The 72089-nt window shown below is 38.5% G+C and overlaps 6 pseudogenes; all 6 read right to left on the minus strand.

The window, feature by feature from the left end:
• On the minus strand, window positions 4474-5399 carry OR5D69BP (olfactory receptor family 5 subfamily D member 69B, pseudogene; annotated as a pseudogene).
• OR5D90P (olfactory receptor family 5 subfamily D member 90, pseudogene) lies at window positions 12047-12771 on the minus strand (annotated as a pseudogene).
• OR5D64P (olfactory receptor family 5 subfamily D member 64, pseudogene) lies at window positions 26184-27130 on the minus strand (annotated as a pseudogene).
• On the minus strand, window positions 40223-41171 carry OR5D68BP (olfactory receptor family 5 subfamily D member 68B, pseudogene; annotated as a pseudogene).
• OR5D62P (olfactory receptor family 5 subfamily D member 62, pseudogene) lies at window positions 59542-60336 on the minus strand (annotated as a pseudogene).
• Window positions 67036-72089, minus strand: part of LOC112442968 (olfactory receptor 1165-like) — a 6717-nt pseudogene continuing 1663 nt past the window's right edge.

A 72089-nucleotide genomic window follows, 5' to 3' on the forward strand; every position in this document is an offset into this window, starting at 1 on the left:
GTCACCATCTGCAGTGATTTTGGAGCCCAAAAAATAAGTCTGACACTGTTTCCACTGTTTCCCCATCTATTTCCCATGAAGTGATGGGACCAGATGCCATGATCTTTGTTTTCTGAATGTTGAGCTTTAAGCCAACTTTTTCACTCTCCTCTTTCACTTTCATCAAGAGGCTCTTTAGTTCCTCTTCACTTTTTGCCATAAAGGGGTGGTGTCATCTGCATATCTGAGGTTATTGAATATTTCTCCCGGCAATCTTGATTCCAGCTTGTGCTTCTTCCAGCCCAGCGTTTCTCATGATGTACTCTGCATATAAGTTAAATAAGCAGGGTAACAATATACAGCCTTGACGTACTCCCTTTCCTATTTGGAACCAGTCTGTTGTTCCATGTCCAGTTCTAAACTGTTGCTTCCTGACCTGCATACAGATTTCTCAAGAAGCAGGTCAGCTGGTCTGGTATTCCCATCTCCTTCAGAATTTTCCACAGTTTATTGTGACCCACACAGTCAAAGGCTTTGGCATAGTCAATAAAGCAGAAATAGATGTTTTTTCTGAAACTCTCTTGCTTTTTCGATGATCCAGCAGATGTTGGCAATTTGACCTCTGGTTCATGTGCCTTTTCTTTTTTTTTTTTTTCTTATAACAGGCAAACTTTTCACTGGGAAACATTTGGCAGAGTCCAGAACTTTAAAAGGCAAATATTATATTTAAGGAAATGGTTTGAAGTGAAAATGTTTTTAGATACTATCAACAAAACCAACTTGTATAATCCCACTTGCCTGCTTCATTATATTCCTATTGTTAGTCCTACATCAAAAGCTAGATCTGAATCTAGATTTAAAAAAAAAAAAGTGTTTCCCAAGTCTGCTTTCCATTATCCCCAGCAAAATCTGTTTCAATATTCAAAACTCATGAAAACAGTGAAAAAGGAAAATGTCAGCATAATTCACTCTAGCTAAAAGTGCTTGAGGAGTTTGTTGGCAAATCCTTGCTGAGAAATTGCATAGGCACCCCCGCTCCTCTCTTTTGCATTTTTAACCACCTGAAAAGTATCCTGCACTTAACTTTGGAACCCTTCCTGGACTGGGCACCTTTCCACCTAGAAGGGAGATTTCCAAAGCTGAGTTCACCAGCAACTCCCCTCTCACTCAAGAAATCTGCCATGTTGTTCTAGTGGGGAGGAAAAGCAAGACGTTTGACTTGATAACTCTGAAAGCTGGCGATCAAAAGGCTGCATGATTATTCACAAATACTTTCTTCTTCATAAGTTTCTACCATCTGGCATTCAGTAAAGTAGGATGAAAACTGTTTTTAGAGCAGAAATTGAATAATTAGAGAAGAAAAACTTCCTCCCCCCACCCCAAGATCAGCAGAACATCCTCCAAAGTATTAAACTAATTCTCACGCCAAGGGTGCTCTGCTTTGATTTCAGATCAGTTTTCTGATACTACTTCTTAAATCAGATTTTTAACTGTTGTTCAATACAGTCCAAAGACTGTGAAAATACAAGCAAAGACTCATGTAACTATTTTGTTTTCTAAACCCCAAAAGGACAGCTGCTCAGGGATGGAGTTCTGTCTTGCAAGGTTATCTCCTTTTTCATCTGAGCAAGACCTAGCATGTTGGAACCCAGCAATTTGGGGAAAGACTTGGAGGCAGATAATTCTGCTTGTTTCTCTCAGAAGCCAGGGATCTAATGCCTCTCAGGCAGGAAGACCATTTTTAGACTTTACTTAATAACTGATTTTTTTCGGCCTTAAGGGTAAATTTCCCTGCCCCGTTATATTATGGCTGCTGGAAAAGAGCCATGTGCCTTTTCTAAAACCAGTTTGAATGTCTGGGACTTCACAGTTCACGTATTTTGAAGCCAGGCTTGGAGAATTTTGAATAAACGCTTCAGATTTTCTGAAATCTCTATTAGCTTAGAAAGGGCAAGATCTCTAAATTGAATATGACCAGTGTTAATAAACTATATTCAAGGACTATTTGTGAGAGACCCTTTTGATAATGGAAGTGTCATTTCTGTGGTTCTGAAAACTGCAAAAGAGTCAAATGTTTATAGAATATACAGCTACATCTAAAGACTTAAAATTAGGCAAAGAAATATATTCCAAGATATAGTACTTGGCAATAGAAGCACTCATATAAGTCGAGTGTAATTATTTATGGTATTTTAGCTTTTTAAATCTCATGTGACAACTATATTCATTAAGGAGACATCATCTAAAGTCTTACCCAGGTGAAGAGTTAGTCACATAGTCGTGTCCATCTCTTTGTGACCCCATAAACTGTAGCCCGGCTGCTCTGTCCATGGGATTCTCCAGAGAAAAATACTGGAGGGGATTGCCATTCTTTCTCCAGGGCATCTTCCTGACCTAGGGATTAAACCTGGGTCTCCTGCATTGCAGGGGGGATTCTTTACCATCTGAGCCCACCAGGGAAGCTCCCTTACCTAGGTGAGCACAGTACTAAATATTATTGAATTTAGTCAGAAATTTTCATTTCTTTTCATCTTTTGTTCATCCAGCAAGTATTCATTGAAGACCAAATGTGTTTTCTAGGTAATTTTCTAGGCATTAGAGATATAAGATACAATAATAATACCAGAAATTTCTACTCTCTTGGAGTGTATAGAGGGAGAAGGAAATGAGACAAATAAATTATTGCATGTAGTTAATGTATCGTCTGTTTCTAAGCAAAAAAATATATTGTTAATGGGTAAAGAGTGATTGTCTCATTAATATTAGATTTTCAGAAAAGAATTTTCTTGGAAGGTGGTATTTGAATAGGCACATACATGATTTAATAGGGGCTTCTCCGGTAGCTCAGACGGTAAAGCATCTGCCTGCAATGTGGAAGATCCGGGTTCGATCCCTGGGTCAGTATGTATACTGTATGTCACTGAGTTCAGTGTGAGGATTGGCCATGGTATAAAACAGACTCTACTTGAACAATCACTTATGAGCATTTGGAAACTGAGCATACTATAGAGGACTTCCCTGGTGGCTGAGACGGTAAAGCGTCCGCCTACAATGTGGGAGACCCGGGTTCGATCCTTGGGTCGGGAAGATCCCTGGAGAAGGAAATGGCAACCCATTCCAGTATTCTTGTCTGGAAAATCCCATGGACGAGAGGCCTGGTTGGCTACTGTCCATGGGGTTCGCAAAGAGTCGGACATGACTGAGCGACTTCACTATCTATCTATCTATCTGTACTATAGAGCGCTTCCTAGGTGGCACTAGTGAAAAGGGTACCCGCAGGAGACATAAGCAATTCTGGCTCAGTCCAGCGTCTGGAAGATCCTCTGGAGGAAGGCACGGCAACCAACTCCAGTATTCTTGCCTGGAGAATCCCATGGGCTGAGGAGCCTGGTGGGCTACAGTCCAGGGTCCAAAGAGTCAACAGAGTTGAAGTGACTTAGCACACAGCACGCACGTGCTATAGAGAGAAAGGATGATGATGTGTGGAAGGGATAGGTAGACAGGACTCTGTGATGCCCACAGGTAGAAACTATTTTTAAAATAGTGACAGAAAGGAAAGCTAGGAAATGATGACTATGAACTTTCTTAGTTCATTGAATTGGCTAAAGTAAAACAAGATCCAAAAGGGTAGCAGTAGGCAATACAACTGAAAGGATGAGTGTAAGAAACAGTCTGTGCTCAGCTGTAGCACCAGCCAGAAAGATGGAACACAGCTTCTTGGGGCACAAAAAGCTGTGTAAAGTGCAGGTTTTACAAACAGCCAGGAAGCAGTGATGTACCAACAATACTAAAAATTAGTTTTATTTTTTTTTTAAGAATTGTGTGTGGTTTAGGAGGAAAGAGAGAGAAGCAGAAGTCACATACCCCTCCTTCCCTTTGTGTCTCTGTGTATCTTTTTTCTGTCTCTTATAAGGACACTCTCATTGGATTTTGGGTTCACTTTACCGCTCATCTTGACTCTTACCTTAATTATATCTGCAAAGACCTTATTTCCAAATAAGGTGACATTCTGAGTTCTGGGCAACATGGATATTTGGGAGACACTATTCATCCGCAGCTCTTCCATGTTGTCTCAGAAGCTGAAGAATTTCCCTGAAATGCAGGAAACCCAGGTTCAAACCCTGGGTCAGGAAGATCCCCTGGAGAAGGCAATGGCTACCCACTCCCATCATTCTTTCCTTGAGACTTCCACAGACAGAAGAACCTGGAAGGCTACAGTCCCTGGGGTGGCAAAGAGTCAGACATGACTGAACAACTCAACAGTTTCACTTTTCATACACCAACAACACACATCATTTTACACACAATATACAGCTATTTTATTTGACACTGAACTGAACAAAAACTAAGAAATCAAATAGCCAATTCATGACTCTAAATTTATGATCTAGTGAGTTGACTACATAATCTGAGTCTTCATCTCTACAAGATTTAATCAACACTATGTAATGATCAAATTTCTTTTGGACATACAGATCTTCAACCAAATTGTATTCAGTGATTCATTAATTTCCTGACACCCTCTTTCACATCTTTGTTCCTGAGGCTATAGATCAGAGGGTTCAGCATGGGGACTCACCACTGTATAAAATACAGAACCTACTTTGACCGTGAGCCGTGAGTTTTTGGAGCTGGGTACACAATAAAGAACAGGACAGTCCCATGGAACGTGGCGATGGCAGTCAGATGGGAGGCACAACTACAGAAGGCTATTTGGCGCCCCCAGCAGAGGGCATTTTTATGATAGTGACAAAATGGACATATAAGTAGTAAGGATCAATTGCCAGGCTGCTCACCTCATTGAATATGGCAATGCAAACAGAACACTTGGCTGATGAAGGGTTAGAGCAGGAGATGGAGACAGTGACAGAGTGCTCACAGAGGGAATTATTTATGATGTTAGACCCACAGAAGGATAATGCCAGGAGGAAACAGGTGAGTGTCAGGGAGGAGACTATATCCCACGTGCAGGGACTGGCCACTAACGATGCACAGAGCTCTGGGGACATAACCACTGTGTAGAGTAGAGGCTTACAAACGGCCACAAATCAGTCATAGGCCATCACTGCCAACACGAATGCCTCTGCCACTGCAAACATACAAGCTGAGAAGAATTGTGTGATGCATCCCGTGAACGAGACGGTTTCTGTCTTCCACACCAAATTCTGCAAGAGTTTGGGTGTAACTGTGGTGGAATAGCAGAAATGAACAAAGGACAAGTGACTGAGAAAAAAGTACATGGGGGTGTGGACTTTGGGACTGATCCTAATGATGGTGATCATGCCCAGGTTCCCCACCACGGTGACTGCATAGATGGTGAGGAAAGCCAGGAACAAGGGAACCTGGAGGTCGGGATATTCTGAGAAGCCCAAGAGGGTGAACGTGGCTTCTGCACTCCGATTTCCTTCAGCAAACCACAAAATTGTTGTTGGAGAAAATCTGAGACAGTGATAATAAAATGATAACAGTGATAATGATGACACTGCATGGATATCACATTTATCGTGCAGCAGACATTGTGTTAAAATATTGGTACATTAGTTTTGACCACTAAACAAGACTTATGAATTTCAAAACAACTAGTCTCATATTTTACAAAAGGAAATGGAAGCATATATGAGTTAAGACACTTGTTCGAATTAACACAGCCTGCTAGTGATGAGTTAGGTTTGAAGTTGATCATGAGTGACGGAAATTGAATTTCGTGTAGAGTTAGAAATGTTTTCTATAGTGTTGCAGAAAAACGTGTTTTTCATAGTTCCACCATTCTGAAGGTCTGTGCTGTTTAGTGGGAGTAACGTAACAATAAATGAAAACATAGCACTCAAATTTATTTTAAAAAGCAGGAGGAGTAATATTTTTAGAGGTCGTAGTACTTCTATCATTATATTCAAACTGAAGATCATCGAAAAGGCAGAGGTCATGAGTTACCAAACAGAATTTTCACATTTTAGAAAACATAAATGAACATTGAAGGAAATAAAGCTCCATCTTCAAGTTTTCCAATGCTTCCAGTTTGATGCTAAAATTATTGGCTTTGTGTTCAGTGCAGCGACCTGGTAAAGCAATGAAGTTGTATTACAATTTGTAGTACCCTCACTTTTGTTTTCTTTCCTATTTGACTATCATTTGTCTCACATACTGCCACTGATGCTCTCAATATAGTCTTTTAAATTCTTTGATCAATATCTCTTAACTTGCTATCAATATTTTTAATCTAATAAATTTATTAGGAATATTATACATTTAAATGGTTATAGAATATCTGAATTACAGAGTAACTTAAAATATATTTTGCTCAACTCTTTCACATTCTACACTGTTTCTCAAGAAAATCAGAGAATACGGTAATAAACACAAGTGGTTACATTATCACCCTCAAAACTTCTGGTGACAGGAATATTGAGCTTGATTAAAACTACAGGTGATAATCTTGCTTTGAGTCATACAATCATTATTTGTGCACATTATTTTGAGAAAGCAAAGCATCTTGTACTGGTAAGCAGTTTATAACAACAGAAGTATACTTATTTAGCAAAGATTTTTAAATAAGTTAACCAATAACAAGCACACATCTGAAATATTCATTAATAAAGGGACTATTTGTTTGAACTCATAAACACAGATGCAATTTTTAGTTTTGTCTGACCATGTGAAGGGAGAAAAAATTCATTGTTTCTTGAATAGCTTTATGGTACTTTTGACACTCAAAAAATGTATTTCCTATATGCAGAAAGGGAACGGGTGGGAAAGTGGAAAAGAGTTAGTGACAGAAAGACTGGCACAATGAAAAGAAGCAAGGAGTTGGAAACATAAATTTAACTTCAGTTCCAAGCTTTGGCATTTACTGTATGATCTTTGGTGAATCACTCAGATTTTATGAGCCTCAACTTCTTTATCAGTAATAATGACATGATAATATATATTTTATAGGTGTATAAGTATAGGAAATGGCATTAATATAATTTGCACAAAGTCTTACATTTATGCAGTTCACAATATATAGGTTTTCCCACCCTCATCCATTTCAGTTCTTAATACTCTGAATAATTGGTATTATTTTTAAATGTATTATTTTAAACAATCTAAGAAACAGATCAAAGGTTCAAAGTTGGCAGCAGCAAAACTGCAGGAACAATTTGTGATGTCAAAGAGTAGCTCAACTCTTTTTCTGAATTTCCTCTTGGCCCTGTTCATGTTAATTCATCAATCACTATCCTTCAGTAAATTGTCTCTGTTTCCCCTGTGTTTTTCTCATTATTATCTGACTCTCATTAATCATCCCTTTTTAATCTCACGGTCACCTAGGCTCAGCCAACTTCCCTGTGATGCTGCTAACCTGCACTGTGAGAAAATCAATTTCTTCTCTTCTTGATTACTGTGGTTGTTATGACATTTTATGACTCTTAAAAACTTTAATTTCTCCCTACTAACTAATTTATCGAATCTAAATTTCTCTGCTCAGTTTTACCTAAACCCTTATCCTAACTATATTCCTCCAGTTTTCAACCTTCTCTGCTCATGTCAGTATTCTCAGAATATAATGCCTATAATTTCCTCTTTTTCTTACATACTGATGCAAGCACTTGAACAAGATATAAAGTATTTCATGAAAATTACTATCATGAGGACACTTTTCCTTTTCACTTCAGCCATATTTTCCACCACCCTTGACATACCTGAAGACATTACTGTCAGAAAAATGGAATTGTATATTATGGTATTTATTATTATTTTATGCATATTATTCTTATCTTCTTTTGACTCAATTTTGAGGTGTTGAGGAATTACCAGGCATTATAATATTCTTTTTAAAAATTTCATTGTGACTACTCTGCTAAGCACAGTCTGGATATCCTCAGAGCAAAAATCAGGATGATACCCCAGTGAAGGGGGAGGATATCAAAGCTCAGCCCTCAGGAAAATGGACTCAGGGAGACATTATCACACAAGACTGACAAAGAGGTGTCCACTGCTTTACAGGTGTCAGGATCTCAGAGTTCCCCAAAGGAGAGAAAGAGACAAGATAGATCATCCCGCCTGAAACCAACTCACCCCAAGATCCCATTTCTACTATTAATTGTCTCCAGGGCAGTTCCCACTCAGAATTCAAACATCATGTAAAACATTAAGGAGTTAATCAATATAGCAGGAGCCCACAAAATTCAATGTGACTGGAATATACTTCTTTCTTAATATCCAGAAAACTCAGAGAAAGGAAGAAACAGAGAGACAGAGAGATTTGGAAGCTGAATCTGATTCCTATGAACAAAATGTAGGGCTCCCATAACCCAGAGAATATTTCTTGAGCTATTTATTTTTGTATCACATATCAAGAAATTAGCTTGAATGCTTTTTTTATGTGGCAACTTGCAAGAAGGTAGTTTTTTTTTTCCTCAGTCACTGGAAATGGCACCTCAAATAGTCTATTTCATGAATTTCTTTTAAAAATAATTATAAAAAAATACACGAACTGAATAAGAAAGCTTGGTGACTACAGTAAAACCCAAAATGAATGATAAATAAGCTAAAATGCAGCTGTTCAGAGATATTAACTGCTATTATATATATTTACTGTGTGATTTTTCTTTCCCATTTTGTGTATGAAGTGCATGTGTTTTGAGATGTATAGCAATATAACTTGGTCTCTGGTTTTGTTGCTTAACCTAAATAAATATTATTGTCTTTAGAAACAGTGATGTTCTTTACTGAAACTAAATTGTGCTGTCTTCTAAATATAAGCAATCCACACTTCCTAGCTTATACAATTAAATAATACAGTCTCTTAAAAATAGCAAATGCATTTTGGAAACTTGTTTAAGTCTCTAAAACCTCTGAGTGTCAATCAACTGGTTCTACTACAGTGAAATATCACACAGTTAGACCACTGGCTTGCCTGGTGGCTTGGTGGTAAAAAAAAACAAAAAAATCAGCTGCAGTGCAGGAGACATAGGTTCTATCCCTGCCTGGAGTCGGGAATAACACTTGGTGAAGGCAATGGCCACCCACCCCAGTATTCTTGCCTGGGAAATCTGTTGGACTGAGGAGCCTGGTGGGCTGCAGTCCATGGATACGCAAAAGATTTGGACACAATTTAGCGACTAAACAGCAGCAACAAATGCTTTCCCTAGGCTCCTGACAACCTGACTAACACTTGCCAGACTCTACCAGGAAGGCATAACACCAGAGGCTGTTTCCCACCAGGCACAGAATTATTGTACATAGTATGGTCTCGATCCAAAATCCCACAAGTCTGCATGGTTATTCTCTCACTGAGACAGGCTTGAGTTCCACAGTGCATCTTCCCCCCATTGCTGACACCTCTGTACCCTGGACCAGCTTTTGAGCCAGTATCAACACCCTGGTCACCCAGAGCTAGCAACCTTGTTGGATATTAGTTCTCCAGGCTGCACAACAAATTGCCACCAACTTCGAGGCTTCAACCGCTATCACAGTTTCTGTAGCATAATAGTCTGGGAAGCGTTAACTTCATAAGATACTGCTAAACTGTTTTCAAAGTTATTTAACCCTTATCTGAAATGCATAAGCATTTAACTTGCTCCACATTTTCACCAGTATTTGAAACTCTTAATTCATTTTAGCTATTCTAAAGGGCATACATAGTTTCTCCTTTGTGGTTTAAGTTTTAATTTTAATAAGAATGTCATTGATGACTAGCTATACTTAGTATTTTTTCATGTGTTTATTTGTGTGTTCTGTTTTGTCAAATGTGTGCTCAGATAGTTCATCAAAACTTTAAGTAGGCTTTTTTCTCATATTGAGTATAAAGACTTCCTCTGTATGTTTTACATTGAAATCATTTATCAAATACGTTTTGCAAATACTTACTCACAATCTATGGCTTGTATTTTCACTTTATTAATGGTGTCATTTATGCTTCAGAAACTCTTACCAAACATTTTTAATGGCAATGAAGCTCTTTTTATTGTTTTTTAAAGATCCATCCTTTTTATGTTCATTCAAAGAATTATCATCCTAACTTTTGAAAGATTTTTTCTGTTTTATGCTAAATATTTTTCAGTTTTCATTTTTATGTTTACATCTATGATTCATTCATCTATGATTGCTTGGAAAGAAAGCTAAGACAATCGTAGACAGTGTATTAAAATGCAGAGGCATCACTTCGTTGACAAAGGTCCATATAGTCCAAGTTATGGCTTTTCCAATAGTCATGTATAGATGTGAGTGTTGGACCATAAAGAAGGCAGAGTGCTGAATTGTTGCTTTCAAATTGTGGTGCTGGAGAAAACTCTTGAGAGTCCGTTGAACAGCAAGGAGATCAAACCAGGTCAGTCCTACAGGAGATCAACCCTGAATTCTCATTGGAAGGACTGAGGCTGAAGCTGAAGCTCCAACATTTTGGCCACCAGTTGAGAAGAGTTAACTCATTGGAAAAGACCCTGATGCTGGGAAAGGTTGAGGGCAGGCAAACAAGTGGGCAACAGAGGATGAGATAGTTGGATAGCTTCACTGACTTGATGGACATGAGTATGAGCAAACTGTGATATAGTGAAGGACCGATTGCTGTCATGCATGCCTAACACTTTAGTCTAAGACAATACTTGGTCATTGTATGATTGGAATAATTGTGTTGTTGATTGGTCACTCCACATTTTATTGTTACTGTGTGTTTGATTGATTAGTTCTTGGAGTCCGTGTTGCCCTCCTGTCTTTTTCCCAGACTTGTGTTTTGAAGAGGATATCATAAACAGTTTATGCCTTCTTTGCAGGAAGCTTGAACTTTCTCCTTAATCATTTTTCTTATGAGGTACATGCCAACTGTCCAAAGCAGGAAAAATAGCTTATTTCATCATATACCCCATAAACTTTTAATACAATTTAATTCACTCAAAATAATTTATAAATACTACAAAAAGCAGTCATTTAAAAAAAAATTTGGTTTACATATGGTTTACAGCATGGAACAACAGACTGGTTCCAAATAGGAAAAGGAGTTCGTCAAGGCTGTATATTGTCACCCTGTTTATTTAACTTATACGCAGAGTACATCATGAGAAATGCTGGACTGGAAGAAACACAAGCTGGAATCAAGATTGCAGGGAGAAATATCAATAACCTCAGATATGCAGATGACACCACCCTTATGGCAGAAAGTGAAGAGGAACTCAAAAGCCTCTTGATGAAAGTGAAAGTGGAGAGTGAAAAAGTTGGCTTAAAGCTCAACATTCAGAAAACAAAGATCATGGCATCCGGTCCCACCACTTCATGCGAAATAGATGGGGAAACAGTGGAAACAGTGTCAGACTTTATTTTTCTGGGCTCCAAAATCACTGCAGATGGTGACTGCGGCCATGAAATTAAAAGACGCTTACTCCTTGGAAGCAAAGTTATGACCAACCTAGATAGCATATTCAAAAGCAGAGACATTACTTTGCCAACAAAGGTTCATCTAGTCAAGGCTTATGGTTTTTCCTGTGGTCATGTATGGATGTGAGAGTTGGACTGTGAAGAAGGCCTGAGTGCCGAAGAATTGATGCTTTTGAACCATGGTGTTGGAGAAGACTCTTGAGAGTCCCTTGGACTGCAAGGAGATCCAACCAGTCCATTCTGAAGGAGATCAGCCTGGGAGTTTCTTTGGAAGGACTGATGCTAAAGCTCAAACTCCAGTACCTTTGGCCACCTCATGAGAAGAGTTGACTCATTGGAAAAGACTCTGAATGCTGGGAGGGATTGGGGGCAGGAGGAGAAGCGGATGACAGAGGATGAGATGGCTGGATGGCATCACTGACTTGATGGATGTGAGTCTCAGTGAACTCCGGGAGCTGGTGATGGACAGGGAGGCCTGGCATGCTGCGATTCATGGGGTCGCAAAGAGTCAGACACGACTGAGCGACTGATCTGATCTGATCTGATGTATGCAAAAATCAATAATCATCAATAAAATGCTATCCTGCCATAGATATACTAACTTAAAACTTTATATTTATCAAAAGATTTGAATCATCAATTACACCACAAGAACTGAACAATCTGTAGCATAGGGTATCAATTTTTTTTCAGAAATAAAATAATGAATTTAAAAATATGTGGAGTGACAAAGCGGTTTTGTGAAAACTAATCTTGTGAATGTATTTTTTACTTCTTTGTTCCTCAAGCTGTAGATCAAGGGGTTCAGCATAGGAATCACTACTGTGTAAAACACAGAAGTCACTTTGACTGTGAGCCAAGAAGTTTTGGGGTTAGGAATGCGGTAAAGGAGAAGGATGGTTCCATGGAAGATGCTGATGGCTGTCAGGTGGGAAGCACAGGTGGAGAAGGTTTTCCAGCACCCACTTGCAGAAGGCATCCCCATAACAGTGATAAAAATGAATATATAGGACATCAGAATAATCACCAGGCTGCTTGCCTCATTGAACATGGCGATAACAGAACATAACATCTGACTGATATAGGGATCTGAGCAGGAGACAGAAACAATTACAGAGTGGTCACAGATAAAATTATTTATGGTGTTAGACTTGCAATAGGATAATTCAAGAAGAAAATATGTGTGTCATGGAGCACACTACACCCCATGAGTAAGAGCCAGCCACCAAGAGAGCACAGTGCTTCAGAGACATCACAGTGGTAGACAGAGCAAGGGGTTGCAGACTGCACAACGTGGTCATAGGCCATTGCTGCTAACATGAACGTTTCTGCTACACCAAATAGGCAAGTGAAACAAAATTGTGCAATGCAACCAGAGGAAGAAATGGTTCTGTCCTCCACAATCAAATTCTCCAACAGTTTGGGTGTGATCCAACCAGTCCATTCTGAAGGAGATCAGCCCTGGGATTTCTTTGGAAGGAATGATGCTAAAGCTGAAACTCCAGTCCTTTGGCCACCTCATGTGAAGAGTTGACTCATTGGAAAAGACTCTGATGCTGGGAGGGATTGGAGGCAGGAGGAGAAGGGGGACAACAGAGGATGAGATGGCTGGATGGCACCACTGACTCGATGGACGTGAATCTCAGTGAACTCCGGGAGTTGGTGATGGACAGGGAAGCCTGGGTACTGTGATTCATGGGGTCGCAGAGTCGGACGTGACTGAGCGACTGAACTGACTGACTGACTGACAGTAGAAAAACAGAAATTGACAAAGGACAAGTGACTAAGGAAAAAGTACATGATCGTGTGGAGTTTTGAATTGCCTTGATGATTATGATCATGCTAAATTCCCCACCACTGGAGAAGGCAATGGCAACCCACTCCAGTACTCCTGCCTGGAAAATCCCACGGACGGAGGAGCCTGGTAGGCTGCAGTCCATGGGGTTGCTAAGAGTCGGACATGACTGAGCGACTGACTTCACTTTCCCTTTTCACTTTCATGCACTGGAGAAGGAAATGGCAATCCACTCCACTGTTCGTGCCTGGAGAATCCCAGGGACGGGGGAGCCTGCTGGGCTTGCCATCTACGGGGTTGCACAGAGTCGGACACGACTGAAGTGACTTAGCAAATTCCCCACCACGGTGGCTGTGTAGATAGACAGAAAACAAGGAAAAGTGGGACCCGGAGTTCTGGATATTCTGAAAAACCCAGGAGAATTAATGTAGGTATGATACTGTGATTTCCTTCTGATAGCAGGATGATTCCTGTTGAACAAAGGACCAAACATTATTCCTGAAAAATAGAAATGAATACAAAAGAGAAACAGAGAAGGCAGAAGCTTCATATGTCTCTGGGGAGCTGGTATATATTCTCCAGATATGGTCCTCAAACCAGCAGCAGCAGGGATGCCTAAGAATATGTTTAGGGATGCAAATTCTCAAGCCCTGTCTCCAACTTCCTGAATCAAAAACTCTGGAAAGTAGCCCACAATTTGTGATTTATCCAGCCCTCCAGGTGATTTCTGATGCATGATAAATTATGAGAACCACTAAAATACAGGACTATTCATGCTATCGTTTAAAATTTAGCCCTTAGTATTTTTCAATATACAACTAAAATATAAATTTGAAACACACAAAAAAGTGTAAATCTCAAAATTTTGAGATAAAAAGAAGCAGAGTACTTTGTTATGGTTCTAACAGTTACACTAAGGATCAAGGAGATCACATGGTGTGTAAAAGGTGCCCTATAAATCTCAGTATAATTTTTTTATGTTCTAGTCATATTAAAGAATTGACTTTTAATTGACAAATTAAAAGTTTGTGAATTGGCATAAATCTTAAGTTGTAACTAGTTTATGCCTTCCATCTTGTGCTTAAATTAATCATAGAATCTTATTCATGAAATAATCATGTACCTTCCATCAAAACCTCCATTAAGGTTATACTGGCTCCTGGGATAATTTTTGGGTTTTTATATTGATGTTTTGCTTAACACTGATTCATTCATTAATTGAATCTAATTAACTTATATTAATTACTTGTAAATGTGATTTTAGATCATCTATTTTAATATATAAGGCTTCCATAGTGGCTTAATGGTAAAGAATACACCTTCAATGTAGGAGACACAGGAGACACAGGTTCGATTCCTGGGTGGGGAAGATTCCCTGGAGAAGGAAATGGCAACCCACCCCAATATTGCTGTGGGCCTCTCTGGTGGCTGAGTCAGTAAGTAATCTACCTGCAATGCAGGAGATCACCTGCAATGCAGGAGACCTGAGTTCAATCCCTAGGTCGGGAAGATCCCCTGGAGAAGGAGATGGCAACCCACTCCAGTATGACTTAGCAGCTAAACCTTTTTAATATATCTAAAATTATAAGTGAGTGTTAGTTTCTTTCTCGTGTCTGACTCTCTGAAAAACCACGGACTGTAGCTCATCAGGTTTCTCTGTCTGTGTGATTCTCCAGGTAAGAATACTGGAGTGGATTGCCATTTGCCTTCTCCAGGGATCTTCCCAACTCAGAGATCCAAACCCAGGTTTACTGAAGAACAGATTCTTTACTGTCTCAGCCACCAATATATAATTAAATATATATGAAAGTATATATAATGTTGTTGAGAACCAAAAATGGGATATAATTTATATTTATACAATTATATATAATTATATATAATTAATATTTATATTTACCAACAATAATTTTATACCAAAATGTATTTCAAGAAACAGTGAAAATTACAACTTTTCTCTACCAATGAAGTAAACCTCTGTTATGATGAGGCAACTTGGAGAAGATGGGAAGCAAGAGCTGGCAATGCCTTTAAATATGAACGGCCCCGAGATGCAGCATTTCATCTTTGTTTTGTCCAGATCAAGTGTCAGGCTACAGACTCAAGCTCCATGAAGGGCCCCCCCTAGTTGATATCCAACTACAAAAGCAACCCTAGACTAAATAATATGTCATCAGAATATTCTTTTCCAGATAGCAAGAGGGGACTGGCAGATACATTGTAAATATCCATTATTATTTCGGCTATTTAACAAAATTGGCCCCCCCCCCTTCCTTCAACATTTGAAATATTAGCAACACCTTGGTATATTAGGAAGACTGGAGCCACTGTTTTAGTTTCCTGATGCAATACTCATATCAATAACCAAAGAGGACTGAAAAATTGATTTGGTGTTCAACCGTTAGCAATTTCAAATGATTTTGCAGAAAATCAGTGGATTAATGGTAGGTTTGTATTCAAATTGGAACTGCTGCTGCTGCCAAGTCGCTTCAGTCGTGTCCGACTCTGTGCGACCCCATAGACGGCAGCCCACCAGGGGATTTTCCAGGCAAGAGTACTGGAGTGGGGTGTCATTGCCTTCTCCGCAAACTGGAACTAGGTTTATGGAATTACAGAATTCTCTGCATCTTTGCAATTTCCCTGTTGCTCACTGCTACCACTTTCAGTAATACAAATCTTAACTGTGAAAACCACTTCATGCCGTATTAGTGCAAATTAAAATGTTTCTGATCATAGAAAGGGATCATCTATAGTTTGTGGAATAATCTATATGAGTCGTAGCTCCATCTTTTCCACTTAATTTGCAAGATACAGAAAGAAACACGAACTGATATGAAACCAGATGTTCTTGATTAATTTACTGAGAATTTCTTTTTAGGATTAATGAACCTCCAGTATATTTCTTCTCAGTATTCAAACATTCTTTAAGATATTAAAAGACTTTAGGCTTGCAAAAATGACAGTATATTTCAATGAGCATGCCAGTAAAATGGCATTTTATTTCCAGGAACATTAGAAATATTAAAAAATACAAAGAAAAATTTAACAGCTGAATTCACAGTCTAAATTCTGCCAAACCCTGGGTCTTATATTTCCCCCCATGACCATGAATATATGAAGTACACAGAATTGTAATTGGAGTATTACTCAGTGGACCACAAGCCATTTAATTAGGTGAAACACTGTCTCTTGTGTCATTTTAGTGGATGGATTTTCTTCTAAATCATTAAAGATAATTACACCACCACATCTATCCCATGAATTACTTTTTTGATATTGAACTTTTAAAATAATAAGTATTCATTGAATAAACATAAAAATAAACATAAAATAAAAAATAAACATAAAACTTTGAAATATGGAAAAAATATAGAAATAATTGTTATTAACTGCATTTCAAATCCAGCATTCAAGTTTAGAGTAGAGAAATTTGGCCAGCTCTGCCTTAGGCAAAAGATAAAGATGGTCTTTGCTAGTGATGTAATGTAGATATCATTCACCCTGATACAATGTCATGAGAAAAGCTTCACTTCTGTGATAAAACCATACCGAAAATCTACAATCCCAGTTTAATGTGAGAGAACCATTAGGTAAACCCATATCCGGAAACATTCTTCAGGATACCTCACCAATATTCCTTAGAATTGTCAAAGTCAAGAAAAAACAAGAAAGGAGTGAAACACTGTTTCAGACCAGAGGATACTGAGGAGATGCGAAAACGAATCCAATGCTGCACCTGGATTACATCTCAGAAAGAAAAGAGGGTTTTAGTGGGAAAAAACAAACCAGAAGGAATCAAATTAAATTTAAATTTTAGTCGTCATAATGTACCTTTAATTCTCTCTTAAATTTTATTTTACTGTGGTAAGAACACAATATGAGATCTACCCTAAGATATTTTTAAGTGTACAATACAGTACTGTTGACCACACATATAATTTTATACAGCACAGCTCTGTGTGTCTTGCTAAACTGAAACTTCTTGACCATTGATTTGTAAATTTCTGCTTCTGTCTCCACTAGCCTCTGTTAGCTATTATTCCGCTCCTTGATTCCGATATATCACATAAGTGAAATCCTGCAGTATTTGTCTTTCTATGACTGACATTTTCATTTAGCATAATGTCCTCAAGTTTCATCCATGTAGTCACATATTACACAATTTTCTTTTTTTTAAAGGTCAGGTTGTATTCCACTGTTCACATATGCACCACATTCTTTTATCCAACTATCTGTCCATAGATATTTCAGTGGTTTCCACTCCCTGGCTATTGTGAATGGCTCTACAGTGAGTGTGGGAACGCTAGCATATTTTTAAAAGCTTGACCTCAGATTTTTAGGATAATACCCATAAGCAGGATTTCTGGATCATGTACAATTCAATTTTCAACTTAATAAAGAACCCGTATACCATTTTCCATAGCAGCCACAACATTTTGCATTCCTACTAACAATGTATGGTGAGGTGTGATGAAAACTGAAATATCTTTGCAACTTATTTTTTAAATTAAAAATTATATAATTTATTCTTAAAATGTCATCATTTACATTAGTAGTCCCACTTTATTGTATCTCCAATACTACAACCAGCTCTGCTTTATGCCAACATACTATCAATTCTGAACTGAAAAAGTGTAAATGTAATAAGTAGCTCTCAGTATCCCCACTTTGCATCATTTTGCTACAACATTTGCCAGACTTGGCTTTTAGTATCTGTGACTGTCAGTGTGTTGGGGCCAGGTTGAGGGGTAGTTTTTGGGAGTAGTAAGCAATATTTTTTAAACTTATTATTAACTAAATAACAACTAATTAGTGAATGCAAACTTAAAATTTCCTAATAATGTTGGGCTGGCCATGAAAGCTCATTCCAGTTTTTCCATAACATGTTACAGAAGAGCCAGAACAAACTTTTTGGCTAGCCAAATATACACATTTCACAAAGAAGTAAGCAAGACACAACAAATCTAATTTCCTGGTCCAGAAAATTGGTATGTGAAGTCAGGGTTCAAACACAATATTTTCTTTGCATAAATAGATAATAAAAATCATAATTGCTTTAGGGCCTCCTCCACTAATAGGTTCCCTGGAGGCTCAGACAGTAAAGAATCTGCAATGTGGAAGAACTGGGTCCAATCCCTGGGTTAGGAAGAGCCCATGGAGGAGGGCATTGCAAGCCACTCCAGTATTCTTGCCTGGAGAATACCATGGACAAAGGATCCTGGTGGGCCACAGTCTCTGGGGTTGCAAAGACTCAGACACAAATGAGTGACTAAGCACACCAGTAACAGCCATTACTGAAGTAATTGCTTGGAGTACAGTAACTGGCCTTGGAGTACAGAATGAAGCAGGGCAAAGGTTAATACAGTTCTGCCAAAGAATGCACTGGTCATAGCAAACACTGTCTTCAAACAACACAAGAGAAGACTCTACACATGGACATCACCAGATGGTCGACACCGAAATCAGATTGATTATATTCTTTGCAGTCAAAGATGCAGAAGCTCTATACAGTCAGGAAAAATAAGACTGGGGCTGACTGTGGCTCAGATCATGAACTCCTTATTGCCAAAATCAGACTTAAATTCAAGAAAGTAGGGAAAACCACTAGACCATTCAGGTAAAACCTAAATCAAATCCCTTATGACTATACAGTGGAAGTGAGAAATAGATTTAAGGGCCTAGATCTGATAGACAGAGTGCCTGATGGATGGAGGTTCATGATATTGTACAGGAGACAGGGATCAAGACCATCCCCAAGAAAAAAAATGCAAAATGGCTCTCTGAGGAGGCCTTACAAATAGCTGTGAAAAGAAGAGAAGCGAAAAGCAAAGGAGAAAAGGAAAGATATACCCATTTGAATGCAGAGTTCCAAAGAATGGCAAGAAGAGATAAGAAAGCTTTCCTCAGTGATCAGTGCAAAGAAATAGAGGAAAACAATACAATGAGAAAGACTAGAGATCTCCTCAAGAAAATTAGAAATACAAAGGGAACATTTCCTGTAAAGATGGGCTCAATAAAGGACAGAAATGGTATGGACCTAACAGCAGCAGAATATATTTAGAAGAGCTGGCAAGAATACACAGAACTATACAAAAAAGATCTTCATGACCCAGATAATCACTATGGTGTGATCACTGACCTAGAGCCAGACATTCTGGAATGCGAAGTCAAGTGGGCCTAAGGAACCATCACTAGAAACAAAGCTAGTGGAGGTGATGGGATTCCAGTTGAAGCTATTTCAAATCCTGAAAGATGATGCTCAGAAACTGCTGTGATCAACATGCCAGGAAATTTGGGAAACTCAGCAGTGGCCACAGAACTGGAAAAGGTCAGTTTTCATTCCAATCCCAAAGAAAAGCAATGCCAAAGAATGCTCAAACTACCACACAATTGCACTCATCTCACACGCTAGTAAAGTAATGCTCAAAATTCTCCAAGCCAGGCTTCAGCAATACGTGAACCGCGAACTTCAAGATGTTCAAGCTGATTTTAGAAAAGGCAGAGGAACCAGAGATCAAATTGCCAACATCCCCTGGATCATCAAAAAAGTAAGAGAGTACCAGAAAATCATCTATTTCTGCTTTATTGAATATGCCAAAGCCTTTGACTGTGTGGATTACCACAAACAGTGGAGATTCTGGAAGAGATGGGAATACCAGACCACCTGACCTGTCTTTTGAGAAATCTGGATGTAGGTCAGGAAGCAACAGTTAGAACTGGACATGGAACAACAGACTGGTTCCAAATAGGAAAAGGAGTATGTCAAGGCTGTATATTGTCACCCTGCTTATTTAACTTAAATGGAGAGTACATCATGAGAAAATCTGGCTGGATGAAGCACAAGCTGGAATCAAGACTGCTGGGAATATCAATAGCCTCAGATATGCAGATGACACCACCCTTATGGCAGAAAGTGAAGAGGAACTAAAGAGCCTCTTGATGAAAATGAAAGAGGAGAGTGAAAAAGTTGGCTTAAAGCTCAACATTCAGAAAACAAAGATCATGGCATCCAATCCCATCACTTCATGGCAAATAGATGGGAAAGCAGTGGAAACAGTGGCAGACTTTTCTTTTTGTTTTTTGGGGGGGGGGCTCCAAAGTCACTGCAGATGGTGATTGCAGCCATGAAATTTAAAAACCCTATTTCTTGAAAGATAAGTTATGACCAACCTAGACAGTATATTGAAAAGCAGAGACATTATTTTGTCAACAAAGGTCAGTCTAGTCAAAGCTATGGTTTTTCCAGTAGTCATGTATGGACTATAAAGAAATCTGAGTACCAAAGAATTGAATGCTTTTAAACTCTGGTGTTGGAGAAGACTCTTGAGAGTCCCTTGGACTGAAAGGAGATCCAACCAGTCCATCCTAAAGGAAATCAATCCTGGATATTCATTGGAAGGACTGGTGTTGGAGCTGAAACTCCAATACTTTGGCCACCTGATGTGAAGAGCTGACTCACTTGAAAAGACCCTCATGCTGGGAAAGACTGAAGGTGGGAGAAGGGGATGACAGAGAATGAGATGGTTGGATGGCATCACCGACTCAATGGACAGGAGTTTGAGTAAACTCTTGGATTTGGTGATGGACAGGGATGCCTGTCGTGCTGCAGTCCATGGGGTCACAAAGAGTTGAACACGACTGAGCAACTGAACTGAACTGAATAGCAATTAACTTATAGTGTTTTTCTTTTTTGATGTGATACTGTCCTTGAGTTTCTCCCAATCACATTCTCTTTTTCATTTCTACTTAATATTCACTGCATTGAATAAGAAGACCCTCATCATTTTTGTTTTGAGAGAAAAATATAATCTTGATGGCAAAAACTAACAAGGACAATAAAAGAAAATTACAGAATAATCTTACTAATGATCACAGAATTTTAAATTATACATAAAATATTGACACACTAAACCAATCAACTAAAAAAAGGGTAAATATATAATGATTATAGTAATTTTCTTAGGAAAAAACACATCTTTTGATATTAGAAAATTTTAAAAATACACATTACCATATCAAAATATTAAAGGCGTTAAAATGAAGAAAATTAACTTGATAAATTCAACATTCACTCACTAAAAAACAAAATATAACAAACAGACACATACAAAACAAATATGTGAGATAACTTTGTTTAACATTTTAAGCATGAAATGTTTCCTTGTTAGATGAGGAAGTCAAGGGTACCCACTTTTACTATTTATTCAGAATTGTACTAATGTTTTCAGCTAGTTAACCAAGCACAGGAAAAAAATAAAAAGAATAACACTGGAAACAACATATCCAGAAAATGTTTAATTAGAGATTGTATGATATGCATTCTGAAAATCAAAAATAATCTACAAATAAATTATAAAATTATTAAAAAAATATTGTTAGAGTTGCCAAAATGCATTGAATCCTAATTGAAAAACAATAAACATTTTACAAATGACATTTAAAATAGTATGAAAAATAATCACACATCCAGATTAATTTAAAAATATATGTAACAACTTTATAAAAATATGATATATCTTATATTGTAAAACATGAAGTAGATCTAAATTAACATAATAATGTAACATGCTTATGATTTGGAGGACTTGAGGATGCAAACATCATTCTTTGCAAATAGATCTACAATTCTACTGTTTTTCTACACTAAATCTAAACAAGAATAATTCTAAAGTTTGTTTTAAAAGGTAAAAATAAAGAATATCTTAAACACTCTGCAAGATAAAAAGTAACTTTTTAAGAGTTGCTCAACTTGATGTTAAAGCCTATTAGTTAAGAGTAGTTCTGATTATAAAATAGCTAGAAGCATACAGAAAGTCTAGGAACAGAAGTATAGATATACTGATATTTACTTTATGAATATTCTGGCACCACAAAGCAGTGTTAAAATGAGTGCATTTTTCAATAAGTATTTCTAGGGTAAATATACACCAATAAGTCAAAATATAAAATTAGATTATAGTCATGCCCCATCAAAATTTACTTTCAGTTTGAAATAAATATAAAAATCAATGTAAAAAGAGAAAATAAAACCCTGAATTGAAAATAGAGGAGGTAGAATAGAAAATATAATACTGTATGAAATTTGTGATAATTTAGCACATAAAGTATGATAATATCTTTATTATTTTGGAAGTAAGAAGTGGATCTTAAATAAGATATTAAAAGTACTTCACTGTGTAAAGAAACAGTTTGATAAACACTAATTCATTAAACATAAGGAAATGTGTGCACCTAAATACATCACCAACCAAGTGAATAGACAAGCCACAATCTAGGAGAAAATATTCATGATACATACATCAAAGGACTTTTATTTAGAATGCATAATGAAATACATATTTCATAATAAAATATTAACAACCTAATAGAAAAATAGGTAAAAAAAAAAAAAAACCTGAATAGGACCTTCACAAAGAAGTAAGACAAGTCAAATGACTAATAACTAAATTATAGGAATTCAACCACATTAGTAAAGTGGAATTGAATTCATAACCAAAATGAAGTACCCCTACTCATCCACCAACTTCAAAATACTAAAATGTCTGCTATGACAGTATTAAATATTGGCAAGAATGGACAATAATTAGAACCCACGTGTAATATAGTTGGAATTTAAACTAATACATCTATTTTGGAAAATTGTTTGATGGCACCTAGCAAAAGATCTTTGGCTCACAGGTTAAAGCGTCTGCCTGGAATGCAGGATACCCGGGTTTGATCCCTGGGTTGGGAAGATCCCCTGGAGAAGGAAATGGCAATCCACTCCAGTACTCTTGCCTGGAGAATTCCATGGATGGAGGAGCCTGGTAGGCTACAGTCCATGGGGTCGCAAAGAGTCAGACACAACTGAGCGACTTCACTTCACTTCACTTCAGCGAAAGATCAGAAACAAGCGCCTTTGATCCAGAACATTCAGAAACAGGGCATACCTCACCCAGTGAGTGCTCATGGGTAATGCAGCACATACTTGTGTAAAAATGTTCATGCAGCATTTCCATAAAAAAGGTGAAATAACCAGGAGTGAAATTGCTGGCTCATATGGTAGTTCTATATTTAGCTTTTGTGTGTGTGTTTGTGTGCAAAACTCCATACTGTTTTCCATACAGTATGCAATTGGCTCTACCAATTTACATTCTCACCCACAATGCACAAGGTTTCTCTTTACTCCAATTCCCTCCAAAAATTGTTATTTGCAGACTTTATAAAGAAAGGAGGAGGGGCAATTTAGGAGTATAAAGTCTACAAAATACTCTGTATAAAATAGATGAGCTACAAGGATACCCCTGCCTAGCGCCGTGAGTTCTAGCTATTATCCTTTGTGTGCTGTACTGTGCTCAGTCACTTCAGTCATGTCCAACTCTTTGTGACCCCATGGACTGTAGCCCACCAGGCTCCTCTGCCCATGGGATTGGGTTGCCATGCCCTCCTCCAGGGGATCTTCCCCACCCAGGAATCAAACCCATATCTCTGGCATCACCTGCATTGCAGACAGGTTCTTTACCCACTGAGACACTAAGTTTTAACAGTGTATAGTCTATAAACATAATGAATCACTGTGTTGTGCATCTAAAATTATTATAACACTGTAAATAAATAATGGAGCAGGCAATGACACCCCACTCCAGTACTCTTGCCTGGAAAATCCCATGGACGGAAGAGGCTGGTAGGCTGCAGTCCATGGGGTCGCTAAGAGTCAGACACGACTGAGCGACTTCACTTTCATTTTCCACTTTCATGCATTGGAGAAGGAAATGGCAACCCACTCCAGTGTTCTTGCCTGGAGAATCCCATGGACGGAGAAGCCTGGTAGGCTGCAATCCATGGGGTTGCACAGAGTCGGACACGACTGAAGAGACGCAGCAGCAAAATAAATAATACTTCAATAAAGAAGAGGAAATAGCCAAATTCCATTTGTAGTAGAAGTATGAATAAACATATTATCATATCAATATATTTATTTTGTGGAACATTCTTCAGCAACAAAAATGGAACTATTGTTATAGTCAATCATTTAAAAATTCTTTTGAAAAAAAATGCTGAGCCAAATAAGCCAGACATAAGGGAATATACTCTAAAATTTTAATAATACAAATTTCAAAAGCAACAAAGTTAAATTTTAACTCTCATAAAAGTTATGACCAACCTAGATAGCATATTGAAAAGCAGAGACATTACTTTGCCAACAAAGGTCCATCTAGTCAATGCTATGGTTTTTCCAGTGGTCATGTATGGATGTAAGAGTTGGACTGTGAAGAAAGCTGAGCGCCAAAGAATTGATGCTTTTGAACTGTGGTGTTGGAGAAGACTCTTGAGAGTCCCTTGGACTGTAAGGAGATCCAACCAGCCCATTCTAAAGGAGATCAGCCCTGGGATTTCTTTGGAAGGAATGATGCTAAAGCTGAAATTCCAGTACTTTGGCCACCTCATGTGAAGAGTTGACTCATTGGAAAAAACCGATGCTAGGAGGGATTGGGGGCAAGAGGAGAAGGGGATGACAGAGGATGAGATGGCTGGATGGCATCACTGACTTGATGGATGTGAGTCTGAGTGAACTCCAGGGGATGGTGATGGACAGGGAGGCCTGGCGTGCTGCGATTCATGGGGTCGCAAAGAGTCGGACACAACTGAGCAACTGAACTGAACTGAAGCTATTCTCTGTTTAGAAGAAAAAGTTTTGAACACAGCAATGAAGTTTGCTCCTAGAGGCATCAGAGAGGCACAGTGACTAGAAAAATGCTTAAAGAAATGCTGTAAAGAGCTGATAATGTCTTTAATTTCTTGGAGAAAGCAACATACAGGATTATTATACAGAATTACTTGTCTATTTATCACATTTCATAATTTGAGAGTGAGAAAAAGAGAAAGGAAATGAAAGGAAGAGAAAAAAAAGAAAGTAGACATGGAACAGAAATCATTTGCAAATTCTGAGGATTTTAGGATGCGGATAGCCTTTTGCTGTGCTGTGCTTAGTCACTCAGTCTTATCCGACTCTTTGTGACCTCATGGACTATAGCCCACCAGGCTCCTCTGTCCATGGGGATTTTCCAGGCAAGAATACTGGAGTGGGTTGTCATGCCCTCCTGTAGGTGATCTTCCCTACCCAGGTAAAGAACCCAGGTCTCCCATATTGCAGGGGCATTCTTTACCATCTGAGCCACCAGGGAAGCCCATGGACAGTGTTAGATGATCATTATTTAGCCTATAACTCTCTTAAAGTGAGACATAAACATAATTTTATTTCTTTTTTTCTTTTAAACTGAAGTTGATATTTTAAAATCACATTGCAGTTTAAAAATCACATTATAAAAATCACATATATATCATATTATATATATATATATATATATATGTATATATATTGTATCATGGAGAAGGAAATGGCAAGCCACTCCAGTGTTCTTGCCTGGAGAATCCCAGGGATGGGGAAACCTGGTAGGCTGCTGTCTATGGGGTCGCACAGAGTCGGACACGACTGAAGTGACTTAGCAGCAGCATACTGTATCCACAATCTATCTATATTTATATATATATAGTATATACATATATATACAATATATATGTATATATAATAATGTATAATGTATATTATACATTATATATTGTATAATATATAATGTATAATACAATATAATATATATTGTATTATATATTATAATACAATATATATAATACATATATATTGTATATATAATAATGTATATATTGTATATATATTGTATCTACATATATATATATATATATACAATATATATATTGTATCCACAATCTATATGTATATATAGATTGTATCCCATTGTGTCTCAGTCACTAAAGAATCAACACGCACTTCAGGAGACATGAGTTCCATCCATGGCTTGGGAAGATCCCCTGGAAGAGAGCATGGCACTCTTCCCACTACAGTATTCTTCCCTGGAGATTCCCCATGGACAGAGAAGGGGTCTCAAAGATCACACTAATCAGCGAATAAGCACACATTTGAAGAAAAATGTAATAACCATCAACACACTGTGTAAAGTACATTTAAGAAAGTGCTCTCCTCTATCTCTCTTCTCATTCAAAATTACATTAGGTGAGAAAAGATTTTAGTGTTGACTAATTTTCTGATGGTCTCCTTCACATCATTATTTCTAAGGCTGTAGATAGGGGATTTAGCATGGGGATGACTACTGTGAAAAGCACAGTGACTACTTTGATGAAGAGCCATGAGCTTCTGGAGTTGGGTACCCAGTAGAGAAGAAGGATGACCGCATGGAAAATGGTGATGGCAGTCAGGTGGGAGGCACAGGTGGAGAAGGCTTTTCGGAGTCCACCAGCTGAAGGCATCTTGATGATGTGACAATTATGAAAACATAGGAGGTGAGAATAATCAGGAGGCAACACACCTCATTGAGAGTAGAAATGATAAAACATGTCATCTGACTGAAGTAAGAGTCAGAACAAGAGGCAGAGACGATTGCAGAATGCTCACAGCCAAAGTGATGTATGACGTTAGAACCCTGGAAGGACAGCTCCAAAAGAGAACATGTGATTGTCAAGGACCACGTTCCACCCCATGTGTAAGTTCCAGTGACCAGGAGGCTGCAGAGCTTAGGAGACACAGCAACTGTGTAGAGCAGGAGGTTACAAACAGCCACAAACCGGTCATAGGCCATCACTGCTAACATGAACATCTCCGTAATCACAAGTGTGCAATCAAAGAAGAACTGCAGCATGCAACCCATGTAGGAGATAGTCCTTGTGTCCACAACCAAGATCTCTAAATTTTGGGTGTGGTTATAGAAGAGTAACAAAAATCAAGAAAGGAGAGATGGCTGAGAAAGAATTACATGGGGGTGTGAAGTTTGGGATTGATTCTGATGGTCACAGTCATACCCAGGTTCCCCACCACAGAGACTGTATAGACAGTGAAGAAGACCAAGAATAGGGGCACCTGGAGCTGTGGGTATTTTGAGAAGCCTGAGAGGATGAAGGTGATTCTGATTTCTCTCATCCATCACTATGGTTTCTGCCAGAGAAAACCAGAGTTCACCCTAAGCAACCAGACATGACAGAAATAGAGGGTATCTTTTTTCCCCTAGCCTGGACAGGGGACTGGTCTGCAGTGGGGAAGTCTGGGATTTCCCAGGAATACGAATAAGACAGGTGGAGCCCAAATGGTATAATGTGTGTCTACAGGTGTGGAGACTGCAAGTCAGCTTCTGATGGAGAGGCAAGGAGAGGATGGACTGGGAAGATCTGAGTGTCACGGTGACTCAGAATACGTCCTTGTTTGAATTTCTCCCAGCTCTGTCTCCCTTTTCTCCACATGGAGAATTCCTTTCTTTAGCTTCATTTAATTGAACTTGTTGATTGCACTTGCAAATTCTTATGTTTGTTCAGGCCATTCTAACTGCTCAAGATGTCCTGTTTTTCTCTCACTTTTCCTTAGTGCTCTCCAATCAGAGAGAGGCTTCCCAGGTAGTGCGGTGGTAAAGAATCCTCCTGATAGTGCAGGAGATGCAAGGGACATGAGTTCAACCCCTGGGTCAGGAATATCCCCAGGAGAAAGAACTGGCAACCCACTCCAGTATCCTTGCTGGTGAAATCTGATGACAGAGGAACCTGGAGTCGCCAGTCACACAACTGAGAGATTCAGCACCCACCTCATCAGAGAAACCTCAGGTTTACATTCCCTTAATGATTTCACCAACTGGCCAAACCTTGGTAAAAAGTCACATATTGTATCTCCTAGAGAATATGAATGATGTCTTGTTAACAATCTAGACTCTTTAATCAAGTCATCTTGCCTTAAAATTTAACCTCAGTCACTTATTAATATGTCTCTGACAAGTTAAGCTCTCTGAAACCTTACCTATAGAATATAATTCTAAGAATTTGCTTTTACTACACAGTTATGTATAAAATATAACTTAAATTAGTGAATTATTTTCTAAAACATTTAAGACTTTAATTTTACATGTAATAAATGCCCACCACCAAATTTAGTTTAGAATACTGGAGTGGGTAGCCATTCCCTTCTCCAGGGGATCTTCCCAACCCAGGGATTGGACCCAGGTCTTCCACATTACAGGCAGATTCTTTACCAGCTGAGTCACAAGAGAAGACCAGAAATACTTGAGTGGGTAGCCTATCCCTTCTCCAGCAGATCTTCCCGACCCAGAAATCGAACTGGGGTCCCATGCATTGCAGGCGGATTCTTTACCAGCTGAGCTATCAGGGAAGACCAACTTTAATTATTTTCTAAAACATTTAAGACTTTAATTTCACATGTAATAAATGGCCCCCACCAAATTTAGTTTCTTCTCTTGTATTTCTAATGTTGTTTTTCATGTTTACTTTTAATTTGAAATATTTGACCCCAAAATATTCTACAATGTAGCACTGCCTATAATTTTACAAAGTCTGAAATGGTGCAAATAGTGACTAAGAAGTAGAAAAAAATGCATACACAGAGGAAATCTTTTTCTTACTTACTTATTTTCTAATGTTTCCTTCTTAGCTGCACATTTCCATTAATGTCTCAAGCCATCAAGAGATAAACTTCATTTTGTCCATTTTTCCCTGTCCTTGTCTGTATCTCTATGATTTTCTTTCCATCCAAGGTTAAGGCTGTGAAAAATGTAATTAGGGCAAAATGAACATATTCTTCAAAATACACTCCCATCTTTATTGCTAGCTACCACCCATGTACTCAGCAGCTATCTTTATTTAGCCTACCTACAGCCATCCTTCAGGACTAATTTTCATTCAATTTTAGTTTAAAATCATGCTCAAATGCTTACCCATATTCAAAATCATCTCCATACAAATTACCTGCAAACTGAGCACTTCTGTCTGGATTTCTGTGATCTCTAAAAGAACTAAAGTACCAATGCAGCAGACATAAGAGACACGGGTTCTATCCCTGGGAAAATCCCCTGGAGGTGTGTATGTATTCTTGCTTGGAGAATCCCATGGACAGAGGAGCCTGGTGGGCTATAGTCCATAGGGTGGTTTATAAAGAGTCAGAAAGGACTGAAGCGACTTGGCATGCACAGTATCACTGCGTTACCTAGGTTGCTTGATAGCTACTTCTTTCATTTTACTCACCGCAGGAATTTTAGTTTTTGTGCACAAAATACACACATTTTGATATATAAAAGCATAATTACCTTTTAATATCAAATACCAGGCAACATATTTCAGACTACTTTAGGGTTTAATTCAGAACTCAAATTTGCTGTACTGCTCCAACTTGCTTTCACCTGAATAATTTTAAACTCAAAAAAATTAATGCAAAGTCTGGCATATTCCTCTACAGTTTTATAGATTTCTTTTTAATATTTCCCTATTTTTTAAAATTATTTTTAATTGAAAACAAATACTACTACTTGAATGTCCACCAAGGACATCACTCAGCTTTATAAACAAAGTTCAAAACTAGATGCATCCCATGAATATTAAAGATATAAGAAATAAGTTCAATATCTTGTATTCTTACCCTTTAATGAATTAAATGAGTACCATTTCATTGCTACTGGGGTTGCATAGGTGCTTCTCTGCCAAAATTATGGTTAATTTCAAAGTTTCCCACATCAGAGTTAAAGTAAATCACTTACACAACTCACCAGAAGCCATATAGTCTTTATAGACTGATTTACTGAAGACTTCTTTAATTTAAATAAGAATCTTGAAAAGTATTTAAAAAAATACTTACATTTAATTAAAATTGTGGTAGCTTGTAATACGAGTATTGTAACTTCTTCCAAAGTATATTTCAGTAAAGTCATCAAGAAAATTACATTTTTTTCTTATTAAAAAATAGAGACACTCTCAAGGGTAAGCAATACTTGCAAACTAAACTTAGGGACCATGCTGTATATTTACGTCTACCTGAGTGACCTGGGGATTCACACCCCAGAGAATTTTGATTGGGGTGTTTTCCATGAACTACAAACAAGACAAGTTAAAGAAAATCCTGTATTCCTGTATTTTATGGTTTAAAATATAATTTATTTTAAATAATTAAATCATATAGGAAGCTTGAGCATGTTTATCTTCTCATCTTAGAAAAATAACACTAGCAATCAACCTGTTTATATTTATCATGGAAGATGTGAATTCCAAAATTCAGAAAGAGAAAATCACAATTACTGTGATTTTCAAGTCTTTCCTCTAAGTTTTCTTATTTGAACATCTATATTTGTAAAAAACATATTCAATATCACAATGAATAGAAATATGATATTCTGGCATTTGCAGTTATTATTGTATCTCAATGTTTTCCTGTTTTATTAAAACTTGTTGAATATACATTTTTCGATAATGCAATTGATAGGTTTGCTGAATTGTGTGGTATATTAATGGTCTATTTCATCATAATAAACTGCTGCAGATTCAGTGGCTTGAAAAATACTCATTTATTAATTCACAATTTTGTATGCCCAAAGTTAGGCACAATACACCTGGTCCCTCTTTTCAAGTTACCACAAAGCTGAAATCAAAGTGTCATCAAGTTTCTCATCTAGAAACTGGTTCTCTTCCAAGCTCATTTCATGTTGTTAGAATAATGCAGTTCCTTGAAGTTGTAGGAATAAGGTCTTGTTTCCTTGACATCTGTTTTGGGGTTATTTACAGTTCCTAGGATCCACTCCTAGGTATCTGCTTTGTTTTCTCCTCTCAAGTCACTCTCACACTTCAAATCTCTCTTTCAACACCCTCTTATAATTCACACATCTCTTTAAAGAGGGATTCAAGTGTTTTTAACAAATCATTGGATTATATGAGACTCACCAATCAGGATAGTCTTCTTTTCTCATGATCAACTGATTTAAAACTAGTTATAATTTGAAATTATTTGCCAGCAGCTCCCAGATTAATGTGTAATTGAATGGCTAGTTGAAGATATGTGTGCACCAAGTGGTGGGGAATCTTAAGGACTAGTTTAGACTTCTACTTGTCACTCATGAGGTCAACATCTTTGTAATCTTTCCATTTATATCTCATTCTATTTAAAATAGCACCTACTTGCTTGAATGTTTTACTTACGAGAAGAAACTTGATGATTTGTGATTCCATTACAAGAAGATAAGAAAACAAACACAGTTTTTAATCTCACAATAAATAGAAGGAGGAAAAGATGAGAATGGTGATCAAAAATAGAAAATGGACAGTGAAGTAGAAATAAGGGATTGAGCAAAACTAAAATTCTGATGTTTAAAATGATACATAAAATCAATCATCTGATAGATAAATTGATTAAAAATAACAGATCATAACACAATTGCTACTCAAGAAAAAAAATGGGACTTCATTACAGATGCTGTCAATGTAGAAAAAATAATTAGGGAGTATTATGTAGAATTTTCTTCCAAAAAATTTGACTACTTAGTTGATGTGGAAAAATCATTTGAACCATACAAATAAACATGAAATACAAAACATGAATAGCCTCTATCTTCTTATGAAATTGAATTTTCAGTTAAAAATCTTCCCACAAAGAGAACCCCAGGTCCATACTATTAAATGGTAAATTCTGTCAAGCATTTAAGTAACAAATAGCACCAGAAAAACATGCATGGATATTTGAATAAACAGAGCAATAAGAGATATATGCAACACTTTTTCTTCATCCCATTAATATAGCTCATACTCAAACTGGAGGCATTGGGATTTGAATTCAGTCAGTCTGGCTGCAGAATTTGTGCTCTTAGTTAAAAAGTTATGTCTTTTGATTGCAACTGGGCCATAAAGATTCTTAAAGGATAAGCTTATGATCATGGGTTTTATAGTCTCACAATTGGGAAGGTTTTAGTTGAAAGAGGACTTGATTAAGATTTTGCTCCAGGAGGATGATTCAGACAGGAAGGGGACGAGGGGCTAGAGGAGGAAATAAGAGTGGAAATGTTATTTAAACTTGATGCTGTTACTAACTTGCCTATACCTTGTGTGAAACATGTACTTAGGATTGTGTTTATTTGTATGTGACAGCGTTCTAATTCCCAAACATCCATGTACATAAGAATATTCCAAGAGGCTTGTTTAAAATGAACATTCCTGGGTTTCACTGCCAAATATCCGTGAGTTCAACTGATTTCGCAGGTGATTCTGACAGAGGTTCTAAGAAACCTCTATGATAGAAACCAAAGATTTCTGGATTTGATTTTCAGCTACAAATATCTAGAACCCAGCGCTGTGCAAGTACAATGATAGAATTCTTTGACCTGCTTCCTGACCTTCAGGAGCCCAGGATTTGGTTGAAGAGGCAAAGACAATTCAATCAACAAAGTGCAAAACCTGAAAATGATTAATTAGTTTAGAATATGTGAATCATAACTCTATTGCTGGGGTCCAGCCCCGGTGGATCCAGGGAATTCGAAGCGGGGACGGCGTCAGAGAGGATCAGGAAACAACTGCTTAATTAAACGTTAATTAAGGATATAAAGAGTAATAGAATGAGGATAGCTCAGTGAGGAAATTCAGTGGAGAAAAGAGGCTGAATAATTCAGCCAGAAGGTAAGAGAAAGAACGACATGGTGAGACCAAGTTTCGGTGAACAAGGCCCGCACTTTATTTTTCAAAGTAGTTTTTATACCTTAAGTTATGCATAGAGGATAATGAGGGAAGGGGTAGAGTCTTGCAGCAAGCCAGGCTTTCTTCCTGGAAACTTATCATATGCAAAAGTTTAGGTGATTTGCATCATCTTCTGGCCTGGAGGCCTGTTAACATTTTAAGACCCTTTCTTCAGAAAACTTATTTTTCTCTAAAGGTGATAAGTCAAGCGCCACCCTCCAAAAGCATTAGATAAAGTTGCATTCCTACAGAGCAAAGGTGTGGTGGGCTATAACAAGAAAAAGAATTAACTCAAGGGTCCCAGGTTACAAACATTAAAGCTACTATTTACACCAATTATATTAATCAATACACTGCCAGGGACACAGCAGGTAAGGGATATGGAGACTTAGCAGCAAACATTGGCCCAACAAGTGAAAATCCCTTCACCAATACAATTTCTAATCAATCTTTTAACTGCTCAAAGGAATCTGTATTTAGACAGTTTAGAACATCTCATGCCTCTCACAGTTGGGAGGCTCTGAGCAATCACATGTGGCTGGAAAAACCTATTCAGGCAGGCTAGAGGACTTCCAAAGGAGTTTGCAGGTTGAAACACTGTCACACCCAGGAATTATTAACTGGAGCTGTAAGCTAACTCTTTTTTCAGAGAGAGGTAGTAGGGGACAGCCCCCCATAAAGTCAGAGGTGTAGGTGAAAGCACAAAGCAGAAAGTAGGCAGACTCTGGTTTTGGGGGTAGATGCTCGAGAATTTCCAGGGGGACTCCTGAGGCTCGATCCTGCCTTTGCGTATACCGAGCCTCTTTCCTCATGACCTTTGTCATGGGTGGAGCTCCTCATGCTGGCTCCTGGAAGTGATAGAATTCTAGTTGAGCTATTCCAGATCCTGAAAGATGATGCTGTGGAAAGTGCTGCACTCAATATGCAATATGCACTCAATAGCAATATGCCGGCTCCCGGCACTCTATTAAAAACTGATAGCTGACATGCGGGTTACTGGCAACCATCAGTATATAAATATATTTTTGTCCCCAGTAAAAAATGCATTTCTCAAGGAGGTAAAAATTGTAAATGAAGGTATGAAGTTTTTTTTTAGAGACATAGCTCAACACGTGGGAGAGCAGGCAGAGAAACTGTTTAGTTAAGATCGAAGCAAGGCAGAGAGGCACACCAGGAAAGAAAGGGTGTGGGTGTCCCCTACAGTGAGGAGGAGCCACCACCAATATTTCTGATCATTTTCTGAGTTTTGGGACATCTCTGGTGTTTCATGGGTTTCCCTGGTGGTTCAGAGGTAAAGAATCCATCTTCCAGGCAGAGGACACATGTTTTATCCCTGGATCAGGAAGATCCCCTGTAGAAGGAAATGGCAATCCACCCCAGTATTCTTGCCTGGAGAATCCTGTGGATAGAGGAGCTTGGCAGGCTATCATCCATGGGGTTGTAAAAGAGATATGACTTAGTAACTAACCAACAACCATCAACAACAAAAACAGACAAAGATGTTGCAAAAAAAAAAAAGATCAAGATAACTAATGTACTTCATTACAGAAATACTGAATAAAATATTAGAAAATAAAATATCACAGTATATGATAGGAAAATAAATAATGACTCGAGGGGGGAGGGGAGGAACAAAAACAATTACCTGTATAGCAGCAAACAAGATATATAAGAAAATTGCTTCAATCTGATAAAGATCATCTACAAAAGTACCTCTAGCTAGCATTATGTTTAATGTAAAAGCAGAAAACAGAAAAGAAATCCTCAGATCAGATCAGATCAGATCAGTCACTCAGTTTTGTCCGACTCTTTGCGACCCCATGAATTGAAGTATGCCAGGCCTCCCTGTCCATCACCAACTCCCGGAGTTCACTGAGACTCACATCCATCGAGTCAGTGATGCCATCCAGCCATCTCATCCTCTGTCGTCCCCTTCTCCTCCTGCCCCCAATCCCTCCCAGCATCAGAGTCTTTTCCAATGAGTCAACTCTTCTCATGAGGTGGCCAAAGCCTGGAGTTTCAGCTTTAGCATCATTCCTTCCAAAGAAATCCCAGGGCTGATCTCCTTCAGAATGGACTGGTTGGATCTCCTTGCAGTCCAAGGGACTCTCAAGAGTCTTCTCCAACACCACAGTTAAAAAGCATCACTTCTTCGGCTTTTTTCACAGTCCAACTCTCACATCCATACATGACCACTGGAAAACCATAGCCTTGACTAGATGGACCTTTGTTGGCCAAGTAATGTCTCTGCTTTTCAATATGCTATCTAGGTTGTTCATAACTTGCCTTCCAAGGAGTAAGCATCTTTTAATTTCATGGCTGCACTCACCATCTGCAGTGATTTTGGAGCCCAGAAAAATAAAGTCTGACACTGTTTCCACTGTTTCCCCATCTATTTCCATGAAGTGATGGGACCAGATGCCATGATCTTTGTTTTTCTGAATGTTGAGCTTTAAGCCAACTTTTTCACTCTCCACTTTCACTTTCATCAAGAGTGCTTTTGAGTTCCTTTTCACTTTCTGTCCATAAGGGTGGTGTCATCTGCATATCTGAGGTTATTGATATTTCTCCTGGCAATCTTGATTCCAACTTGTGTTTCTTCCAGTCCAGTGTTTCTCATGATGTACTCTGCATATAAGGTTAAATAAGAAGGGTGACAACATACAGCCTTGACGTACTCCTTTTCCTATTTGGATCTAGTCTGTTGTTCCATGTCCAGTTCTAACTGTTGCTTCCTGACCTGCATTACAGATTTCTCAAGAGACAGATCAGGTGGTCTGGTAATCCCATCTCTTTCAGAATTTTCCACAGTTTATTGTGATCCACACAGTCAAGGCTTTGGCATAGTCAATAAGTAGAAATAGATGTTTTTCTGGAACTCTCTTGCTTTTCCATGATCCAGCGGATGTTGGCAATTTTGATCTCTGGTTCCTCTGCCCTTTCTAAAACCAGCTTGAACATCAGGAAGTTCACGGTTCACATATTGCTGAAGCCTGGCTTGGAGATTTTGAGCATTACTTTACTAGCGTGTGAGATGAGTGCAATTGTGCGGTAGTTTGAGCATTCTTTGGCATTGCCTTTACTTGGGATTGGAATGAAAACTGGCCTTTTCCAGTCCGGTGGCCACTGCTGAGTTTTCCATATTTGCTGGCATATTGAGTGCAGCACTTTCACAGCATCATCTTTCAGGGATTTGGAATAGCTCAACTGGAATTCCATCACCTCCACTAGCTTTGATCGAAGTGATGCTTTCTAAGGCCCACTTGACTTCACATTCCAGGATGTCTGGCTCTAGGTCATTAATCACACCAATTGTGATTATCTGGGTTGTGAAGATCTTTTTTGTACAGTTCTTCTGTGTATTCTTGCCATCTCTTCTTAATATCTTCTGCTTCTGTTAGGTCCATACCATTTCTGTCCTTTATCGAGCTCATCTTTGCATGAAATGTTCCTTTGGTATCTCTGATTTTCATGAAGAGATCCCTAGTCTTTGCCATTCTGTTGTTTTCCTCTATTTCTTTGCATTGATCTCTGAAGAAGGCTTTCTTATGCTCTTCTTGCTATTCTTTGGAACTCTGCATTCAGATGCTTATATCTTTCCTTTCTCCTTTGCTTTTTCGCTTCTCTTCTTTTCATAGCTATTTGTAAGGCCTCCCCAGACAGCCATTTTGCTTTTTTGCTTTCTTTTCTATGGGAATGGTCTTGATCCCTGTTTCCTGTACAATGTCACGAACCTCATTCCATAGTTTATCAGGCACTCTATCTATCAGATCTAGGCCCTTAAATCTATTTCTCACTTCCACTGTATAATCATAAGGGATTTGATTTAGGTCATACCTGAATGGTCTAGTGCTTTCCCTACTTTCTTCAATTTAAGTCTGAATTTGGCAATAAGGAGTTCATGGTCTGAGCCACAGTCAGCTCCTGGTCTTGTTTTTGCTGACTGTATAGAGCTTCTCCATCTTTGGCTGCAAAGAATATAATCAATCTGATTTCGGTGTTGACCATCTGGTGATGTCCATGTATAGAGTCTTCTCTACATAAAGTAAAATAACTTGATTTTCTCCTAACCCTGTGTATAAAAACAACCAAAAAACTAATGTCCTCAACCACTTTTATTCAACATCTTATTTTAACTTTTTGCTGAATAAGGAAAGAAAATTATAATTACTGGAAAGTAGAAAGTAAAACTGTCTTTACTTGCCAGCTAGATTCTGTATATAGAAAGTTCTAAGGAATCTGCAACCAAAATATGAAAAAATAATAACTGAATGCAGTAGTGGTGCGTAAATGAGTATATATAAAATATCAATTGCATCATTGTATTCTAATGGTGAGCAAATAGAAATGACTTTTTAAAGTATAATTTGCAAGACTTATTCATGCACGCATGTATGTGTGTGTGTTAGTCCTCTCGGTCCGTTGTCCAACTCTTGTGACCCCATGGGCTGTAGCCCACCAGGCTTCTCTGTCCATGGAATTCTCCAGTCAAGAATACTGAAGTGGGTCGCCATTTCCTTCTCCAGGGCATCTTCCGGCCCAGGGATCGAACGCAGGTCTCCTGCAAGCATGAAGATTAAAAATAAACTATTGATAGCTAAGCTGTAACCCCTGAATACCTTAATTACACCAAAGGCAAGCCATTTCTAGTATTCATGGTCAGCAGGCCATATTTTTCACAATGATAGCCTATTTCTGACATCTATACTCTAACAAGAAAGTGAAAGTGTTAACCACTCAGTCATGCCTGACTCTTTGGGACCCCATGGACTGTAGTCTGCCAGGCTCCTCTGTCCATGGAATTCTCCAGGCAAGACTGCTGTAATGGCTGACCATTCCCTTCTCCAGGGAGTCTTCCCAATCTAGGGACTGAACCCAGGTCTCCTGCCTTGAAGGTGGATTCTTTACCATTTGAGCCACGCACACTCTTATCAGGAAGAGATTAATTTCTATTCAAACACATGGATACTAGAAATATTTGTCACAGCCATCAAGGAAATATGAACTCTTCAAGTAAAACTCTAGGGGACTGCCTTTGGATTTGTACATTCTTGGGGAGATGTAGGTTTAGATATATACATAGTATTACAGCCAAAGTATTTAAAATTAATCACAGTAATTTTAGTAGTTAATATGAGGATTGCTTAAAGTTTCTTATAGCTAATAGCAATTTTATTAAATGTGAGTTGAGAAAAGTCATCCATTCAGAATGGAAGGAGTTTTGTATTTAACCAAATTATTTTTCTAGAACTGTAAATTGCAAGAATGATATATCTTCCCTTTTGCTTTAATATGTTGATTCGTGGCTATTAATTCATGACTGTTAAACCACTTTTCAGTTTCTGGAATAAAACTCAGTGTGTTAATATTCTGTCTTGAATATTCATTATCTAACCTCATGAGAAAGATTGATCTATAAATTTATTTCTTACAATAGCTTTGTTTGAATTGATTGTTAAAAACTCAATGAATATAATGCATTATTAAGTATCCTCTCAATTTATTCTCTAGACAGATTTGTGCATGATTGACAATATTTCTTAAATGTTTTGAGAAATTCACCAACATAATAAACAGGGCATAGGATTCTTTGTTAGGAAGTTTTTGAAAACAAATTCCATTACTTTGGGCTTCCCCAGTGACTCAGTGGTAAAGAATTCACCTGCAATATAGAAGACACAGGAGATGGGGGTTCGATCCTGGGTCAGGGATATCTCTTGGAGAAGAGCATGGCCACCCACTCCAGTATTCTTGCCAGGAAAATCCCATGGACAGAGAAGCCTGGCAGGCTAAAGTCCATGGGGTCACAAAGAGTCAGACATGACCAAGTACACACAGACATTCAATACTTTAATAGATAAGACTTTACCTAGATTTTCTATTTTTATTGTATAAGATTGAATGCTATGTTTTTTCAAGGAAGGTGTTTATTTCACTAAGATTTGTAATCTCTTATTAATGATTCTTCACAATATATCTTATCTGCCATGCCTGTATAATTTTACCTATGCCCATTTTTTCCCCTAATCAGTAAAGAAAGAGATACAGTTTGGATTATTTTTAATTCAGTATGTCAAACTCAATATATAACATGGCTTTGTTGTCTCTCTTTTCCCTCAGAAACTGAATCAATCATAGTAATGACAATAAGAAATACATCAAATGGCAAAGTCACATCAATAAAAACAATGGTGGGATTTCCCTGGTGTTCCAGGGGTGAAGATTCTTTGCTTCCACTGCAGGGAGCACGGGCTTTATCCCTGGTTGGGAAGCTAAGATCTCACATGCTGGGCAGCACAGCCAAAAATAAAAATAAATAAATTAAAACAATGGTAAAATAAAACCAGCTAATATGATCTTATCATTACGAAGGAGTGTAGATGAATGAAGCAGAGAGGGCATGGCTACCGCCAAGCATGCTTTAACACGCAGAGCTAAAGAACAGGTGATGTAAATTTTAGAGCCCCTAAGAGTCTCAGGGTTTAAAAGAATGAACAAAATAAATACTGAAGTCTGTGTGAAAATGAAACGGTCAAGGATAAACAGGATCCACTTACAGGGAAGAAAAGATGTCAGAAGTTGCTCTAATGGATAGTGAGATTTACTTCAACGTTATCATAAAGAATATGTGGTAATGGCAGGTACTTCAAAGGAATATAAGAAAGACTTATTAAACCGAATGAGGTAGATTCATGATTAGGCCCAGTTATTCAAAAACATCTCTGTTAATCTATTATAATTTTTTTCATACTTTATTATTGATAAAGAGCATTTCTTCTTCTTTGGATTATGAATGCAAACCTGAGACATGAACGAGTATATATGTCAGAAGAAGAGAAAATAGAGCAGTTCTTAACTTGGGCTTTATCACTGGGTAATCATTATATCTCCTTAGAAATACGTTTAACTTTTTCTCAGTATTCAGTATCATCTTAAACACCTTTTATTGAACTATATTATACTGGTATTCAAAAAATTAGTGATGCATACAGAGACTAGATATTATTTTCAGGATCTTCTTGCTTAAAATCAGGTAATATTTTTATAATGAAAACTCAAAAGTCCTCATTTTACCTGGAGTAAAATAAAGTTTTGTGAAAAGCTAAAAGTTGCATTTTATAGAACTGAATCAAAAGAGTTAGTTATGAGAATCTGAGTACAAATTTAACCCTAACCCTAACCCTTAACCCTGACACTAAACAGAGTCATCATCTGTGTTTGCAACAGTTACAAATCAACAACATAAACTGTAGCGTAAGAAATGAGTCTCTAACAATATATATCTTCTCATCACTCTGACTTCCATAATGTATTATTTCTATATTAACTCAGAAATAATTGTAGCTCATCCTGACCATCAAAAAAATGTAAAATGCAACATACAATTTATTTGAAACATAATCATATATTTATTTAAAATAAAGGTAAACTAGCATCAGAAATACATAGAAAATTATTAGGCATAATATGAACATAAACATATTTATTTGAGTTATACACAGCTTGACTTTAATTCAAGTGATTTTTCAGTCCTATTGGACTTCTGAATTATATTGAGGGAGAAAGCAGTTTCATGGTTATCAAACTCCTGACTGTCTCTTTCACACCTTTATTCCTAAGGCTATAGATAAGGGGGTTCAGCATAGGAATCATGACAGTAAAAAAACACAGTGGCTACTCTGACGAGGAGCCATGAGCTTTTGGAGTTGGGTACACAATGAAGGAACAGGACAGTCCCATGGAAAATGGTGATGGCGGTCAGGTGGGAGGCACAGGTGGAGATGGCTTTTCAGAGTCCAGCAGCTGAAGGCATCTTGATGATTGTGACAACTGTGAAAACGTAGGAGGTGAAGATAATCAGGAGGCTACACACACCTCATTGAGTGTAGAAATGAAACACGTCAGTTGACTGAAATGGGTGTCAGAACAGGAAGCAGAGATGATGGCAGAATACTCACAGCCAAAGTGATGTATGACATAGAACGGCAGAAGGACAGCTCCAAAAGAGAACATGTGATTGTCAAGGAACACATTCCACCCCACGTGTAAGTCCCAGCAACCAGGAGGCTGCAGAGCTTAGGAGACACAGCAGCTGTGTAGAGCAGGGGTTACAAACAGCCACAAACCGGTCATAGGCCGTCGCTGCTAGCATGGACATCTCTGTAATCACAAATGCACAGCCAAAGAAAAACTGTGCCATGCATCCTTTGAAAGAGATAACTCTGTCTTCCAGTACCAAGATATCTAGGAGTTTTGGGTGTAAATACACTGGAAGAACAAATATCCAGAAAGGATAGATGGCTAAGAAAAAGTACATGGGTGTGTGGAGTTTGAGACTTGTCCTTATGATCACTATTACGCCAAGGTTCTCCACCAGAGTGACTGTGTAAGTGGTCAAGAACACCAGGAAAAGGGGTGCCAGGAGGTGCGGGTATTCTGAGAAGCCCAAGAGGATGAACATGATTACAGAGCTCTGATTTCCTTCACTCAGAACCATGGATCTTGATTTAAAAGATAAAAATAAAGAAGAATTAAAATTGAGCAATGAAACACGAGAAGGTGGAGTGAAAGAAGCTCAAGATTGCTCAACCTAAGCTAGTGAAGCAGTGTGATCAGTGTACACCCAGGAATGTTCTGAAGTGTCAGCTGAAGTCTTTGCTCGACAACTTGAGTAAATTTGATTATGGGAAATTAGCTTTATCCTTTAGAACTTCAGTTTCTTTATCTGGAAAATAAGAAAGAATAGTATTTCTCAGTAGTGGTATTATATATAAATGATTCCTGAATGAGTATAATGCTTAGAGTACTAAATGTCTCCAAAATAGAATATAATTACATGAGAACACAGGCTACATAGAAAGAAATTAAAAAAAGAAAAAAAACTAAACAAATCATTGATTGGGTTATGGCAGTCATATGATAACAGCAGAATTGGCCTGGGAAAGATTAAAGATTTTTAACACATAAAGAAAAATATAATAGTAAATTTCTCTGGGGTTAAACATATAACTGCACATGCACGATGGTCCTGGGACTAATAAAAGTAGAATTTAGCCTGTATATTGCTGTTTTCAGTTCATATAGGTCTCCTCTGCCAAAAATCTTCTGGATTCCATATCCCTCAGATCAGAGTGAAAGGATGATCCTAGGTTAAATCAACTCACCAAATGCCAGATATCTTTGGAGTATTGCTATGATGGATTCCTTGCTAACACTAATATGCTGCATACACATTTTGTATCAAAATTGAAATTTTTGTTTAAGTGTTTCCAGTCCTTTAATCAGAAAGTTGATGATTCTTGCAAAATATAGTTAATAATTATAGCAAGAAATATAATCTGTTATTTTTGCAACAGTCAAGAAATTGTAGAACGAACATGTCTTTGAGCAATAGGCAGACTTAGAAATTATACTTCATGATGGTGTTTTAATTTGCTTTATATCTAACTACTTAACCCTAGGGACTCAAACCTTGAAGAATTCTTACAGAGTTTATTGTCATGAGCTATAGACAGAATAACTAAAGGAAAATTCCTCTTCTGTAGTTTACAGTATGATTTCTTTTGTCATTGACCTATTGCTGATGCTTTTAAAAATAATTCACCTCCATACGGAGGCTGTGTTTGTGCATGCTAAGTCGCTTCAGTTGTGTTGGACTCTTTGTGACCCCATGGACTGTAGCCCACCAAGTTCCTATGTCCATGGGATTCGCCAGGCAAGAATACTGGAGCAGGTTGCCATGCTCTCCTCCAGGGGATGTTCCTGACTCAGGAATTGAACCCCTGTCTCTTTATGTCTCCTGCAATGGCAGGAGGGTTATTTACCACTAGTGCCACCTAGGAAGACCATACAGAGGCTATACTTCTTAAAATCATGAAAAATTACATTAGTATATTTTCCAATGAACCTAACCCAAATTATGGCTGATACAATGTGCTTTTTAGTCTTACATATCTCTACATATATTGATATGGAAACACACTTAACGTTACACTGCACAAAACACACAACATTATACTATACATATTTTTGCATTTAGCCAGTTAGGCTTATTATTCATGCCCTGAGTATGAGTACCATCAGCTATGGGTTGTTAGAGTGGATATTGATTAGGTGTCATGATCCTAGCTTGGACAGCAAGGAGATCCAACCAGTCCATCCTAAAGGAAATCAGTCCTGAATATTCATTGGAAGGACTGATGCTGAAGCTGGAGCTCCAATATTTTGGCTAACTGATGCAAAGAACTGACTCATTGGAAAAGAGCCTGAAGTAGGGAAAGATTGAAGGCAGGAGGAGAAGGGGCCGACAGAGGATGAGGTGGTTGAATGGCATCACTGACTAGGTGGACATGAGTTTGAGTAAGCTCCGGAAGTTGGTGATGGACAGAGAAGTCTGGCATTCTGCAGCCCATGGGGTCACAAAGAGGCAGACATGACTGAGCAACTGAACTGACTGACTGATTGATGATACTGCTGATCAGTTCAGTTCAGTCGCTCAGTCATGTCCGACTCTTTGTGACCCCATGAATTGCAGCATGCCAGGCCTCCCTGTCTGTTGGGAAGCGTAGTGCAAAATAGCCGTAAAAGGAGAAAGTCCTTGGGAAATGGCGAAGGGCCAGAAGTACGCGGCTTTGCCACTACGGATAGAAAGACATCTCCTGCCTTTGGTTATGCTCGGCGCCAAGAGTTAATAATAAATAGGGGATGTTACTTGTGAGAGCGGGTTGTGGGAGAAAGCCCATGAGTGATTCAGAGCGCGCTGTCCTTGAAATGTTTCTACTGATAATGTGTTAACTCCGTATGCGCTCTGCTGGCCGCATACTTTGAGCTCTTTGTTTCCTGCTTCTATAAAAAAGCTTGACTGCAGAAATAAACTTGTCAGTCCTTGCAAGAGACTGTCCAAGTGTCCTTCTTTCAGGTTCGTCGCTTCCAAGTCCCGGGGAGAAAAACCCCAACAAGTGGCGCCAGGAACAGGGACTTGAGAGAAAGGCTGAACAAAGCGACGAGCCCCTGCAGAAAGAGGTAAGCAGGATGGGACAACATAGCAGTAAAATTCCTTTCATTTCTATAATGCATCATTTTTTGAAACAAAACGGTGTTAATGTTTCAAGAGATCAGTTGAACTGATAGCATATGATCAGTATATGCTATCATATACTAGTGGAACATAATCCATGGTTCCTGAGGAGGGGACTCTTGATCTTGATGTATGGAAAAGGGTTAAGAATAATGTTTTGCGAGCATATCGCAGGGAGTTTGCATTCCGCCTCAGTGGTGGGTTACCTGGTCACTCATACGGGCTGTCATAGAACAAATTGAAGGACACAATGCATGAATATGAGCTTGATGAACAAGACATGCAAGGTGCTTTGAAATGCAAGAATGTCATGCTCAATTCAAACACAACACCTGGAAAAACAACTTGAGGATGTATCTATTAAGGATGTGCCAAAACCGAAAAACGCTTAAGGCGGAAGTCATTCGTTCAGTGGACAGCCCCAAATCTGAGGCTTTTCCTGCTCCATCTGTAACTGCAGTTGCTAAACCTTGCTCATACTAACCGCTTCACTCCTCTGTGGGAGATGCCTGCTGTGCTTTCACTTTCCCAATACAATTTTGATCAACCCGTCCAGGGTCAAAATTCTTGGGACGGTATAGATTTTAGCATGTGTCTAGCTTTAAGAAAGCATGTACTCTGGTATGGACCTACTTCTCCTTACTGTATAGAATTTCTCAGAGGATGGGCTGACCATGGATGCCATAATGATTTTTTCAAGTGGCAAAGATGGTTTTAAAATCCTCAACAATTACTGCAGTGGCAAAATGTTGGTTGGTGATGAGGCCCAACAGCTGATGATTGACCAGCAATCTCGTGGTAACCCTGCCAATTTAACCTATATATACTGACTGGAACAGGGGACTATGGCTGATGTAATGGTGCAATTAGCTAATGTTACCCTTGAGATGTTACATTTCATTAAAGAAACTGCCTGCAGGGCATGGGCAACGGTTGATAGCGCTAACTCTGATGGTTTCATTTGTTAAGGATTATTGAAGGACATGAGGAGGAATATTCTCAATTTATAGGAAAATTAAAGGATGCAATTGAAAAATCTATTAAGGATGTGACTTTACAAAACATTATTTTAAAACAACTTTGCTTTTGAAAATGCTAATGAGTCAATCTGTGCTCAGACCAATTCGAGAGACTGGCTCTCTTATGGAATATTTGAAAGCATGTAGGGACATCGGGTCTATGTCCCATAGAGCAAAATTGGCAGCATTGGAAACCTTTAATGTACAAAAGGCTGCTAATACCAAATGTTTTAACTGTGGGAAGCCCGGCCATATGAAAAAACAATGTCACCTGCCAACACAGGCCAGAAAAAATAATACTACTTCTAATAGGAAGAGACCCCCAGGAGTATGTCCAAGATATAAAGGGGGTTTCATGGCTGAATGAATGTCATTCTAAATTTGATAAGGATGGAAACACTTTGAACCCCGGTGCACAGCAAAAACAACAGGGAAACTGATAAAGGGGCCATCCTCTAGCCCCGCTACAAAAGGAGGACCTAGCGTTATGACGCTACAAGCAGCTACATCTAAGAGTGCTTGCATTGATACACCTAGTCCTTATGATATGGAACTAATAGAATTATTACAACCCTCACAAATTCCCCACTGGATATTTATGGCCCGATTCCACCCGGGACAGGTGGGACTGATTTTGGGACGTAATAACTGCACAATGAGAGGTTTAGTGGTATTGACCGGTGTTGTGGACGAAGATTATGAAGGGGAAATACATGTTATGGTAAATGTTGTGAAAATGGGAAATGCATACTTACAAAAAGGGGAACATTTTGCACAATTATTACTTTTGCCATATGTTAAACCAATGAAGGCATCTGATAAAGTTCGGCAGGGAGGCTTTGGCAGTACCAACCCTACTGCTGCACTATCCACCTTATTAAAGGAACATCAGAAACCCATGCTTACTTTATGCATACGGGGAAAGAATTTCACAGGCATGTTAGATATTGGAGCTGACATTTCAGTCATTAGAGCTGCAGAGTGGTCCCTCAATTGGGGTAAGGTTGTGGCTCCTTCTAGCCTATTAGGAGTGGGTGAAGCTGATGCCACACAAACTTTTTTCAGTGCATCCTATTTACAAGTGTATGGCCCTGATCAAATTGTAGCTTATCTTAAACCCTATATTACTGATATCCCTATCAATTTATGGGGACGGGATTTTCTTGAACAAACAAAAGCCACAATTTCTTTAAATGAACCTTTTTACTGGGGGCCATTGAGTTAACACCGCTGCCCCTCGATTGGGAATCTGATACCCCAGTATGGACACCTCAGTGGCCCCTAACTAAAGAAAAATTGGCAACTCTTATGCAATTAATTAATGAACAATTACAAAAAGCTCATATAGAACCTTCATTTTCCCTGTGGAATTCCCCTGTTTTTGTAATAAAAAAGAAGTCAGGAAAATGGCGAATGTTGATAGATTTAAGAAATGTTAATAATACCATGTCACCTATGGGGCCCTTACAACCCGGATTGCCCTCCCCTTCTATGGTACCAAAAGGATGGTCTGTAGTTATTATTGACTTACAAGACTGCTTTTTTACTATACCTTTGCACCCTAAAGATAGAAAACGTTTTGCCTTTTCAGTTCCTTCTATAAATCACATGGCTCCTGTTAAAAGATTCTGATGGAAGGTGCTACCTCAGGGAATGATGAACTCCCCTACCATTTGCCAATATCTCATATCTGTTTTATTACAACCCATTAGAGACAAGTATCCTACTGTATTTATAATTCATTATATGGATGATATACTTCTCTCTATGGAATCTGAACTCTGTTTACAACAGTTATATAAGGAAGTTACTATTACTCTTCAAAATCATGGCCTGCTTATTGCGCCAGATAAAATTCAGTGGAAAGCACCCTTTAATTATTTAGGACATGTTATGGAAGAATCTAAAATCAAACCTCAAAAAACTCAAATTTCTGTGCAATCTCTACGCACACTGAATGATTTTAAAAAATTGCTAGGAGATATTAATTGGCTGCGGCCATCTGTTGGCATCCCCACCTATGCCTTACAAAATCTATTTAAAATTTTAGAGGGATCCCCCGACCCTAATAGCCCTAGGCAGCTAACAAAAGAGGCCAAAGAAGAACTGGCCTTAGTGGAGAAACGCATTCAACAATCTTTTTCAACTCGGCTAGATTATGATCAACCAGTTTCTTTATATATATTCCCTGCTGAACATTCGCCCATGGCAATTATAGCTCAGCATAGCCCAATAGAATGGGTATATTTACACACTAAACAGTCTAAAAAAATTGTATCATATATTTGAGAAAATAGGGCACTTAATTGTGTCAGGAAGAAGCCATGTACAAACTTTGACTGGATTTGATCCATATGCAATACACGTTCCCTTGACAAAAAAGGAATTGCAAATTGCCTTACAGTATAACCTGACCATGCAAATGGAATTAAAGCGATTTTCAGAATGTTATCTCATTTCATCTGCTGAAAAGAAAATTGTGGGACTTTCTACAATGTCCTAAATTCATTGTAACTAATATCATTGCATCCCAGCCTATTACCAATGCACCCACCTATTTCATTGATGGCAACAAGAATGGCATAGCAGGGATTGTCGGCCCTGATATCAAAGAGAAATTACCCACTACCTATTCTTCAGTACAAAGAGTTGAATTGTATGCTTTATATGCTTTTTTGTCACTTCAACCATTATCCTTCAATGTATATACTGATTCCAAATACCTTGCTTCCCTTTTTCCTGATTTTGTTACCACCTTTTTATACAACCTAGATGAAGAATTATATACTCTCTTTTCACAGACTCAAGCTTTAATTCGCTCACGTACGGAACCTTTCTTTATTGCACATATACATGCTCATTCAGGTTTACCTGGCCCTCTGGTCGCAGGAAATGATGCTGTTGACAGGCTCATAGCTTCCCATTTTTACATCTGCCAATGACGAACATGCTATTCTTCATACAAATGCTAACAGATTGCACTCTAAATACCATATTCCTCTCACTGAAACATGACATATTATTAAAACCTGTGATGTCTGTGCCCCTCTTGCACTTACGAACTACGATTTCAGGAGTTAATCCCCAGGGGCAACAAACCTAATTCCCTTTAGCAATCTGATTTCACTCACTACTCCTTAAGAAGTTTCTTTGCTTTTTGTCTCACTTGATAACATTTTCAGGCTTTATCTGGGCAGTACCTGTCTCTTCAGAATCCAACAAACACACCATTTCTGCACTCTTACTCACCTTCCCCGTTATGGGATTCCTTCTGTCTTGAAAAACAGACAATGGACCTGCATTCGCCTCACATTCGTTTCGTTCATTTTTATTCAGAATGGAACGTCACACACATTACAGTGAATACCCTATAATCCTCAGGGCAAGCCATTATCGAAAGAGCCCACCGCATCCTAAAAACTCATTTACTAAAACAGAAAGGGGGGAATATTGGCAAGAGGAGATACACTTCTTATCCTATGAACCCTCAATTTACTATTATCTTTAACTCTTTATTCCCTGAATTTTTTAAATTTAACAAAAAATAATTCTGACACTCGTGCAGATAGACATTTTGCAGAAGACAAAAACAGCAAATTAGAAATCAATACACCAATATGGTATAAACAATTTTAATCAGTGGCTGCCAGGAATCTTACGACTCCTAGGCAAGGGTTATGGTCTTGTCATTGCAGATGGAGAGGAAATCAGGGTTCCCCTTTGCCATGTCCACTACCGGAAGGACCCAAAACCGGAACTCACTCGGGAAGGGACGAAGTTGACACAAAGGGTCTCGTCAATGGCCCTGGAGGAGCCAGATGAGGAAACACCATCGTCTAAATCCCTTACTCGACATGGGTTCAAGTGAAAAAACATGACTCGTCAGGCTGAGCAGACATTGAAGAGTGGCTGGAACTCCTATGACTCCAGATAAGCTGTTTCTGGCAATGTTTAGCTGTTCTTTCCTGTTCCTCTGGGGTAAGTGCAGAGTGTGTTTATTGGGCATACATACCCAACCCACCACTTCTCTCCATAGTGGATTAGGTAGATAAAGCCCCTATGATCTTTACTAAACGACAGCATGCATTTCCAAGTCTCTGGTCCACAAAGCGACCAATCATGAAGAAGATGAGGGAAAGCCAATCAATGGTTTCCTTGGGATTCAAAACCTTGCCTATCTGTTTCGGTTCTCATCCCCTTTGCATGACTATCTTCCCACAGTGGGTGGGGCATACTCTGCCAACAATGGGACTGCTTCACGTCTGGGAATGTTTGCCGTGGCATCTTTCTTACTTAATGGTTCCCGAGCGACATTATCCAGGCCAGATAGCCAACTATTCAAACTCGCTTTTTCAACCAGAGGAACCTACATGTCATACTGTATCTTGGAGAAGAACACAGGAGATACAACCGTTACATTGGTCTGACTGTCGAGGCCAATTTGGGAAAGTTTCTATAATTCAGCAAAAATCATACCAATCATACATTTATAGTTTGGTTGACTGGGGGACCTCATGGTTTGTTTGTAAACTGTTCTGAAGAGCAGGAGGAACATCATAATTGCTCCTGGTTTAATAGATCAAGCATTGGAGGCTTTCATAAATCCAAGACAAGTTTCTGGACTGATAAGGACATATTGCTGAATTGGGTTATAATGGGGGCTTATCACCCTCACGACCCAGGATTGTCGTCCCCATTGTGGGGCCAGAACAATGGCACATTTGGAAAATTCCAGCAGCCTTAGAGCACTTCGCTAGTGTTTATGGACTATGGGTGTGTTTCGTCCTTCTAATTACACCTTCCTATATAATAATACTGGCTATATTCAACCATGTGTTCACCTTCCGTACTTGTTTATTGTAGGGCATTTTGTATATTGACGTTATCAGCCAAGATTGTCAATTGTACTGCATGTGGCATTGTTATACCTGCCTTAATCACACCATTTCATATCACAATGCTAGCATTGTGCTAGTTAAACAAAGATCCGAGTTATGGCTTCCCGTAAACTTAACTGAGCCTTGGACTGATTCTGTATTTCTTTCTGTTACTGTTGAAAACTGGGTTTTAGGCGATCTAAGCACATCCTTGGGTGGATTATTGCAGGCATCTTAAGCCTTATCTCCATTGTGACTGTAGGAACTTTGTCTGGTATGGCTTTACATAATTCTATAGAAAGCATGATTTTATCACTGCTTGGCACAAAGACTCTCATGATCTATGGACTCGACAAGCTCAAATAGATCAGCAATTACAAACACTAATGAGTTACAAACTGCAGTTATCTGCTTAGGAGATCAAATGCAGCAACTGGCTTTCTGAACACGTATACGCTGTCACTGGAATTTTACTTCTTTTTGTCTGACTAACATGCCCTATAATAGCACTTAATATCCCTGGAATAAGATTAAGGCGCATTTGCAGGATCTCACAAGTAACTCAAGTTTAGACATCAATTTGTTGAAACAACAAGTTGCTAATTTTCAAGTTAGGGGTACCTAGGGAATTGTATAGTACTCAATTTCTATGATACTTTAACCAAAACCCTATTGTCTCTAGACCCTAGAGCTTGGCTTTCAGGAAGCAATATTTTCATATATGTATTAATCACCCTGCTCTTTTTGTCCTTGATTATAGGATACAGAAGTCTCTACTCAAGACTCCGTGCCTCCCACAATGGAGCTCCAACTAGCCGCTGCCGTGCTTAAGTTTTAAAACAAAAGGAGATATGTTGGGAAGCGTAGTGCAAAAATAGCCGTAAAAGGGAAAGTCCTTGGGAAAATGCGCGAAAGGGCCAGAAGTACGCGGCTTTGCACTACGGATAGAAAGACATCTCCTGCCTTTTGGTTATGCTCGGCGCCAAGAGTTAATATAAATAGGGATGTTACTTGTGAGAGCGGGTTGTGGGAGAAGCCCATGAGTGATTCAGAGCGCGCTGTCCTTGAAATGTTTTCTACTGATAATGTGTTAACTCCGTATGCGCTCTGCTGGCCGCATACTTTGAGCTCTTTGTTCCTGCTTCTATAAAAAAAGCTTGACTGCAGAAATTAAACTGTCAGTCCTTGCAAGAGACTGTCCAAGTGTCCTTCTTTCAGGTTCGTCGCTTCCAAGTCCCGGGGAGAAAAAACCCCAACACTGTCCATCACCAATTCCCAGAGTTCACTCAAACTCACATCCATCGAGTCAGTGATGCCATCCAGCCATCTCATCCTCTGTCGTCCCCTTCTCCTCCTGCCCCCAATCCCTCCCAGCATCAGAGTCTTTTCCAATGAGTCAACTCTTCTCATGAGGTGGCCAAAGCCTGGAGTTTCAGCTTTAGCATCATTCCTTCCAAAGAAATCCCAGGGCTGATCTCCTTCAGAATGGACTGGTTGGATCTCCTTGCAGTCCAAGGGACTCTCAAGAGTCTTCTCCAACACCACAGTTAAAAAGCATCACTTCTTCGGCTTTTTTCACAGTCCAACTCTCACATCCATACATGACCACTGGAAAACCATAGCCTTGACTAGATGGACCTTTGTTGGCCAAGTAATGTCTCTGCTTTTCAATATGCTATCTAGGTTGGCCATAACTTTCCTTCCCAGGAGTAAGTGTCTTTTAATTTCATGGCTGCAGTCACCATCTGATGTGATTTTGGAGCCCCCAAAATAAATCTGAAACTGTTTCTACTGTTTCCCATAGATCCAGCTATATTTCTGTACTACAGTCACAGAGGTCATAGCACTAATATTTTTAATTCATCCATGTGATCGCTGCACCTACTCCTTTATGTCACATATCAAGAAAGAAAAAAAAAGGCCATATAAAATATTGACCCAATAAGATGATACTACATAGTTTATTTGGAGGAAGAAATTGCAACCACTCCAGTATTCTTGCCTGGACAATTCAATGGACAGAGGAGCTTGGAAGGCTACAGTCTAGGGGGTCTCAAAAAGTCAGACACAACTGAACACACACACACACACATAGTTTCCTGTGTCAGAAATGATATACACATATGTAGGGGTGTTGGAAAACAAAGATTACACAAATTATTCAAAGGGATTGGCAATTCTGGTGCAGCTGATTTTGGAAGATTTAGCCAAATGGGCAACCTATAACTCAGCAGCTAATTGAGGCTCCCATTTATAAGTGTAAGCTATTTTTAATATAAGGCTAAGAAATAAAGAAAATATCTGCTTACTTGTTTGAGCATCTGTTGTCACCACATCAATGCAGTTGGCCTGATATTTCAACTGAAGCTTTGTCAGGGATGGAATCAACAAATATGCTTATAAATCCAATCAAAGGAGCATTTTAAAAGAGAATCACTTGAAATAGAAGGTTTTTGGTATTTTACTTTTTTGCTATTTTACAGATTTCTTAGTATGCTTTTTATCAGTAAATCAAATATAAATGATAAAGATAGTTGAAGTCCATGTAGACCAAAGATAATTAGTGCAACAAGTTTATTAATTCTATAGAGTATTACTTTGTAATTCTAAATTCCTTTCTTCCAAATTTTGTTCAGAATTGCATGCTAGTTTTAGTTAAAGCAAGAACTGTGTATATGATACTAACTTGTTTCTTTTTAAAAAATATTTATTTATTTATTTTTGGCTCATGGCTCCAGAACACAGGCTCGGTAGTCATGGTGCACAGGCTTAGTTGCCACGTGACATGTGGGATCTTCCCAGACCAGGGATGGAAACAGTGTTTTTATCCTCCAATATGTAGTTTAGTTAAAGCTTGAAGACTTAATTTCATAAGCTTTGACAGTGCTTCTAGGTAGAGAAGCCCTGATTGTGCATGCTCCCACAGAGAGGTTGGGATTGTGTTATGTAAATACATTTTAAAAAATGGATGTCTTAATTATTTGTGATATGGCATCTTTTTTGTTAAAAAAACAATATTTCAAATTCAGATTTAAAGATTTGTGAAAGTGGTAAGTGCCAAATACTCATTTAAAGAATAAATGACTAAATAGTTTTATTTACAGAATTTGTTATTTTTTAAACAACTACAACAAGTACAGTGAGAAAGAAAAACAAAAGAAAAATCAGAAGAAAGACAAGTTAAACTACAGGACAATATTTGTCAGGAGAAATGTTGAGGTTCAAGAGTCTAAGCCAGAGAGATATTAAAATAAATTGTTAATTTATTAAAGACAGATTGTTGAAAAAAGTTTTTCAAAGGGAGAAGTGTTTCATTTGTCTGATACAAAATCAGACTGTATCTTAACAGACACCAACAAGCAACTGGGGAAAATATAAAAATAGACTGGAATGCCAACAATATTGCAGAATGCCACAGATCATGTGATAAAGAAAATTATTTTATGATGTTGAGGACTATATAGTCCCTGACACACAGTTTTCCCACTGAGAAATTTAGGGAACTTTCCTAGTGGCTTAATAAAAATGAAGATTCTTTTAGGGCTACCATAAGATATTTCAACTTCTTTCAAAGTAATATTTGCCAAAGTGTTGATGCCCAGAATTTTGTCACTTCCTACTGCAAGCTCCCCAGGACAATCAAAAGAACCCATACCTCATTTTCTCCCATTTCCTATGATCACCACAACTTTCATGACAGTATTCTTCATCAGTTCAGTTCAGTTCAGTTGCTCAGTCATGTTCGACTCTTTGCGACCTCATGAATCGCAGCATGCCAGGCCTCCCTGTCCATCACCAACTCCGGGAATTCACCCAGACTCACGTCCATCGAGTCAGTGATGCCATCCAGCCATCTCATCCTCTGTCGTCCCCTTCTCCTCCTGCCCCCAATCCCTCCCAGCATCAGAATCTTTTCCAATGAGTCAACTCTTCGCTTCAGGTGGCCAAAGTACTGGAGTTTCAGCTTCAGCATCATTCCCTCCAAAGAAATCCCAGGGCTGATCTCTTTCAGAATGGACTGGTTGGATCTCCTTGCAGTCCAAGGGACTCTCAAGAGTCTTCTCCAATACCACAGCTCAAAAGCATCAATTCTTCGGCGCTCAGGCTTCTTCACAGTCCAACTCTCACATCCATACATGACCACAGGAAAAACCATAGCCTTGACTAGACGGACCTTTGTTGGCAAAGTAATGTCTCTGCTTTTGAATATGCTATCTAGGTTGGTCATAACCTTCCTTTCAAGGAGTAAGCATCTTTTAATTTCATGGCTGCAGTCACCATCTGCAGTGATTTTGGAGCCCAAAAAATAAAGTCTGACACTGTTTCCACTGTTTCCCCATCTATTTCCCATGAAGTGATGGGACCGGATGCCATGATCTTCATTTTCTGAATGTTGAGCTTTAAGCCAACTTTTTCACTCTCCACTTTCACTTTCATCAAGAGGCTTTTGAATTCCTCTTCACTTTCTGCCATAAGGGTGGTGTCATCTGCATATCTGAGGTTATTGATATTTCTCTGGGCAATCTTGATTCCAGCTTGTGTTTCTTCCAGTCCAGCGTTTCTCATGATGTACTCTGCATAGAAGTTAAATAAGCAGGGTGACAGTATACAGCCTTGACGTACTCCTTTTCCTATTTGGAACCAGTCTGTTGTTCCATGTTCAGTTCTAATTGTTGCTTCCTGGCCTTCATACAGATTTCTCAAGAGGCAGGTCAGGTGGTCTGGTATTCCCATCTCTTTCAGAATTGTCCACAGTTTATTGTGATCCATGCAGTCAAAGGCTTTGGCATAGTCAATAAAGCAGAAATAGATGTTTTTCTGGAATTCTCTTGCTTTTTACATGATCCAGCGGATGTTGGCAATTTGATCTCTGGTTCCTCCGCCCTTTCTAAAACCAGCTTGAACATCAGGAAGTTCACAGTTCACGTATTGTTGAAGCCTGGCTTGGAGAATTTTGAGCATTACTTTACTAGCATGTGAGATGAGTGCAATTGTGTGGTAGTTTGAGCATTCTTTGGCATTGCCTTTCTTTGGGACTGGAATGAAAACTGACCTTTTCCAGTCCTGTGGCCACTGCTGAGTTTTCCAAATTTGCTGGCATATTGAGTGTAGCACTTTCACAGCATCAGCTTTCAGGATTTGGAATAGCTCAACTGGAATTCCATCATTTCCACTACCTTTGTTTGTAGTGACGCTTTCTAATGCCCACTTGACACCCAATTTTTCAAGACATTTGTTTCGGTGAACACTCTATTACAGTCATCCACAAAGGATAATTTATAAACCATATTACTACTACAGACCATTGATTATTGGAATCCAATTTTCTATTCACATGATGCTTGATCTATGTTTAAGGCTAAAGATATTGTCCGAATATTCATCTTTGAAAGTCTTCCCCCAAATTACCACTTCTTGCTTGAATTTCTTAGGGAAAACATAAACCTCACTAGAACATTATAATAGGAAAATACTTCTTTTAAAGAATTGAAGAATTGATTTAAAAAATGGAAAGAAAAAAATGAATCAAGATATTGCACAGTAATGATCACATTGGAAGAGTACCATGTTTAGGACTGGAGATGCTATGTTAGTAGAATATGCAAGAATGCAGATAGGTGTCACAGATCATGAAACTGTCTTTTCATAAATGTGAATCAAAAGCTCTTTTAATAATTTCTTACTAAATCTAGTAGATTTTATATTTTTAAACTTTTTACATTTTTTGATTCTGAATTTCCCTTATGTAAGGGCTTCCCTGGTGGCTCAGAAGGTAAAGAATTTACCTTAAATGCAGGAGATGTGGGTTTGACCCCTGGATGGGGAAAGATCACCTGGAGAAGAGAATGGCTATCCACTCCAGTGTACTTGCCTGGAGAATTCTGTAGACAGAGGAGCCTGGTGGGCTACAGTCCATGCATGCATGCTCAGTCACTTCAGTTGTGTATGACTCTGCGTACCTGTGGACTGTAGCCCACCAGGCTCCTTTGTCCATGGGATTCTCCAGGCAAGAAGACTGGAATGGGTTGCCATGTCCTCCTCCAGGGGATCTTCTCCACCCAGGGATCGAACCCAGGTCTCCTGTGTCCTCTGTGTAGCAGGCAGATTCTTTGCCACCAGGCCACCAAAGGAAGCCCAGGTTACAGTCTATGGGCTCACAAACTGTTGGACATGACTGAGCAACTAACACACTTTGACTTTAGTTATGTAAGGAAAATGTCTTGTAATAGAATAATATAGTAAGATACGTGCCCAATGTCAATCAGTGTATTGGCTGTTGCCTTCTTTAGTTAGTCAACATATTAATATTGGCATGTATACATCATGCGCCAGATCCAGGTTTTGTAATTATTGCTCCAGAAAGAAGTGAACATTGAACTGTACAGTTCTTAGCAGTATTGTATGTATCCTCAGCAACCGTTTAGTCATAGTCTTTCAAGGAAGAAAAGTTATATTTATACTTGCTACATCCAAAAGTGTTAAAGATAAGTAGCATATAAATCCATCTATAGAAACAGTAGTTCATAAATGTTACTTAATATAACCATTAGTGAACTAACCTATGTTATCTAACATATCAATGCATTGAGCTTTGTAGTTAAAATGTTTACTTTTAGATTGAAAGTGCGACCTAAGAATTTTTGGCAAAGAGTTTGCATTGCATTTATATAAATAAACTGCCTATTCAAGAGCATTTACCAAGCAAAAATAATCTATACTAAAAGGATTTTGCGACTATTTGATCCTTTTCTCTTTTGTTTTCTTTTCTACTTAATATAAAAATCTAATGAGAACCAAATTACAAGTTACATAACTTCAAATTTGCTATTTAAAACAGTATATTTTAATTGTTATCTTAAAACATTACTGAATATGTCAGACATTACATGATGCATTCTCAAATTTTCTAAATCATTTTTGTGTTAGTAACAGATCTTTATTAAACTACACACAGATACACAGCACACTATTTTTGTTTCTGATTTTTTTTTTTTTTAATTTTTGCAATGCTATGTTGGTTTCTGCCATACAACAATGCTAATCAGCCATGATTAAACATGCATCCCCTCCCTTCCTAGGCTCCCTCCCCTCTCCTCATTCCATTCCTCCCAGTAATCAGAGACCACCAGACTGGGCTCCCTGTACTGGATAGGAACATTTGGTCATGACCCTTGGATGACAAACAAAAGTTAAATTCCTATCTCTATTGCCATGCGTAAAGAGGGTCGGGAATTTTGCTGCATATTCCTAAACAATAAAAGACATATGATTTAGTGTAAAGCATTATGGTAAATATTTAATTTTCATAGAAAGCTCTAAATCATGGAAGGAAATGTAATATTTAATTTGTTGAATTATAACTACAACACATAGCCCCTCCCTACTTTCTGCTTATAAACCTTAATCATGATTGAAGTGAAGTCGCTCAGTCGTGTCCGACTCTTTGCGACCCATGGACTGTAGCCCACCAGGCTCCTCTGTCCATAGAATTCTCCAGGCAAGAGTACTGGAGTAGGTTACCATTTCTTCCTGCAGGGGATATTCCCGACCCAGGGATTGAACCCAGGGCTCCCGCATTGGAGTCAGACACTTTACCGTCTGAGCCACCAGGGAAGCCCGTTGAGTGAAGTGAGTGAAGTTGCTCAGTCATGTCCGACTCTTTGCGACCCCATGGCCTGTAGCCCACCAGGCTCCTCCGTCCATGGGATTCTCCAGGCAAGAATACTGGAGTGGGTTGCCATTTTCTTCTCCAGGGGATCTTCCTGACCCAGGGATCGAACCCTCGTCTCCCGCATTGCGGTCAGACACTTAACCATGTGAGCCACCAGGGAAGCCAGGGAAGCCCGTTAGTAAGACACAAATAGGAAAGGCAAGACCTATGTTTAATCTCAATCAGTCATTTCCTTAAAGCAATCCAATGACCCATCAATTATTAAAACCTTTGGTAAAACCAGTCATAGTCATGGATTCTCTGCTATTTGCTATAGAATTACCTGGAATTATCAAGAAAGAATATCTTTGATGAGGTAAATGTTTTAATTAATCTTTGGTGAATATTGAGCCAGGGCTTTCCAGGTGGCGCTAGTGGTAAAGAATCTGCCTGCCAAGAAGGAGATGCCAGAGACTCTCGTTCAATCTTGAGAGGCCTGGATTAGATTCCTGTACTGGGAAGTTCCTCTAGAGGAGGAAATGGTGACCCACTCCAGTATTCTTGCCTGGAAAATTCCATGAACAGAGGAGCGTGAGGGGTTACAGTCTATGGCATCACAATGTCGGACCTGACTGAGAAGGCACGCATCACACATGCACAAATACTGAGCCAACTTCTTCATGTCACCCTATACCCCTGACCTAAAACATAACAGCTCTACAAGAAGCAAAAATTTTCAAACCTTGTCTTTGAGTTTAACCTTTTTTTTTTTTTTACTTTGACCCAAACATAGATGAGACCCAAACAGGGACTTCATTGCTTCCAACATAAGAATGGTCCAAGGAGGATGATTTACATACAGGTCTGTAGAGTGAAGATTAGTTGGTCCATTAGCTCAGCCTTGAAGCTCAAGTGACCTGCCTCATATCAGCAGAGCTGCCTCAGTAAAGTCACTATTTCAAAAATAGCTGTTGTTGCAACCTACTGGAGTTCATAAATGTTTCTTTTTTCATGAATAAATAGCTAATGCTTTACTGAAATCTGTACACTAAATCATAATTAATTTGTTGGCTGTTATACTATCATGGGAGAACTGGTTTAAAGATACTGTAACTTAAATTGAATCGAAAATTACCTAAGTAAAATTTCTAGTAAAAGAGATAGATAAATACATTTTAAAATGTACAACCACAACGATGTACATGGAAAAACTTAAGTGATAGGTATACACTATATCTCCAACATTTGTATCATTTTCTTGCACTAGCACATACAGAATAATTTATATCTGGTTATATTAGCAATTATATTTAAACTATACCATATTATGAACTATTTAAGTTAGATATATTTCAAATTTGTCTTTGTTTGCCTGGGAATCTTCCAAAACCAAAATGTTTCTTATGGAATTAATAAAGTCTTAAGATACTTAGAGTTTTATGCTGAGCAGCTTTCAATGTACTACTTTTACATTAAGACGTAAACTTCCTTACTGTAGGCTACAACTCTTCAGATCCTTTTAAAAGTCCTGCAGTTCACATGACTTGAATTAAACTGAAATTTAACCAGGACAAATACAAGGTCAGATATTATACACACAAAAAATTACAATTCAATGTTTGTAGCAAACTTTTAGTTGAAGTAGTCTTTTATTTCTATTTTTATTTGTAATTTTAAAGTTACTTTAATAAAATAAAAGAGTGAACAGAAATTGGCCTGTCAATTGCAAGGTTAAAATAGGTTCATGATTCTATTTGCTATTGAGAAACTCTTACTCTCAAAAAATCTTTCTAGCTTTACATTTTATCACAGAACAATTAAATGTTGATTAATTTCTTCACTGACTTTTTCACATCTTTGTTCCTGAGGCTGTAGATCATTGGGTTCAGCATGGGGATGACCACTGTGTAAAAGACAGAGGCCACCTTGACCATGAGCGATGAACTTCTGGAGTTAGGAACACAATAGAGGAAAAGGATGGAGAAGGCAATGGCACCCCACTCCAGTATTCTTGCTTGGAAAATCTAATGGACAGAGGAGCCTGGTGGGCTGCAGTCTATGGGGTCGCTAAGAGTGGGACACGACTGAGCGACTTCACTTTCACTTTTCACTTTCATGTATTGGAGAAGGAAATGGCAACTCACTCCAGTGTTCTTGCCTGGAGAATCCCAGGGACCTCGGAGCCTGATGGGCTGCATAGTCCAGTCTATGGGGTCGCATAGAGTCGGGACGACTGAAGCGACTTAGCAGCAGCAGCAGCAGAGGAAAAGGATGGTCCCGTGGAAGATGGTAATGGTGGTCAGGTGGGAGGCACAGGTGGAGAAGACTTTGTGGCGCCCCCTAGTCGAAAGCATCCTTAAGACAGTGATAAAAATGAAAACATAGGAGGTGCGAATAATCATCAGGCTGCTTACTTCATTGAATGTGGCAGAGACTAAAATGATCTCCTGGTTAATGTAGGGGTCAGAGCAGGAAACAGCAACAATGGCTGCGTGCTCACAGACAAAGTTATTTATGAACTTAGTCCCACAAAAGGATAATGTTGATAAAACGTATGTGTATATTAAGGAGCAGGCTATACTCCAAGAGTATAATGCAGACAACCACAAGGAACAAAGCTTCTGGGACATCACAACAGCATAGAGAAGAAGGTTACAAACGGCCACGAATCGATCATATGCCATCACTGCCAACAGGAATGTCTCTGTCACCACAAATATGCAGACAAAGAATTGTATGAGGCATTCTGTGAAGGAGATGGTTCTGTCTTCCACAACCAAGTTTTCTAGTAGCATGGGTGTAAGTACTGTCGAGTAACAGGAATCAACGAAGGATAAGTGGCTGAGAAAGAAGTACCTGGGCGTGTGGAGCCTGGAACTGGACTTCATGATCAGGATCATGCCCAGGTTCCCCAGCAGAGTGACTGTGTAGATGGTCAGGAAGACCAGGAACTGGGGCAGCTGGAGCTGAGGATATTCTGAGAAGCCCAAGAGAATGAAAGTGACCTTAGCACTCTGGTTTGCTTGGTTCCTGTGGACAAAGTATCAATGTTGATCCAGAAAAGTAAAAACTAAACTTTGAAATAGGGAGAGAATAGAAAATGTGTTGCGAAGCTCACTGGGTCTCTGTTTATAGTGTTTCTGTAAATGCTATACTTCTGCTTTATTTCAAATGCTAATGTTCACTTGTATGTCAATTATACAGCCAGTAATAATTTTCATTGTGTATGATCTTCAGAAACAAAGAACTAAAACATATTAGGTCTTGCTTTATTTCAAATAATAAAACTCATTATTATCAGCTGCTTTCAGGAGACATTGTCTTTGCGTGACTCTGAGCTGTGTGAAAACACCTGATATATACAATCCAATTACATGTATTGGAGAAAAACATGTCTTTAGGTTCCACAGTTTCTTACCTGCCTCACCTCCTGAGCTATGAGACAATTAACTTATATGCTAATTTGTATAATGGTAACATCTCTGCAAAACAGTTAATATAATATTTTCTTGGTTGTTGTATCTCCTTTCAATTCCTTTCTTATTCCTAGTTATTCCAAATTCTCAACCCATTCTGGAGCTATGCTATAAGACATACTAAACTTTTTCACTTATCTTGAATTAATTTTGAAAATGTTTAAATGTATTCTTCATAGCCAATTGTATTATTCATCAGAAGTTTCAAAACAAAATATGAGTTATGCTTCCTGTGATAATAGTTGAAACAATATTGAACAGAAAACTCATGTTTTTCCATTGTAGCAGATTTTGGAGTTTGGGTGACAAAAATAAGAACTGTGAAAGTACTGGAGAAAGCATATAGGCTTCAGAATGGATCAAATATATACTCTGCCATTTTGAATTAAGTTTTTAGTTCTTCCAAAGAAAAGTGGCTGGAAAACACCTATTTCAAATGGTACACCAGAATATTTCTTGATTATTACTGATCACAATAATCAGTAACTTTTCCTCTATAGTAAGATAAGAATAGTAACATAAATTTTAAATCACTAGATTGGAACTAGATACTTCAATAATGAATTCAAATGCTGTAAGACATGGTAGAACAGATATTTACCTTTTTATATATCAGAATTATGAATAATTGTTATGATTTCAAACACCTAATATGTTTGTGAAAACAAGCATGGACATCTATCAACTGGTGGACACATTGGGGAAGACAATGCAGAAATCCCTTCTTCTGGAAGCCACACGATAGAAACACTGTAGAATTTCAGTAGAACACTTGGTTTAAGATGCACCTTTCCTTATTTTCCTCTAGGTTTTCTCACCACACTATAGCTTTCTCTGATTCCCACCTGATGAACTTGTAAGAAAGATACCTTCCAAGGACCATGTCCACAACAGACCCTCTGTAACAAGACTTTGTAAGGTCTCAGCACTGCAAAGATTGATTATGACTATTATTCCAGCCACATTCCTTCAATTTAAAATGCTCTGTGCAAGATTATGGGAATAATTTTCCATGATTGTTTAATATAACAGTGACTTTAAGATTATAAATAAATGTTAATAGCAAATGTATAACATTAACATTATTCAGTATGACTTTTCCAAAAACTGCTTGGATCTATAAGTTCAACCTCATTATCACTTAATACATCCTTCTTAGTAAAGGTGGATTTATCAACCTCTGTTATATAGTACATGCCTATTTCTTTATAATTTATTTCCCCATTTTATTCTTTCTTATGATGTTTGCTTTAGTTTGCCACCTTCTTTTATAGACATGACTCATTGTTTCATCCCCTCTGTACACAGACAAACTTGCGTATTTATCACTCACAATTACTGTAGGTTATGAGCGCCGAAGAATTGATGCTTTTGAACTGTGGTGTTGGAGAAGACTCTTGAGAGTCCCTTGGACTGCAAGGAGATCCAACCAGTCCATTCTGAAGGAGATCGGCCCTGGGATTTCTTTGGAAGGAATGATGTTAAAGCTGAAACTCCAGTACTTTGGCCACCTCATGTGAAGAGTTGACTCGTTGGAAAAGACTCTGGTGCTGGGAGGGATTGGGGGCAAGAGAGAAGGGGACGACAGAGGATGAGATGGCTGGATGGCATCACTGACTCGATGGACGTGAGTCTCAGTGAACTCTGGGAGTTGGTGATGGACAGGGAGGCCTGGCGTGCTGCGATTCATGGGGTTGCAAAGAGTCGGACACGACTGAGCGACTGATCTGATCTTATCTGATATCCCTATTATTTATAAATATGGCTGTTACTGTCACTTTATTTCTAGAAAATTACAGGAAAATCTTGAAGACAAGGCCCACTTTGTGGGCCTTCTTTTGCCAAAAGAAGAATTCTCCATTTCTGACTTTATGGTTGATACCCAATGAGAAAACTAGGATATAAATTATTTGAAAGAAAGAATTGGAATATAACTCCATAAACCTTCTCAGCCAAAACGTGGTTCTTTGTGCACACCTTGTTCTACACATGTGTCTGTCTCCTACAAAGATTACTGGATCTTTGTATTTTCTTTTTTAAGTAAAACAAAAGAGACATGAGTCAACTCACCTAAATACAGAAGAACTTGAATGAGTCATTTAGTGAAGAACTCTTTGCTAAGATTAATGAACTCCAGCAATGCTGCTGCTTAGGACTTAATAGAAACACACCGGAAAAGGGTAGTAAAAGTGCCCAGTATTTTTCATTAATTATTTCATACTTTACGATTTTCCAACCTGTTAAGAAAACTCAGAGATACCAAAGATAAGATCAAGCCTGAAAAGTAAATCCTGGCACCAAACTTTATCACAAATATATGCCATCATGACCTTAGGCATGTGAAAACTAGAGAATATAACTGAGGTACTGCCTTGATGACTGCAATTCAACTAATTACATTTTAACTCTGAACTCTGTCCCAGGTGGTGTATTGATTGTATATTATTTCCCTAAAGCCTTAGGGCATTTGTATTATCAACTTTACTCATTTAATCTTAAAAAATAAAAAAACACCATTAAAAAAATCTATGTGGATATAAAATACATAAATCCACAAGGGGAAATTATACACGAGTAGATTTATCTTTTATTAATCCATATTTAATTTTTAAAATTTTCTTATGAAGGTATATATATATATATTCTTATGTTTCTAAACATATGGCTGCTAAATTATAATTATACTGTTTATACTTTACAATATTTACCATTTATACTTTACAAAATTTGTACTATAAACTTTATTTTATATTTACACTATTGATTCTATTGATAGAAAACAGATTCCATTAGCTTTTCAAATATAGAATGTTCTCAGATGTTTATATTTATTACTGAATCTAAAAAGAAATTTTGGATGATATGTTTTCTAAAAACATCTGTTTATGAAAAGGATGATATTTTCACTAATTTTGGTAACTACCCAACTTGGCTTTAAGGACACAGGTTAAAAATAATAACTTGATAGAAGGAGCTGAAGTGCAAGCAGTGAAAGATTTTACTTTCTTAGGCTTCCAAATCATTGCTTTATGGTGACTGCACCCATGAAATTAAAATGCACTTGCTCTGTGGGAGGAAAGTTATGACAAAACTAGGCAGCACATTCAAAACCAGAAACATCACTTTGCCAGCAAAAGTCCATATAGTCAAAACCATGGTGTTTCCAGCAGTCAGGTATGGATGTGAGAGCTGGACCATAAAGAAGACAAAGTGCCGAAGAATTGTTCTTTCAAATTGTGGTGCTGGGGAAGACTCCTGAGAGTCCTTCGGACAGCAAGATCCAACCAGTCAATCCTGAAGGAAATCAACCCTGAATATTCATTGGAAGGACTGATGCTGAAGCTGAAGGTCCAGTGCTTTGGCCGCCTGACATGAAGAGCTGACTCACTGGAAAAGACCCTGATGCTGGGAATGATTGAAGGCTAGTGGAGAAGAGGGCAGCAGAGGATGAGATGGTCAGATGGCATCACCGACTCAATGGACACGAGTGTGAGCAAACTCCAGGAGACAGTGAAGGGCAGGGAAACCTGGTGTGCTGACATGAAGAGCTGACTCACTGGAAAAGACCCTGATGCTGGGAATGATTGAAGGCTAGTGGAGAAGAGGGCAGCAGAGGATAAGGTGGTCAGATGGCATCACCAACTCAATGGACATGAGTGTGAGCAAACTCCAGGAGTCAGTGAAGGGCAGGGAAGCCTGGCGTGCTGCAGTCCATGGGGTGGCAAAGACTCGGACACAACTTAGTGACTGAACAACAATAACAACAAGCTTATTTCTCACTAGTGGAAGATTCAGAATACATTTGACTGGGTAGCTGTGCCCTATATGGGCTCTGATTTCTCCCAACTTGTACCTCACCATCATCATGGTGCTTCTGAGGTTATGATTCTCTTAATATTCATTTGAGAAAGAATAGATTCTTCTTCAAATAAATGATGCCAGGACAATTGGGCATTCACAAGTAAAATTATGGGATTGGACACTTGCCTCATATTATATACAACAGTTAACTCAGAAAGTGAACAAGGACCTGAATGAAAGAGCATAAACTATAAAACTCTTACAAGAAAAACACAGGCCTTACATTTCATGCCCTTGAGTTTGGCAGTAGATTCTTAAACAGGGAAACAAAACATGAGTGACAATAAATAAATAAATAAATTGCTAAATTGTACTTCCTCAAAATTTAAAATATTTGTATATTAAAAACATTATCAATAAAGTGAAAAGAAAAGGTACAGAAAAGAAACAATAAAGACAAGAAGTCAAATCAGGTACAACACAAAATTTACAAATGTCCAACAAGCATGTGAAAATATTCTCAACATATTTAGTTATTAGGAAAATGCAAATCAATGTCATGATGAGATACCAATTTATATCCACTGGATTTGCTATAATAAAGTATATAATAGCAATGATTAGCAAGGATATGAAGCAACCAGAAGAGTTATATATTATGCCTGGAAATCTAAAATACTACAGACATTGTAGAATAAGTTTGGCGGTTCTTCTCACATGGATGAACATAGAATTACTATTAGACAAAATGCTTAGCAGGGAAAAAAATAGTCTTTCACAAAGAGGTGTTAGGCTTTTCCCCCATTTCTGGCAGATAATATATATCTTATGTGATAGTAGACTCTATTTAGGGAGGAGGGTCTGGGTACACCTGACATCAAGGTGGGTGCGTGCTAAGTCGCTTCAGTGGTGTTTGATTCCTTGCCCCCTATGGACTTTAGCCCACCAGGCTTCACTGTCTATGGAATTCTCCAGGCAAGAATACTGGAATGGGTTGCCATGCCCTCCTCCAGAGGATCCTCCCAATCCAGGAACTGAACCCATGTCTCCTACATCTCCTGCACTGGTAGGCAGGTTCTTACCACTAGTGCCACCTGGGAAGCACCACAGCACATAGAATTCACTCCTTAGACTGGATGTGAGTTTACTGTGAAGTGTGTTAGTTGCTCAGTCGTGTCTTAATCTTTGTAACTCCATGGACTGAAGCCCTACCAGGCTCCTCTGTCATGGGATTCTCCAGGCAAGGATACTGGAGTGGGTTGCCCTCCCTTTCTCCAGGGGATCTTCCCCACCCAGGGATAGAACCAAAGTTTCCTGCATTGCAAGTGGATTCTTTATCATCTGAGCCACCAGGAAGTCCATGAGTTTGCTAGTTGGGCAAAATTAAATCAGGTTAACCAAGATTCTCTAATTGATATTAGCAGGGCCCCATTCAATCCACCATTAATGTTACTTACCAATGAAGTTCTCTGTTATGTTATCATTGTACATCAATAGCTATTTTATATGTAATTTGACTGATGTGAAATACTGTTTTAGATTTAGCTGGAACTATTTCTGAAGTGTGCATTTCTTAATTTTATTTTGATGATTTATGTACAAAAAACAAATAAATTTTATATTAACAAGTAGAATTTTACCAAATCTTATTCAGGATTCTGTGGGGACAGAGACATGACTTCTTTGCACTTATAATGTACCAGTTCTTTCTATGTGGTGTTAATAAATATATCCTTTAAATTTAGGCTTCCCTGGTACCTTAGATGGTAAAGAATCTGCCTGCAATGCAGGAGACATACGTTTGATTACTGGTCATGCAGATACCCTGGAGAAGAGAATGGCTACCCACTCCAGTATTCTTTCCATGGACACAGGAGCCTGGCAGGCTAAAGCCCATAGAATTGTAAAGAGTCAGACATAACTGAGCAACTAAGCACAGGAATGTCTTTTAACTTTAGTGTCTTAGTGTTGAACAACTCTTAGTTACTATGATTCAACTCATGTAACTCCCTCATGGTTAACTATAAAACTTTCATGACAACTCAAATCCACTCTTCGATTGACTTATAATGACTTAAAGAAAAGAAAAAAAGAAGACTCACCTGAACAGCCAAATGGTAATGTGTCTTTACTCAGAAATCTTTACATGACAAATACTTTATCTAGAGACTTCAATAGTCTAGGCTTTAATTAGGTGTTATTTATTATTTTATTGCTAAGTCTCTACAGTTTACTAAAGTGGTTGAATGATGTATCAACAAGGGAATTTCATTAAATGTGTGCACTGTTTTCCTTCCTAAAAATTGGAATTTGAAATGCTATTAAAAATGCTACAAAACTTGGACAGTTCTCCACAGTGCTCTTGTAAATGAAAAAGCAAACCTAAGCCATTTTACATTCATTGACATAATAATTTGGTATTGACTCGCTTCCTAGCTGGAGAAGGCAATGGCAACCCACTCCAGTACTCTTGCCTGGAAAATCCCATGGATGGAGGAGCCTGGTGGACTGCAGTCCATGGGGTCGCTAAGAGTCAGACAGGACTGAGCGACTTCACTTTCACTTTTCACTTTCATGCATTGGAGAAGGAAATGGCAACCCACTCCAGTGTTCCTGCCTGGAGAATCCCAGGGATGGCGGAGCCTGGTGGGCTGCCTTCTATGGGGTCTCACAGAGTTGGACACGACTGAAGCGACTTAGCAGCAGCTTCCTAGCAGTCTGTTTCACATCTTTGTTCCCGAGGCTGTAGATCACTGGGTTCAGCATGGGGATGACCACTGTGTAAAAGACAGAGGCCACCTTGACCATGAGCCATGAACTCCTGGAGTTAGGAACACAGTAGAGGGAAAGGATGGTCCCGTGGAAGATGGTAATGGCAGTCAGGTGGGAGGCACAGGTGGAGAAGGCTTTGTGGAGCCCCCCAGTTGAAGGCATCTTCAGGACAGTGATAAAAAATGAAAACATAGGAGGTGAGAATAATTATCAGGCTGCTTATTTCATTAAACATGGCAGAGACTAAAATGATCTCCTGGCTAATGTAGGGGTCAGAGCAGGAAACAGCAACAATGGCTGCGTGCTCACAAACAAAGTTATTTATGATATTATTTCCTCTAAAGGACAATTCGGATAAAAAGTGGGTAAGAGTCAGGGAACAGACTGTACCCCCAAGAGTATGATGCACCCACCAGTAAGGAACAAAGCTTCTGGAACATGACAGCTGTGTAGAGAAGAGGGTTGCAAATGGCCACAAATCAGTCATATGCCATCACTGCCAACAGGAACGTCTCTGTCACCACAATATGCAGGCAAAGGAGAACTGCATGATGCATCCTGTGAAGGAGATGGTTCTGTCTTCCACAATCAAGTTTTCTAGTAGCTTGGATGTAACTACTGTTGAGTAACAGAGATCAACAAAGGACAAATGTCTGAGGAAGTAGTACACAGGGGTGTGGAATTTGGGATTTATCTAGATAGTTAGGATCATGCCCAGGTTCCCCAGCACACTGACGGAGTAGATGGTTAAGAATAACAGGACAAGAGGTATCTGGAGTTCGGGATATTCTGAGAAGCCCAAGAGAATGAAAGTGACTTCAGCATTCTGGTTTTCTTGGTTCCTGTGGACAAAATATAAAAGTTGATTCAGAGAAATCTGCAGCAAAATTTGAAAGAAATGTAATGTTATTCCCTCAGTATTGTGGGATGTTTTTGTGACTCCATGGACTGTAGCCTACCAGGTTCCTCTGTCCATGAGATTCTCTGGGCAAGAACACTGGATGGGTTGTCATGCCCTCCTCCAGGGGATCTTCCTGACCTACGCATAGAATGAGAGTACTTATGGGGAAAAAGAGTGCATTGAATTATTATTATTTTTTAAATTAGCCTCTTTCCCTCCAAAATGCCTCTACTGTCTTTTTCTGACATTAAAATTCATTCTTTTCAAAGCTACTTCCTAAATTCTTACCAAAACCTGAAATGGCACTCAGTATAAAGGGAAGTTCATTCCACATAGACTTCTCTAAAAATTCTATATATCATTAGGAGTTGAAATTAAACACTCTGTTATTTTCACTCAGGTTTTATAACTTTATACTCCAAGAACACATATAACACTTCCAGATTTCCTGTACATGTATAACTATGTCATTCACATATTCCCCAACTCTTTTTCTTCAGTTATTCCTTTACATTCTTAAACATGTGATTAATTCCTGATTTCCTGAAAGTATGTTTCAATTTAACATGCAAATCATAGAGCACATATTCTCTAACTGAAAACGCTTTTTTTTTTTAAAGTCAGGATTTGTTCCCTATGTCTATGGTAACAAAGTTTGAATAGTCCAAGGTTGAAAGGGAAATCTTCACCAAAGATGAATTACAATTTCTGATGCACACTTGTTCCTTCTTCCCCACACTCCTTCTCCACACCTGTAGCTTTTCTCTCCACCTTCCACACTCTGTACTTGTCAACAGGCTTGGGGCCAATGTTCCCAATCGCCTATGTAGTCCAGGAAGTGTCAGCCATGCTCAGCTGTGAGCACAGGTGCTGTGCATAGTATTTATCTTCTTTTCTGTGCAATTACCTTGGTATAATTTTCCCATTGCAGACCCACTATGTGCTCAGCCCTGTAACAGGCATTTTAGAAACTATAAAATTATAAAATCTCAGCCTCAATTTGTTTCTTAGAGCATTATTCCAGGATATAATCCATATAAGCACAGATGACAACTTATAGTTCTTGTTTATTATTAAAGTTTGTATGTATAAAGGGAATGAAAATATTGTGATCCAGAAAAAAACAAAAAATTTCCTTGTGATGTAGCATGGTGAACAATAATAAATGTGGTGAAAGATAACTAATCAAAGACTTCTAGTCAACTAAACAGGTAATCTGGCAGTTAGATTTATACACGTGCTTGTTTGCCTCCTGCAAAGATTAATGAAGTATATTAGGAACATATTATATTCCTTTTAAAGTGAAATAAAAATCAACTCACCTGAGTGTAGAAGAATTTGACTGGCTCATTTAATAAAGCTTCTTTTCTAAATTCAATGGATTCCAGGAAAATTTATGCTGAGAAGTCATTTTTTTAATATAGTAATAAGTCTGAAAAATAGTTAACAGGAATCTAGAGTATATTGCAATGAATATTTCAGAAAATGAATTTCTCTTATAATGTATTAAAAATATATTCAGACTTGAAAAGGACTGAGAAAAGGACACCAAAAAAGGAAACCAAAAAAGCTGAACCCTAACATCAAACTGTAACAAAGGAAACCAAAAAAGCTGAACCCTAACATCAAACTGTAACATATATATGCCACCAAAACCCCAAGGAGGTTAACCTTAGAGAGTATTATTTAGCTATTGCCTTGAGACCACAAATGGGGCAATTAGATGAAATAATGTCTGTGATACTTTGGTTGCATATGCATTTTTTTCCAAGTTTGGGGAACACTTTCATCATGCACTCTAGTCCGTAGATCTTTTAAAAATGTTGAACTAGACACTATATTTTGTCTTTAAATACTTGCAAAATGCAGAAATATACAAAAGCAAAATCAACTATTGGGTAACAATCCAAAGATTCTTAATTTTTGTTGAATTTCTGGTTGTCCCCCTGTATCTGTGGGCTTCCCTCATAGCTCAGTTGGTAAAGAATCCTCTTGCAATTCAGGACACCCTGGTTCAATTCCTGGTCAGGCAGATCCCCTGGAGAAGGGATAGGCTACCCACTTCAGTATTCTTGGGCTTCCCTTGTGGCTCAGCTGGTAAAGAATCTGCCTGCAATACGGAAGACCTGGGTTTGATCCCTGGGTTGGGAAGACCCCTTGGAGAAGGGAAAGGCTACCCACTCCATTATTCTGGCCTGGAGAAGTCCATGGACTGTACAGACCATGGGGTTGCAAAGAGTCTGTCACAACTGAGCGACTTTCACTTTCTCTGTATCTGAGGGACATATTGACATGTTTGGATGTAAAACTTATACAATATGAATCATATTATAGTGTTTTTTACCCTTTCTTTAACATTGTGTTGTGAGTTTCATTTTCTGTAAAAACCATTGGTTTTCTTAAGATAATACAACTTGCATTACTATTACAAATATGAGCACAATTCTTTTTTATTCTTACATTTATTATTGAAATTGGAAAAAAAACTGGTATTCTATTTTTCAGTTTATAGTCTAGGTTTATGGGAAGTATAGTATATTTATTATTTAAGAAGCTGCCATATCTTAACATATAAACATCTCAACTCCAATAACAGTTTAACAGAACAGGGAGCAGCACTTTTTTCTGGAAAAAGCTGTACAGTAAATACTTTAGCCTTTATGGGCCACAGTCTCAATTTCAGCTATGCACTTCTGTATCTCGCAGCATGGATTCACCTGTAGGCAATATGTAAATCAATAGGCATGACTCTGTTCCAATAAAATTTTATTTATAAAAGACAGTAGGACAGATTTGGTTTGCAGATCACACCTTGTCAACGTATGCAATAGAAGGCATTTATTGATTGTTCAAAGTCTAAAATTATTTCCAGATGAGTAGGCAGATGTCCTCTGAGTGGCAATACAGAGATTTAAGCTTGTTCTCAATTATGGCTTATGATAAAGTGACTGGGTGCATGTGTGTTAAGTCACTTTAGTGGTGTCTGACTCTGTGAGAGGGTATGGACTGAAGCCCGCCAGGCTCCTCTGTCCATGGGATTCTCCAGGCAGAACTCAGGAGTGGGTTGCAATGCTCTCCTCCAGGGAAACTTCCCAGCCCAGGGATCAAACCTGTCTCTCTTGGATTGACAGTTGGGTTGTTTACCACTAGCGCCACCTGGGAAGTTCAACAGTGGGATTGTTATGGTATAATTGTAATGTAGTGAGAGAAATAATAATTTGCTTTAAAAAATACTACACTTTTCTGCATTGCCACTGTGCATATTTTTGTGTTTTGCTTATTTATTTTTCATTAAGCTTTTGTCAAGCATATTAAGAGTGTTCCTCACATGTTGAGATACTTGAATAATGACCAAGATATTTCCTGACCAATAAAATCACAATAGGACTTTGAACTTTGAGTCAAACTATAGTGTTAAGATAGATTGAAGGGATAAGAAAGAAAAACAAAAGACATTTTAAGCAGAGAAGACAGTCTGAACCAAGGTAGGAATTTGAATGTTCAAATTGTTTTCAATTAGAAGTAGAGTTTATGCAGGGCAAACTTTGGGAGATGGCGAGGGACAGAGAAGCCTGGCATGCTGCAGGACATAGGGTTGCAAAGAGTCTTGCATGACTGTGAGACTGAACAACAACAAAAAGTATGAGATATGATCAGAGGACCAGAGAATCTAAATCATGTAAAGAATGCAATTAGGATTAGTACTGATGCTGGGAGGGATTGGGGGCAGGAGAAGAAGAGGACGACAGAGGATGAGATGGCTGGATGGCATCACTGACTCGATGGACGTGAGTCTGGGTGAACTCTGGGAGTTGGTGATGGACAGGGAGGCCTGGCGTGC

Source organism: Bos taurus, chromosome 20 (genome assembly GCF_002263795.3).
Source record: "Bos taurus isolate L1 Dominette 01449 registration number 42190680 breed Hereford chromosome 20, ARS-UCD2.0, whole genome shotgun sequence".
NCBI lineage: Eukaryota > Metazoa > Chordata > Mammalia > Artiodactyla > Bovidae > Bos > Bos taurus.